Source organism: Lutjanus erythropterus, chromosome 2, assembly GCF_056507025.1.
Source record: "Lutjanus erythropterus isolate fLutEry1 chromosome 2, fLutEry1.hap2, whole genome shotgun sequence".
Classification (NCBI taxonomy): domain Eukaryota; kingdom Metazoa; phylum Chordata; class Actinopteri; order Lutjaniformes; family Lutjanidae; genus Lutjanus; species Lutjanus erythropterus.
In genome coordinates this window covers 5,619,931-5,692,019 of record NC_139318.1, presented here as the reverse complement: position 1 = coordinate 5,692,019, position 72,089 = coordinate 5,619,931, and the positions used below count along the sequence as shown (strand labels likewise).

Sequence of the window (72,089 nt, the reverse complement as noted above, 5' to 3'; positions counted from 1 at the left end):
ATGTTATTTCCTTCGGCTTCTCTGGGATTAAGCTGCCTGTCAATCACCGCAGGAAACAAAGGGGGCCGGGGACCTCCTGCACGGCTTCATGTCTCAGTGCGTAAACCACAGCACAACTGCATGACGCCTCAGTGCCGATGGCAGGAGATCTCTACCCGCTCCACACACTGAGCTGTGTTTGGACTGAGGTGGAAAAAGCAGGTAGTTGGCATGACTGCAACATTAGAAACCTGTATAATCCTTTAAATATAGAGTTCTACGAAGTATTTACAAAATGTGTTTTTGTCACGAATATCATGAGAGCATTGTGTCCGCATTGTGACACCTTCACTCTGGTAAGATTCAGGACACTAGAAAGGGCTGCATTTTTTTAGTTTATCTTAAAGAGACAGCTCACCCCAAAATGAAAAACAGACACCACTGGTCTGTAGTGCTATTTATCCATGTAGTTTGTTTTGGTGTGAGTTGCATGCAAGGTTTTGGAGATATTGACTGTAGAGATGTCTGCCTTCTCTCATTTATAATGGGACTAAATGGCACTTGGCTTGTGGCACTCAGCTTTGAAAAACTCAACAGCAATATGTCTCTCCAGAAATCATGACCCGGTTACTGAAGATAATCCAAAGTACTTTCATGTAGGAACTATTTTATTTCTACTGAACTTTCCAAAAACAAGAAGTACGTGTGCATCTACTCATGGATGAAAGGCTTGTGCTTGTGACAGCGTGGGGTGCAAACATTATTGGTGTCCTCTTCGACTCAGCTGCAAGCTAGCGCAGTGAAATGGTTGGTGGGTAGTTTGGAACAAAGAAAGTAGCTCCTATGTGAAGCTGCACACAGGGAGTTCTATGTATTATCTTGAGTAATCATGATTTATGTAAAGAGAGATTACTGTTGAGTTTTTCAAATGTTTATTTATGCATTGGCGCCTTGAGAACCACAAGCCAAATGCCATCTAGTCCCATCTATACAGCTGATATCTCAAAAACTCTGCAACTCACACTAAAACAATCTAGAGGGATAAATAGCACTACAGGTAAGAGGAAAAATATGTATTTTGTCCCTTTAATACAACACTCATACAACATATGTTATTGGTTACAGTTACTGGTCACTGTGATCATTCCCTCTGTTCATAATTGCCATAAGGTAATTGTGCCATAACTCAACTGCACTACAAAAGACTGACAAAATCCACCGTGCAAAAGTCATTCCAAAGTTCAGCCAAAGCCAATATGAGGCTTCAGCAGTCTCAGTAAACAGAATCAAGTGGGTATTTTCCAAAGTTATGGGCAATGTGGTACTTTTTTTGTGTGTTACTGCAGAGAGTCATGCCTAGGGTCATGTCTAGATGGGAACTCCAGACGTGCAAAAGATCTCATGAGAATGAGTCTGTTAACCCAAACCATGCTCATTCCCCAACCCTAACTGGGTGTTTTTTGTCCCTAATCCTAAGCAGATCTACACCACAGCATTGTCACTAGGAATGGGTATTTCAAGCCAAAATGCTATTCATTCACTGGGAACTATTTGACAATTATTCAAAGATCAACTGATACTAAACGGAGTAAAATCCGAACACATGAGGCTGGGGATGATGTCTGCTGCATCCCTGACGTGATGCTAGTTAGTTTGGAGCCAGTATGTCCAGTAAACAGCCTATCCAGGCGCTGGTAAAAATAAGGGTAACAAGCAAGGGAAAATAGATTTTAAAAAAACCCAAAACCATAGTCACATGTAGTATTGAATTATTTTGTAATTTAATGACCATTCGAAAATCATGGTCCATCCCCAGGTGTCACATTATAAAATATTTGTCTGTACAATGTGCACATGAGAAGAAACAACTAATACAAATCTGGCAAGAGTTTTGCAAATCTTGGGTCAAGACTGTATCATTGTTTGGCTACAGCAGAGCAATCTCTCCTGCTGAACAGTTGTATAGTCATTGCATTGTACAGTCCCATGCCATTGTTCCAATATCCCATTATTCCAAAACTCAAACAGTCCAAAAAATGTCCCGTTGGACCAAAAGGCCATTTGTCCAACAGCTCATTATACCATATTATGATGGGTTAAAAAAAGTAATCTGGGTGATTTTTCTTTATGAAAACTATGATTGTTGGTACAGTACAGTGTTTACCATTTATGTATGCATTGCTGAAACCAAGTTTATGTCAATGTAACAGCATAATTAAGCTCCCCTTAGACTAAAAAAATGTTTTAATTGATACTATGTGGATGGATTAAATGACTAAAAGCCACAAGAGGTAGGTGAGAAAGTGTTAAAACTATTCATCTCCAAAAACTGATCATGCATTTGGTTGTTTGTCTGTCCGCAACTAATCTCACATACCACTGAAGCCATCAGTTTTACCATTTTTGGTAGATTTTTGTGCACAGTTGGAGATACACAGAATATTTGTTGCTCTGTACAAGTGATATCTTTAAAAATAGTGCTAAATGTTTGATGAAAACAGCCACACATGCCAACAGCTATGCCAACAAACACACATGCTAACAGTCTCACGTTCTAACAGCCATGCAAACAACCACACATGCTAACAGTCAACTCAGGCTTGAGTTAGTTTTTACTTTGTATTACTTGTAGGTGGCATCCATCTTGTTTTCCCTACATGTGTTATTTGGTTTGACCTGGTCACTATATGTTCACTGCTGCCTCCACAACAGTTTGCTAATTAATTGTATGAAATGTTTATGAGTGTTAATGTTAGAACAGACAAATGGAGGATAACTTCTTTGACTTTTGTATCTTTCCCAAATGCTATTGGTTCTCTAGTCTGAACTCATGTGTATTAAAAGCTTTTGTCCAGTCTGCAGACAGACTTCATCATCCTCTAATGTCTACTGTCATTTAGTTTATTTGAAGTGTAGTTTTAAGTGTCTCATGTTTGTCTCGGCCAAAATGACATGTTCCACCATTTCCTATAGTCCACAATGTCCACATCACCTGTAGCAGGTTTCTACATTAATGTCCTGTTGATAGTGAGACCAAATGTCCTCCTTTCTGTTTCTACTGATTTCTTTTGTTTCGTCTACTTTTCTTTGAATGCTGTAGTAACTTAGGTCGACTGAGGTAAATGTGTGAGGCAGATTCAACAAATTTAACTGTTTTTAAAGACGCTGCTGTGAACATAAAATTATTTTTTAATTCTAAAATTTGTAAATTTATCTTTGTTTCATTTAACTCACATTTATAACTTCACTTCTGAGTCTTGAATCAAGCACCTTGAGGGAGCCTCCTGAGGTGGCATTTAGCTATCATTGAAGGATGTCACTGTGGCATAGCATCACGTTTTTATTTTTCACCATGAAACAGGAAGTTGCTGTAACTTTGCGCTTCATTGTCAAATCAGACAATCATAACATGTCTGATAAGTTACCCGGTCTAAATACATCTACAGGACAATATTTAGTCAGTGTTGCAAAATGGCTCCATTGCACCCCCTACAATATTTCAGTGAAGGAGCCCCTGCATTACGTTTCATCAACATGCACAAAAATCAGTCGGAACATGTATCATGTCCAGGCGTACAGAAAAATCTCTTGGAGCCACAGCCTAAACCCAACAGGAAGTTGTCCGTTTTTAAATTTCGTGGTCAACTTTGGCATGTTCCACGTGTTGTATTTTAATAAACTCCTCCTAGAGCATTGATCAGGTTGGCTTCAGAGCTTGTAATCAAAAGTTATTAAAAGATTTGGCTATTGTTGAAAGGCGTGGCATGGTTTAGAGTTTTGATGTCTCACCATGAAACAGGAGGTTACTGTAATTTGACTGTAAATGATCCAATCAGCTTCTTCACATGTTTGATAAGAGTCCCTTCATGATCACAATTACATCCCAATCAGGAGTTATACTCATTGTGTCACCTACTTGCAACAGGAAACAAACGTGTGACATTCATTGTCTGATTTACACGAAATACTCAGTGTTTTCTACACGTAATATACTGGAACATAAATGAATTCAGAGGTGATGGGGTCATGGCTGGCGCACATCCCAATGGGTGCTTGCAGCTTTAATTTGTTTTGTTTGTTCCCCTGCGTGGTTTCCTTTGGATTGTAACTTTTCTTGGACTTTGCCATCTCTCTAAGTTTTTTTTTTGGTGTGTGTCTGGTTTTCTATTAAACTTTTGAAGTCGACCACTCCTGCTGCAATCTGCATTTAAGTCCTTTCTCCTGTTCCTGGTTGACATATTCTGACAGCTAGTACTGAGTCTCCACAATCTATCTGAGGATGCCAAATCCCCCCCCAAAAAAGTCTCTGAAGAAAACAGAACATTTAGTAGTAAAATGGCTCTTTTGATTGAAGCTCCCTGCACTCCTCTCATGCGTACATGCTGGACACACAGCCTGACCTGCACTCCTTGTTCCCCACCCACATGCCCCAGAACACCTGGCAGAGATCTGCACCCTACTGAGTGCACTCTTCTAGTTTGCAAGTTGTTAAACCGGCCTTTTCAATCAAACGATTAAGAGTAAAGCCATAACTCCTAAAATCACCTGAACTATGCAAGAATTCATGCAAAACATCTTTACAAAGAATTTTATTGCCTTTACTTCAGCAGTAAGACCATTTCAGCAGTGAAAATATTTTACAACCAGACAGCAGAAGTTTAGCTCAGGGCTACAGATTTATCATTATCTGGCATGCCCCAACCATGGCCTATTTTAACCAACAAATAACAGATCATTCATTATTCAGTCACTTCTGAGCCAAATTATGATTTACCGTAGATGCAGTCTTTAAAGTACGTGATATGAACTGTTTGATTTATGCATCCTTCAATTAAAATCTTCATAACAGCCTTTGGTTTTCCCAAGTATGTGTACCTTGTTTCTGTCTCATTCCTGGGCTACGATGTCATTGTTGGCAGAGGAGGTCTTTGTTTGGACCCTGATTGGCCCTCGCTCTCAAGGTACTGCTATAATGATAGTTATTAAGCAGCCCCTGTCTTAAATAATCAACGTTCTGACAAAGAATCTCTCCTGCACAAGCCAAGCGTGACAGCTCCCAGCACCATTTTGCAGCAGAGCACCAACCTGTCAGCTCTTCACACTAAAAGAGCCTGATCTGAAAACATCAAACAAGGTTCTGTGTTCGAGAATTAAGCTCTGCACATGAACGGCTTCAGGAGCAGACACAGCAGCAGCAGCAGCCAGCTCACACGGAAGACTGTGCAGTCATAAATCCTGGACTACCACCTCAATGCAGGTGTTCACAGGTGCACCACATGCAGAAAGACACAGCAGCTCTAGACCCCTAGAACAAGCAGAGGCATTAAACACCAGGGACCTTGGCAGTGACGTGCTGGTGTTTATAGGAAAAACACCATGAAGCAGTTCATTAGTGCTTCAATGATCCTCTTTTTGCTGTGAGGTTTTTGACAGAGTGAGGCCTGTGGAGGGTGAGTCAGAACTGGGCTCTGATGTATGACTGCAGTGTGCAGTGTTTGGAGTCAGTGTCTGCCTGTCTTTATTTGGTATACAATCAAAGAGCATGCATGGAAATGAAAACAGTATTACTTATCACATGGCTTTGTTAAATACTCGATTGTGATTGGTCAGTTGCAGCATTTCAAGGTCTGTTATTTCTTTATAACAGACTGTTGCTATGTATAACAGTTCTGATCATAGACTCTGGAGAAGCAAGAAAATCTTTTTAAGTAAACAAAATCATTTTTAAAATCATATTGTGTCAATTTATTGATTTCTTTTAGTAAATAACCATGTAATAACTGGGATAATGCACAGTGAATAGGTCATTATTGTTAAATAAACCTTTTCGGGTAGATTCAAGCATCACCCCATCGGGGTTTATATCACAATAAAAACCTGCTCACTATACATTATCCCTTACAGAATATATATGATAGAAATCGTTTTAGGTTTCACAATTTGTGCTGCTGGGCAGACTAAATAAGCAGGCTCAGGAAAATTAGAATTATCATATTAACTATTACTACATTGTGACATGTCATTGACATTTTCAGTCATTAAGTCATTATTAAGTATTTACTGGTTTCTCACTTTCTAATAATCCATCTCAACGTTAGCTGGCTTAACTTTATATTTCATTTATTGTCAGAGAGGAGTAAAGAAACCAAAAAATATTCGATTTAAGAGGCTAAATTTAGAGAATTTTTACTTTTTTCATTTAAAAAATGCCTCAAACCAATTAATCGATTATCAAAATAGTTGGCAAATAATTTTGTACTTTATTAATAATCGATCAATCAATCATTGCAGCTCTGTAATTTACCATTTATTAATGATGGTTATTATAAACTCTTACAAAGTCATGTCATGGTTATGATGGTGTCACGCCAGTCTTATGCACACTACTTCAAATAAAGTCTTATCAGTGTTTTTATAGTGGAGAAACAAACGAAAAGCTTTTTATTGGGTCATTATGTCATGTTTGATAGTTTTATATGCTTCTTATGTGAAAACAGGTTGTTTTTGACAATTACTGTCCACTGCTTAAGAAATTAGTGCTTTCTATTCTGTTGCAATTTCCTCTTTTGGCCAGTTGTCTTGAAGATTTAGAGACAAGTTATATTTTCTGAAAATCCCATCAGAGAGCAATTTAGGAAGTTTCCAGGCTTAAATGGACAAAATAAGATCTTTGCTTCCAACATTTAATTCTCATCACTGTCCATGTCATGCTGCTACTTACTACATATGAAAAAAATATGCAGCACAGATACAGTATTGTAATCTTAACATATTCCCTGTTGTTGATGAGAGCACAATTGAGGCCCTGTATCCATGTTATGTCACACTATACAGCTTTAGTTACTTTTTAAACTTAAAAACACAAGATATACTTATATGATCTAATGTAGTGCTCTGCCCAGGAGTAAAATATCTAAAACCGGCTCCACATTGATGAACTACAACATTAAAATGATAAAAACAGAATAATATAATAATCTGTAATATACTGATCAGCTGCTTCTATGGATGAAAAAGTCTGGGATAAAATCCTTCCTACACAAATACAGTTCCTGCCAAAAAGTCTTGTCGCTTATCCAAGTTCTAGGAACAACAAATAATAACTTTACTTGTAGTTGATCAATTGGAATCAAAAATGGCTAATATGAAAGGCAAAACCCTCTAGATTATGCTTATAATACCAAAATAAAGTTTTGTATCATTTACTGAGTTTTATCATTTAATTAGGACAGAAAGGTCAGATTTTGCTTGGACAAAAGTCTTGTCGCATACAAAAATAATGTAGAAATTATACATATACTTTATTTTGAATACACAAACATGCTAGAATAACATCAGAACATAAAGTCATGGTGCCTTGGAAAAAAAGAATTAACATCGTGTATGACTCCCATGAGCTTGGAGGACTAAGCCAATGACTCAAATAACTTATTGATGAAATTGTCTGGAATGGCAAAGAAAGCTTTTCTTGCGGGACTCCCAGAGTTCATCAAGATTTTTTGATTTCATCTTCCAAGCCTCCTCCTTCATCTTACCTCAGACATGCTCAATAATGTTCATGTCTGGTGACTGGGCTGGCCAATCCTGGAGCACCTTGACCTTCTTTGCTTTCAGGAACTTCGATGTGGAGGCTGAATGAGAAGGAGCGCCATCCTGCTACTGAATTTTCCCTCTCTTGTGGTTTTGAATGTAATGGGCAGCAAGAATTTCTTGATACTTCAGGCTGTTGATGTTGCCATCCACTCAGCAGATCTCTCACACACCCCCATACTGGATGTAACCCCAAACCATGATTTTTCCTCCACCAAACTTGACTGTTTTCTGGGTGAATCTAGGATCCATGTGGGTTCCAAAAGGTCTTCTGCAGTATTTGCAGTGACTGGGATGCAGTTCAATGGATGATTCATCAGAAGAATCAACCTTCTGCTACTTTTCCACTGTCCATCCTTTCTGCAAGCTGTGGGCCTTGGCAAATGCAACACTGATATTTTTTGTTGTTTTCTGCTTAATGCTGGTTTCTGTGACCAGTTTTGGTGACCAGTTCTCATGTAGCTCCACTGCAGTTGAAAAAGGGCTGGCCCTGGACTGTCGAAGCAACAAACGGTCCTCTCGAACAGTTGTCTTACAGGGTCTGCCTGACATCACCAGTTTCTTCAGATCTTTTTCTTATCCTTTCCACGTGATGTTTGGATACATTAAAGATGTCTGCCACCTCAGCAGCAGACTTGCTCTTCAGGCTCTTGATGATCAGCACTTTGGTCTGTGGTCTTTGGCATGTTGTCAGAGGTCAGGTTGCACTTCACTTGAAGGTCTGGTGTGCTGGGGTTCTTTTTATACACACCTGAGAATATGTTAATTCCAGTATTTTTCACAGGTGAAGCTGTAATCTGTGATTGGTTGAATCATTTAAAGACACAACAAGACTTTTGTCCTTGCAAAAACAGATGTTATGGGCTTCATCAAGCTGTGAACATCAGGACACTTTTTGATGATTTCATTTTGCACCCAGTTATTAATGTGAAAGCCCTTGACATTAAAATGAACCATTTATTGTAACGATTGGTTAGAAATAAAGTTATTTGCCATTTTAAGTTACTATGTCCTTATTGACTGTTTAAATAGTTTGCTTACAGTGATGAAGTATTCTCCTAACGGTGTTCATGTTGGGTCTTTTCATACATGACAACATGAAAATTTTAATAATTGTACAGTAATTTGACAAGTGTTTGAACCAGTCAATCAAAGTGAGAATATAATATAATAATAATAATATAAAAATCCTCCACTTATAGTGACTAACTTGACCAGGACAGACATGATCACTGATAGAAGTTTCCACTGCATTTGCAAATAATATGTATATAAATACATCAGAGTATCCATATGCTGAACACAAGCTCTGTAATAATAAAGTAAATAACAAAATAATGTAACTGATGGTGAGAATGACAACACATTTTATTGCATTATGTGTTACTGTAGCTGTTTCCTCAATACACTGATTTGCCTATTATTCAACTCAAAATACATGAATATACTAAAGCATATCATCTGTCACTGAAAACATACATTAAATGATACATTGTTTGTGTGTGTGTGTGTGTGTGTGTGTGTGTGTGTGTGTGTGTGTGTGTGTGTGTGTGTGTGTGCATGCATGTGTGTAAATCTACCATATATGGACATAGAACACTGACATTCCACAAGTACAATTGTTGAGTTCTGTTCCATTATGACAAGTCGTGTTCCCCAGTCAGTGACTTTACTAACTGAGCAGAGCCAGAGGACAGATCGACTCTGACCTTCACCCAGAAAACCACAGGACAGAAAAACTACAAGGCTGAATGGACCTGGCTGACCGAAGCAGTCCACCTGCAGGACGGATCAACAGCCTGCTCCAGAGGAAACAGAGGAGAAGCGCCCACTCTTCATTTTGTCTACCAACACGTCGATGATAAGTATTGACTGATCACCTTTGACTAAACTTGTGACAGGTGTATTTGGGACCCAAAAGCAGCATTCTGGAAATCTGGGACAGTTGGTAATGACCTGGAGTTGGGCTGATGAGGTGGGAATGGCTGGCAGGTAGAGTGGAAAATTACTGAGGCAGAGGGGACAGGAGGGAAACTGGGAGAATGGAGCTGTGACACAACTGTGACAACAACATAACTGGAAAAATTGTTACGTTCTGAGCTAGACCTGGACCCCGGATGCAGAGACTGGGACGGAGTAAGTGTTCAAAAGGTTTATTCTCCCACACACAGGACAAAAAGACAACAAAAAGCGAGGGCAGGTGCAGGCAGTGGTCGGCCGGCTGGCGAAGCAGGAACAGGCTGAGCAGGCGACAGCCCTGGAGCACGAGGGCTGCATAAACAACTGGACGGCACGCAGGTGCTGCACAAAAACACAGAAGAATTAGCATCTCAAAAAACACTAGTAATCCACAGGAGTGCAAGAGAAAAGCTGTGCTGCTTTACCAACTGGAACGGTATAATCCGACGCAGGAGTGGCATCTTGACCAGGCTTATATTGCAGGTGAATGAGTAGATGAGCGCCAGGTGTGTCTCGTAGAGATGAGCCAGCCAATCACTGCTGCTGCTGCGCACACACACTGCCCTGGAGAGAAACAAGGAGGGGGAAGGAGAGACAAGGAGGAAACACAAGGCATGCCACAAACCAAAAAATCCTACAACCATGACAGTACCCCCCCCTCAACGGACACCACCCGGCGGCCTGCCAGGCTTGTCCGGAAAGTCCTGGTAAAAGTCATTAATAAGATTTGGGTCCAAAATCAATGAACGGGACACCCAAGACCGTTCCTCCAGGCCCTCCCAGTCCACCAAGAACTGATATCCCCGGTCCCGTCTGCGGACATCCAGCTGCCGCCGGACAGTGAAGGCAGGGTGGTCGTCAATTAGCCGGGGGGGTGGAGGGGGTTCAGCCAAAACACTGGTGGACACAGGTTTTAACAGAGAGACGTGAAAAGCCGGGTGAACATTCAAAGAAGCAGGTAACTTGAGTCTCATTACACAAGGGTTTATTACCTTTTCAATTTCAAAGGGTCCGATGTACCTGGGGGCTAGCTTCCTGCTTTCTGTCTGCAGGGGTCACGTGAGGAGAGCCAAACCTTTTGTCCTGGCTGATAGTGGGGGGCAGGAGTGCGACGTCTGTCCGCTAACTGCTGGTTGTGGGCAGCAGTCCGTGTGAGAGCACCCCTAGCCTCTCGCCAGACCCGACGGACCCGCCTGAGGTGATCCCAGACAGAAGGGACTGCCACTTCAGTCTCCTGGATGGGGAAGAGGGGAGGTTGGAAACCCATGGAGGCCATGAAAGGGGACATACTTGAGCAGAGCTGACCAGGGAGTTGTGGGCATATTCCACCCAGGGAAGGTGGGTGGACCATGAGGCAGGATGTCTCGAAGTGACACACCGTAGAGCCGACTCGAGGTCCTGGTTGGCCCACTCCGTCTGGCCGTTAGTCTGCGGATGGTACCCAGACGACAGACTGGCCGATGCCCCCAGAGCCTGGCAAAAGGCTCTCCAGACCTGGGAGGAGAACTGCGGGACCCGGTCTGAGACGATGTCCTGCGGGATTCCATGGAGTCTGAACACGTGTTGGATGAGGAGGTTGGCAGTTTCTAGAGCTGAGGGGAGTTTAAGCAGAGGAACAAAATGCACTGCTTTGAAAAAACGATCTACTATGGTCAGTATTACTGTATTACCCTCTGAAGGTGGAAGTCCAGTGACGATGTCCACAGCAATGTGAGACCATGGACGATGAGGGATGGGCAAGGGGCGTAGGAGGCCAGCAGGAGTCTGGTGGGAGGATTTGCTGCAGGCGCAGACGGAGACGAACTCCTTGGTGTCAGCAGCCGTGGTTGGCCACCAAAAGCTGCGCTGGAGCAGGGAGAGGGTTCCACAGGAGGGGTGAACTGTCGGGACAAGGCGTCGGGCTTAATGTTCCTGGACCCGGGGCGGTAGGTGAGGGAGAACTGGAACCGGCCCAGAAACAAAGCCTATTGAGCCTGCCGGGAGTTTAGACGTCGGGCCGACTGTAGGTAGGATAGGTTTTTGTGGTCAGTCCAAACCACGAAGGGGTGTGTGGAGCCCTTCAGCCAATGCCTCCACTCTTGGAGGGCTAGGACCACAGCCAGCAGCTCTCTGTTGCCAACGTCGTAATTCCTCCCTGCCGGGGAGAGACAGCGAGAGAAAAAGGTGTTGACTTCCACCACAAACTGGAGAGAGGGGTCTGGGTGGGAGAGCACAGGAGCAGAGGTGAATAGACACTTTAAACGGTTGAATGCGGCGTCCGCTGCCTGGGACCACACAAAAGGGTGTTTACTAGAGGTGAGCTGAGTGAGTGGCGCTGCTACTTGGCTATAGTTCCGAATTAACCTTCTGTAAAAATTTGCGAAACCCAAAAATCTCTGGAGGTGTTTTCTGGTGGCAGGGACAGGCCACTCGCTCACCGCTCAAACCTTGGCGGGGTCCACCCTCAGCTGTTCTTTCTCCACCACAAAACCCAGAAAGCTGATGGAAGGAACATGAAACTCACATTTCTCTGCTTTCACAAAGAGTCTGTTCTCTAACCGTTTTCCACTCATCCCCCTCCTTGATTCTAATGAGGTGATAGGCGTTACGGAGGTCTAATTTAGAGAGAATTGTGGACTAATGCAGAGGACCAAAGGCGGAATCTATCAGAGGGAGTGGGTATTTATTTTTTACAGTGATGTTGTGTATCCCCCTGAAGTCAATGCAGGGGCGCAAGGTTTTATCCTTCTTCTCCACGAAGAAAAACCCTGCGCCCACTGGGGAGGAGGATGGGCGGATGACGCCTGCCGCTAGTGAGTCTGTGATGTATTGTACTATGGACTCCTTCTCTGGCTTGGACAGATTGCACTGCACAAAAACGCAGAAGAGTTAGCGTCTCAAAAAACACTAGTAATCCACAGGAGCGCACGAGAAAAGCTGTGCTGCTTTACCAACTGGAACGGTATAATCCGGCGCAGGAGCGGCATCTTCACCAGGCTTATATTGCAGGTGAATGAGTAGATGAGCGCCAGGTGTGTCTCGTAGAGATGAGCCAGCCAATCACTGCCGCTGCTGCGCACACACACTGCCCTGGAGAGAAACAAGGAGGGGGAAGGAGAGACAGGGAGAAAACACAAGGCATGCCACAAACCAAAAAATCCTACAACCATGACAAAAATATTGACAGCAAAATTTATAGCAACGAGAAAAAAATTTTCTGGAATAGACAAAGTTAGATGTCTGCAGGTAAATCTTATTTATGTGAGTTGATTGTGTTGCTAACTTTTTATTTGTTAATTCCCTTTTAAGAATAAATTTATTGTTAAGTTTAGTTTAAAGTTGTTTGTGCATTCAGGATTAAGTTTCCCTTCTCCGTTGACATACTGTTAAAATTAACAGAGCCGATATATGTATATATGTATATGTTTATTTAAGGCTGTATGTACTTTCATTGATTCGTATTAGACCCTCAGGCCTAAACCCTTAAAGGCAGCTGCAGGATAACTAGGTTAAGAGGTTAAGTGCCCTCCTTCCCTTTTGAGAGGTCTTTCTAATTCTGTATATAACATATTGGACCTCAGTCCGTTTAGGAGACATTATATATATATATATATTTTTATTATTTATTTTTTTTTTGTTTGTTTTGTTTTGTTTTTTCATTTTATTATTTAAGAATCTGAGTATTTCTTCCACCACTGGTAATAACCCTTCATAATATTTTAATGTGAAGTCCAAACTGTACCACTTTAGTCAAGGAAAATATTCACATCACATTTATAATGGTGTCGTGACAGCTAATGTCAAAACCAACCACATATGACAGTTTAATGTAATGTACCACATAAAGCTAAAGACTTTCATTAAGGTTGTTAATTAGGGTTACTATGACATGTTTATGACACATTATGTTGTCTTGGTTAATGTCAAGTCGTCATGACAAAGACATACTATATATATTTGATAAACTAATTATTTTATATTATACAAACTAATGATAAAATAACATAAAACGTAGGATTACTAATAACTGGTAATTATTAGTTGATAATTTTAGTGTTTGTTACCAGTAAAATAACTTTTAATTTAAGTTTAATTAACTATCAGTTTACTGTTATTTTCGATGTCAATTAATCAGTCGATTATTTTCTCGATTAATCAGTTAATTAATCCTGTCACAATCTTATTTTACATCCATGTGCTGCACATGTTTGGACCCATTTCTCAAGTCATTCCTTTTAAGCTTATCTTCATTATCTGTCAGTCATTTTCTCCATTAATCCATTACTTGTTTGGTCCATGAAATGGTTAAAACTATTGATCAGTGTTTCCCAAAGCCAAAAGCCAAATGTCTTGATTTGTCCAAAACTGTTACATTTTTTTAAATTTTGAGTAAACTCAAGCTGGGAACAAGTAAATTACATAACGTTAAATAACGATAGTGAAACTGTTGAAATAAATGTAACATGAAAACATAAAACATGTGTTTTAGATCAATGAGATGTTCACACTTTGAGATAATATCATAAAAAAGAAAATATGCAACATGTTGCCAACATTAAATTGCATGTACATGACACAGGAGTTTTCTACCTGGAAGTTATTTCTTGCTAACATTGTGATTTGTGCTACACACTAATAAAACGTATTCATGAATATTATTATATGAGTTGAGATTAAAAGGTTTCTGTTCTTAAATAAATTGTAGTTGTATTAGCTGATTGTTGAAATTGTACCATGTATACTATGATGTGGTATAATAAACTGTGCTACATATCATGGAGTAGTATACAATGGCAGCACCATGGTGGTTCTGGCAGTAGGTACTGTGGAACCTCAGTATCATTGTAGTAGAGCGTTAGATACCCCGGCATCTTATATGTGCGTGTGAGTGTTACGTCTGTAAGCAGTTCTTTGACCTCTCACCTCAAGATATCTGAATGAAAACAGATTCTACAGGGACCCAAGATTCTCCCCTTTTTTCAGGCTACCCCCTTTATATTAATCCCATGACTTCTGGGGGCAAAAAACATGCAGTTATTTGCATGGTATAAATGTGTTATTTTCACCTGTTCTAAAAATGCTGTTTTTGAAAATTCCTGCATACTGAGGTCCCTAAACATTATTGGAAGTGCATAAATTGGGTATGAATGGAAAGGTTAGAGTCTTGTGGCTGGAATGAGAGAAATTATGTGATGATGTTGGTCCCCATCGTTGCCATTTCATTACAGTGATACTGGTTTGTTGGAATTATATTGAGTTACTTGGGGCAATCAAATCAGCTCCATGCCAAAACATTAACCTTCTGAAAAGCCATAACCTTTACCAGGACATGCAGCCTCCAACAACAACATCAAGGGTAAATTATTCAGAATTTCACGTTTTGTGAGTTTCTCCAAAAATATAGATTACCTACAGCCAGTAAAGTTTGCGTATTTATTGTAGGGCCTGACCAATATTTGATTTTTTTTTTTTTTTTGCTGATGCTGATACTGATATTAGGGAGTATCAATTATGTATCAATTTATATACTCTTTATGCAGAATACACAGAACATGGAATATATACATAAATACACATTTTTTGCAATGATCACATATTCTTAACACTTGTGACACATATGTCATTGAGGGAGGGATATTTTACAGTTTAACAATCAACTTTATCATTCAAAATGATATCAGGGCACTGATATATTTAATACTAATAAATAAAAAAAACACACAAATAGAGCAAAGTACATATCAAACCTGGATTAAGAAAAAGGGTCACATATACATAAAATGCTGCCTATAAAGCAAACAAATAAACACAATCTGCATTTAAATCTGTTAAAAAAAAAGTTTTCAGACACAATATATGCTGTCATAGACAAATATCGGTGCAATATATCAGTTGACTGATATATTGGTCGGGCTAGTTTGTAGTTCATATAGTTAGGTGAACCCAGGATGCTTGCTTACAATATCATTACACTATCATATACATCCTTGTACCTTGTGTGTATCTTAAAGAAAACTGAAGCTATACTGTATAAAACTTTGCAAATCTCCACTGGTTACATCTGGCAGTTGTGGTGACATTGCAGTAGGTGCTTCACCATTTATTGCCTGACTCAGATGTGCACTAAGCGACCTCTAGTTTTCATTTTAATATTGAATGGCAAACAATTTCATAAGTGTTGTTTTATAATATATAATATTAAATACTGCAGAGCACTATTAAATGTTTGTTGTCAGCTACTGTTTACAAAGTCAATAACGAAGGCAGAGATTTTTCCACAACAACTTATGCTTCTCTATACAACTACCTAGAACTAATGCTTTAGTAAATGAAATTAACATTAATAAGGTTTTTATGAAGGTTGCATTATAAGGAAGTGGAAGCAGTGTTATAAATATATGGAGGAAGGCAGAGATAATAGATAATGAGAATGTTTAAGTATTAGTTCTCTCTCTGTGACTGTCTCTTATGAATCTGCCGATTTCATGTTGACAGAGTTAGTTGGAAGCCACATCGTTAAGAGACGCGAATAGAAAAGTGTAACAAGTGAGCTCTCTGTGAGACACTTGGATAATGTTGTTGAGTTCTCAGTGACAGAGGCTCGGTGTTACTCTAACCAAGGCTGTTTGGCCAGCTGCCTTTTGAGAGCGTCACTCTATTGAGGCAAAGTTTAGCTGAGGAATGTTTTGTGCCGATTATTCCCGGAGTTAAGACCTTTTCTGTTGCTCAGATTGAAATCCTTCTTGACATCATCCCCTCGCAATTGTAAAGCCCCCCTCCCAGCTCTCGTCCCATTTGCCATTTCCACAAAATAAATAGCATCCAAATTTTATCTGGGTTTTGCATGGTTACCATTTTGTTAATGGGCAGTCTGGCCTCTCGATGAGACAAGGAGCATTTTTGGGGGGCACAGTGTGGTTGTTGTAGCAACGTTTTTGAGGAGTGAATGAAGCAGATGTCAGAGTAATCCATCAGCCGGCAGCTCCACACTCCCACTGCTCACTGAGGCACACACTGCTGTGACACCCTCTGCACCACAGCCTTCAATCTCACCTACTTCACCCTCATCAGCCCCTAGTAATGAAAAATGTGCATTAAAGTTCAAGTTATTAACCACCCAGGCAAATTTGAATGATTAAAAAAAACACTGAGTATATATAATTAGATCAGCATCATGAAAAAATGAGCCGTTTTCTCTGTCCGCTCTGCTGTCTCAGTGTCAAACACCACTACGAACTGAAAACCACCTGAAACATGGACGCTCTGTCCAGCAGCTTTATTAGACATGTCCAGACATTTTTAAGCCACCAGAGCCAGAGGACAGTGACAGGATGGTATTATTTTTCTTCTGTGTTGGATTGCTGGAACTGAAGTGAGCTGAAGTGAACTGCTGACCTGATTTGGACAGAGAGTCGCTGAAGGTACGTTTTTAGCTGACCATTTGGGAAAGGGGTTGGTGTCGTTCGTGGCCCTTATATAGTGTTGGGGGACCATGGCTCTGGCACGTCACCTTGCCATGTCTCAGGTCCGCCCAAAACAGACAATGTAACGGTCTAACTCCACAATTCAGTACTACATTGTTCAAAATCTTCTCACATGTTTTCAGCAACTATTTTAATAATAGTCTAATATGCATAAAGTATTTAGAAGAAAAACCCTTTAAATAAACTTGACCCCCTTCTGTTAATTCTGAGAAAACATTTATTAACCAAAGGCAGTGTGATTTTACATGAAACAGGACAACAATGACCTCTGATTTAAGAGCACTACAGCAGTTGGGTGACATAATTTCATCAGTTCAATCACATAAAAGAACCAACATGAATTGCATCAGTATTGACTGACATCTCATTAGACACTCTCTTTATAATAACCAAACAATAGAGCTGCATGGTTTCTGCAACACTACTGTGAAGATGGAATGTTACAGTTCATCAACCTGTCGTCTATGTCAAAGAACGTCTGAGTGTTTTATACTGAAGTATCAGGACTGGGTATCAAACCTTTACTTATTGAGTATCAGCTGAAATGTGTATGTAAAACCAAGATTCAAAAACTGTAGAATCAGAAGCTGGAATTGAATGCATTGTCTGGATACGTGATCATGATCTAAATCAAAACTTTAATCTTCTTTAATTCATTATATCTTTTGTTTTTTATTGATACAGGAACTCAGGTATACCTTAAGCAATATCAAAAAATGATAAGGGCCAACCATGAACCTGAACCTGTTTTGTTGCATGGCATTCCCCATCTATATCTCAACTACTTTCCTGTCGTCTCTCAGATAAACAGCATAAAAAGCCAAAAAATATTTAGATATGAAATAATACCCAGTCCTTGTTAGTGTTAGTGACAGATAGACAAAAAGCACAAACTGCATATTTGTGGATTGCTGATTAACCTTATAGAGAGCCAAAGTGAAATAATAACTCCCAGATTCTCATCACATTTTTAACACAAATGACTAAAGATCCAGCCGTGGAACCAGTGATATGCGGTCAGGGTAGGCAGTGCCTCAAGTTGTCTCAGGATTACACAAACTCCAGTAAAGATAGTCAGAATAGTTGTTTTAAAGGTAAAGTATGCTTCTTTTGCCACAGCTTTTTCCTGAAAACCACCTTTAAGACAGAGTGCGTATGATCACCTGCCACAAGTTGCCGTGAAAGAGCTAATTGGTTAGTTTGTTACACGTCATGTAGCGATGGCTACCAAGTTTGAAAGATCAGAAGCATCTATCAAAAGGACATAATGACACCACCTGGATACTATCTACAGTTATCTACCATAAAGGCTTTTTTTTTTTCAATAATTTGAGTGGAATTTCCTGGCTAACTTTTTAGCACGGCTAGCTGAACGGTGGCAGTCATTGATACTTCCTACTAAAAAAGATTTTTTATATTGTCTTACGCAGAAAAATGGTCGCGACTGTGAAACCACCCATGTCAACCCATGTCAAGCTACCTTTGTTAAAGATTGCCAGATAAAATAATAGCGGACAGAAGGGGCAGAATGACGCAGATGTTTTTTAGACAGCAGAGATTACAGGCAAAAAGATGAAAGGATTACAAAAGGACCATGGGTGGATATTATCAGCAAGGGAGAAACCAACTGTTATGCCGATATATTACTGGTAATATTTACCAGTAGCGTACTGCACTTTAAATATTAGCTGTAGTTTTTGTATGCTAAAAAATTAATCACACAAATTAAAAGGTTCACAATTTAATGGCAAATTCCATAGTAGGTACTAGTGTATCTTACGGTAACCATTTTTAGAGAGGTAAAACAAGTGATAGCACTGAGTCATACAAGCTAACATTTGCGGAGCAGCAGCTAGCCTTGAGGTGACATCAGGACTTTGGCTCTCTATAGGCAGCAAGGCAAGGTGAGATAATGTTTCCTGAAATGGGTTACAAATCACAATACTGCATATTTCATTATAGCCTTATTATAATCTGCGGCTGAGGAACAAGGCACATTTTCAAAACAGTGTTTCAGTGGGTCATTTCCTTTTGGTTAACTCAGTAACTGAACAGTTAGAAAGGATAAGGGAAAATATCTTACATAGAGAGAGAAAATAAATAAAAAAAATATTATATAAAAATAATCTCTTACAAAATATATTCTATCAACCAACATTAAGGGGAATTTATGTCTGGAAGCTCACGTTTGCTTCAGGTGGTGTCAACTTAGCTTAAAGAGTCAATATGGCTGCTCAGTCACAAACTCTATAACCTTCCAGACAGCTAGCAGCAAACTGTAGAGGGGAGGAGACAGAAACAAGTAGAAAACAATACTATCATACCGAGCCCAGGATCAGTAGTTTAATGTTCTTCTGCATAACCTGCAGGTTCCCAAATATGTCACTCAGTCGAGTTCAGTTCTGACCATTTCAGTTTTCAGCTCCAGTGTGTACAAAAGTTGTCTTGTTAAACAAAAAACAGAGAAAGTTTGTTTTACTTGTAAGTGCACTTGAATATTTTTTCACTAAACTGCCTAAAAGGCACCTACACCAACTTAAACCTTACCAGATTTAGGCTGGGTTGCACCAACAAGGATTCAGTTCTATTAAGTCACGGTTTAACTTTGAATTATGCTGCAACAAACTTTAAATTAGCTTAAAATCAAGACAGATTCCATTTAAATCACTCTTTAAACCTCACTTTAGTTTTTACTCTAAACCTTGCACCAAAACTTTAAACTCCAATTTAAAACAGGATCTAGTATTAACTTTAAACTTACTCTTGAGGGGGATTCACTTTTAAAATCACTGCATTTTTGAGATATTTCTTGTAGAAAGTTAAGGAACACACTCAACCCAAATGAGTTTTTATGATGTGTCTCTTTTTTCCTTTCACTGCCAGTTGTTGCCAGACAGTCTCACTTATTTCTTATTATGCTGTTGTATATTTTTTTTATTATTTGGCCATACTGCGTCCATTGAACCAACAAGTTTTTCTCAAAAGATGCAGAAATTAAAGCTTCTTTGTTGAGACACCATGAGTGGGCTAACTAGGTCTAGTTAGCTAACAAGCAGTGGAAGGTTTTGTTAACATTTTAGTTAGCTAGCAATCAATAGCCAAGTCTGAAATTAGTCACTACTCACTACACAGTCCACTATATAGGCTAGCGAGCCATTTTGTAGTGATGTCTGAATGTATAGTGAGAATTATTATACCCTATATAGTGGACTCTATATAGTGTCTATAGTGTCCCACAATGCATCATGAAAAGTAAACTCTACAACAGATGGTCACTAATCAAACACCATATACTATCATGCATTGTGCTGAAAAACAAACAATGGCAATGATGTAATTTACGTTGTAAAGAGTAGTGTGCAGTCCAGCATCCCACACCCAACTTTTTGGCCGTTTTGAGTAAAACATCTGGGTACTTGCAATGTATTCAAAACAGGAAGTGTAAGTACAGAATAATGCAAATTGAGACACAGTGTAAAATTTTGTTTAGGAATACAAACCAGCCGACAATTAAAAGTTAACCTCTCTCTTTCATACTTACTTCACATCCATAAACATGGATTTACTAAACAGAGATTAGTTTCTGATTGTGCAACAGAGTTCTGCTTAATTTTAAATCTGGATCTATTCATGTTAAGTCTAGCTTTGCTAAAGTCTGATCAGAACTAACCGTTGGTGCAACCCAGTTTTAGTCAACAGTGAATTTTCAAAGTCATCAGTAGTTTTCTCATTGAATAAATTATTAGTCTAGGAAAAAAAAACAACTATCACTGTTTGAGGTGAGTCATGCCTATAGACCAGTATGGCCTGCAGAGAAGTCAAGCCTGGGGCATGAAAAGGCAGTCAAATGATAAAATAAAAATACATTTTATGAGCCCAGAGGTTGAGTCCAGTGTTATGGCAGATGTCCATTGGCATCAGTATAATCAACACACGTTGGAGGAACCGGTTATCGTGATTCCAAGACAGCAAGGCAGTCCCTCCACATGTGTTTATCAGCCACAGAGAACTCTTATTTTGAAATACATTAAAAACACACACATGCACACACACATTCACACATAGTCCAGTCTATCTGCGCGTCTGAATACACGTCCAATAAATATCTCTATTTACAGGTATACACCTCTGTCCTCTCACTGCAGGTGTTGCATTTGACGTAGCAGCACCACAGGAACTTGCAGTTGCACTGCCAAACTCGGGAGTACTGGTGTGTGTTATATCCTCGACCACAGCACATCAGGTCGCAGCTGTTGGGCTGCTGTGCTGTCTTGTTGCAGAGGCGACCCTGCGTCCCCATGCTGCCGGTCAAAGGGTCGGCCTCGCAGTAGTTGGGCGACCTCTCGATGTAGACCAGCTCCGTGTCCATGGGCTTGCGGTAGGAGTGGGGTTTCTTGATCTTCAGGAAGGTGGGGCGCTTGTTGCGGCTTGCTCGTACCGGCTCCACGTGCACCGCCTGGTGGTACTTGTCCTTGAGCATATATCCCAGCTGACGGAACTTGGGGAGCGTCGTCCAGCACGTCTTGGTGGTGCAGGATCCTGACACGCCGTGACACTTGCACTCCAGGCGCATGCCCTTTTCCAGGACCTACAACACAGGAAAAGTTCAGGTGAAGTGAAGTTTTTTTAAAGTGTACAAAGTGTACAGAGTAACAACTGCCCAACTAAAATCCAGCCATATGGTTGTTTTGATACAAATATCTGTATGGGAAATGCCTCTCATACAACATAAATGCTGAATCGGGCTTTGGCAAGTACACAAGTCTGTGCATAATCTGATATTTGTGTAATTTGTGTAATCAGTCCAAAAGGAGTGCTGGGTATGGAATTGCTTCTATACAATTGAGTATTAAATAATTATTCGTCATTCAATACCAAATTGAGATTTCCTAAGGAGGAAATCTTGAGAGTGAGCTATTAAGCACAGAGCATGCTTGTACCAATATCTAATAATTCCAGTGATTGGCTTTCTAATGTTACATGTTGTAGAGACAAGCAGGAAAAACCCATTACGTTCCATAGCATTTCATTACAGTATGCTACATTACACTACGTTATGTTACGTTACGTCGTGCTACATTAGGGTACACTACGCTATGCTAAGTTACATTCAGCTACATTATGTTACACTGCTTTATGTTATGCTATATTATGTTTCGCTATGTTACAATCTGCTTCATTACGTTGTGCTACATTATTATGAATGAATGAATCATCATATTATGTTACATTTGGGTTTTTTGTTTTGTTTATTTATACCACTAGGTTGTTTCTTTAAATGATGCAATTTTCTTTTGTTAAAATGGATTTGGTATCAAAAAAGTCTTGTTTGAGAACCAGTATCGAAGCTGAGGTACCTTAACTTACAAACAATACCCAGCCCCACCTAAAAGAGGACCCTGCCATCTCCAAGTAATGTCCCATAAACCAATATTATCAGAACATTTCTGTTTACTTGTTTGAGTTTTTTTTAGCTCAAACTGTCATTAGAGCTTTACCTAAGATGTCTTCCACCGTCAAAGGATTAAAGTTAAGAAGTTATAACATTTCATACTATTTCTTACAGTTTGTTTGTTGCTGTCTGTCCATAATGAGCAGGTAGGAAACACCCGAGTTCACAGAAATCCTCAGTCTAACATATTGCATGAATAGTTCAACAGGTTGAGACAAAAGTTTTCGAGCATTCCAAATGAATGTGAGCATTCCAGAGATCTCAGAGCTGCTACAGTATGTCACCCTATGGCTACTAGCTCTGTATGTGCCATTCTTTTACGAGACAGCTTGAGCCTCAAAACACACTCATGGAAGAAACACAGTCATACAAGAGCATGGAAACTCTCCAACTTCATGCGTGTCCTGTGATTCAGTGTTATGAATGATAAACATCTTACAAACCTCTGACACTGGAGGGTATGTTTTGGGAGGTATGTTATATTCTCATTTAGCATTACTGGAATAACATGTTCTGGCAAGTCGTTTTAACATTTGACTGTTTATTTATTAGAGCATTTCATGCATCCACCACATCATTCTTCCTCAGACAAATAACTTTCGGTTTTCAATTTCAGGTATCTACAATTACATTTTGAAAGAACATTCCGTATATCTGCAATAGAGGAAATTTCACATTTCACATTTTTGTAACTATTTTTATAACTATTATGAATCATAATTTTAGTTTTGGACACCAAAAAATGCCATTATATATATATTCACAACTGGCATTATGACTAGCAATTTCAGATATTTACAATTATGACTACAAACAATTGTAGATACCCACAAATATATTGTAGTTGTCTGTTCACAGGTAGATGAGAGGCTGTTCTGACATAAAAATGGTTCATTGACTATTTTCAGTTATATTTTTAGAAATCCATAATAGCATGTCTCCTCATCAAAATTATATTCTCATTGGTCAGAGTGATAAGTAAAGATCTCCACAATAACATTCTTGCTTGTAGATATTGTATTTCATGATATTGACAGCGTTGATTGTACCAGTCAAAACTAATTTAAGATATCTCAAAACCCTTAAAAAATATGTGGCAGTTTTAATATTTAATAGCTAAACTGGAAATGAATTGCAGCGATCTGTAAATCAATTCTTTAGTCAAATATGACATTTCAAATATCCAAAACGACATTCTTCCTATCTACAATTGTCATTTCAGATGTCCACATCATTTCAGACATGTCCACAATTACATTTTTGATATCTAGACTGAAAATTCTGGGTATTTGCACAACAATTCTTAGGGGAAAAAAAACTTCCATATCAGATATTTACAATCTAATTGTTACTAGTCATAATTTTAATTGCATACATCTAAAATAAAAAGATGAAATGAACTGTTGTAGTATGTCATAATAATAAGCCTGATGATGTCATAGTGATGCCATCAGGGTTATCTCAACTTCCAGTTTAAGACAACAACTTCAAATGGAAAAAACAGTATCTTTCAATTTTGAAAGATACCAGGCCGAAAGTAACCTGGTGAAAAGGGAAGAAGGGAAAACAGTGACAAGAGCGCAATGAAGTGCAAATTAAGTTAACTTCAAATTAAGTAAAGCAAACATAACAGCAATAAATGTACCTTCACCTCCTAAATAAGATTACACTATAACAACACATGAGCTAGCCAGGGTGGCTAGCAAAACACATTAGACACAGAGGCAATGAGTGGCTTTGGAAGCCAGGGAAGCTAACAGAGCACACGAGGAGACAACAAGTGTCCCTGAGATACCGAGTGACTTTGCTAGCTGAAGAAGCTAGCAAAACATATGAAACACAAAGCAGCCTCTCACTGCAGGACTAGACTGCAAGCATGCAGGCCAAAGTCTGACAAATAGCCTGCTGCAGCTGCAGACTCCCTGCTTTTAAGCACCAAGGCCTGAATGCTGATTGACTGCAGCTACTGCCAATCACTGCAGCTTCAAGGAGGGGGGAGGTGCACAACCTGGGCACAGGTGACGACGGAAAACACACACTGTGGTACGTAACAAAGCCCTAAATAGTTTGCATGTCTGCAAAAACTTTGGGGTCAAATGTTAAAGCATCTTTTGTCCCCTGCCTCTATACAACAATCCATCTTTGTTTTCACAGATCTATAATGTCTTGACGACTTTACTGCGGACACCAGTAATGAGCAAACACCACTGAACTTCTCTTTGTTTGCTGTTAGAATAAAATGAATGTCTTAAGGTGATAAAATTGAGACAGAAGCTGGGTTAATTTACGACTCCTTGTGGTGACCAGAGAGACGGTTTGGTCTGTCACCACATCGAGACATTTTACAGCGAGCAGACTGGCGGCAGTGAAAGGCCTCTTCAGGGTTGGAGCGGAACCTTTCGGTGCGTCTGGCGGAGCAGCCGGGGGTATTCTCTGCGCGCCTCGGGCTGAATGACATCAGCTCACCCTCCTTCCTTCCTCCTCACAGAGTGGGAACCCTCGCTGGCATTAGAGGAGCCTCACCCTGCTTTTTAATTATTCCGCTGTGATGTGGCCTCAGACTTTCTGGAGTCTCGTGGGGTAATTGTCAAAAGCCTTGGATGCATACAGCTTAGCGTGGTCATGCCCCCGAGACCTGACAAACACTGAATTCATGGAGTTCAGTGAAGTGAAATGCCAACGAAGCTGCCATTGTTTGTCTAACAGAACCCCTGTAAGCCTCCCGTGGCACCTTTTACACTATTGTTTATTCTTCTCAAGAAATTTGAAGGTTGGCACCGAAAACACACACTGACATCATCTCCAATTTAACATGAAAGCCTCGCTACAATAATTACAGAGGTATCACTTTAGTAAGTGTATATTAAGAGATTCACACACTGTATCACACTCTGCCTGATGCCAGACCTCAAGTATGCAGCCTCTTCCTCAGATGAAAGTACTCCTCTTTCCTCCTCAATGGCACCACAACCTGCCACTATGACACTGAAATGAACTCTGTCTGAGCATTCACTCTTCAGCTCCTCAATTTTTTTTATATGCACACCCCTCTAAATATACATTCTCATGTTTATTGGTCTAATAAAAAAGTATTACATTGAGAGGAATTTCCGGAAAGAGAAACAAAACATCTGGAACACCACTGCCTTCTAAAATGAAAACACAGCAATTCTGATTTTCAGGTGATTGTACACTAATAAATCGTATTTATTTCTTATTTCTAAAAGTAGGGTTGCACATTATGATGGAAAAAAGTCATGTTGCGATTATTTGACTGACATTGCGATTGTGATTGTGATATGATTAGTGGGAATGATCATTTTTGCATTACAGTTTTCATTTTGACTGAAAAAAAACACTATAAAAATGTGATGATGAGACATTTGTTGTCTGTACCAAACAAACATGTTTTCTTTCATTTGGAGAACAAGATTTGTAGGCAGCACTACAGTACTTCATTACAATGCTGTTTTCTCACACATTTTTCCTTTTTTCTAAAACTTGCGACTGGATTTTGGTTCTGCAACTTGGATATCACACTTGGCCATATTGTGATTTTGATCATTTTGTGATTATTTTTGCAGTTCTAGTTATTTCATATCAAATTTATCTATATAGGCCAAATCACAAGTCTGTCTTAAAAGGGTTTATAATCCTTTCAACATGTGAAATCTCTGAACCAAAATTTAAAAACGGAAAAAATCAAAAAAATCAATCACAAGTCCAGTACAGTGCAGTCTCCTTTTAGCTCTGTTTTGGTCTCCACCACCTCTTGAGGGAAATATCTGTCACTTGCTAAATACTCCACTAATTTAAAAATACTTATGAATATTAGATTCCATTTCTGCTTTACTCTGGTAATAAGTACAGATCCACGCTAAATCAATTGGTGCCGAATTTCAGTACCTAACAGCGTATCTGGGTGAAAACCTAGCAATGGCGAGCCAAAAGTGACAGCAAGTGTGGTTACACTTTTCAAAACTTCACGCAGACAACAATCACTGTAATATTTTAAATGTGAAAGGCAAAGCTGGCGAGGGCATTGTGTCTAATCTAATGTAACTGAAAGCTGAAGGGTGTAACTGTGTTTTAAAGCCTGAAAGTCACGTCTCCCACAGCAGCCACGGTTAACGTTAGCAAGCCAGAGCCAAACTAGCTGAGCCCTCCATGGACGACGAAACTTCGGCATCGATGACTTCATCAGCATCTTCAGGTGATTAACTAGCTTGTTGGATAAGTTGTTGTGAGTTGTCGAGTTAACTGGGCTTTTTTCAGTTTCTTGGTGGCTGTTAGGTTGGCATTTTGAATAACAGCAGTGTTGAAACTGGGACTTTGGATTTATTTTTTACAACTGTAATGACCTCTTTTATTTTTACAGAGAGTAAAATACTGAATTCTGCTTACCACTTCTAATGTCTGTCATCTAGGAAGCAAATTAGTAGAATTTATTTTAAAAAAATTAAAAATGACACACTGTTTTGTTTTAGCAATAGAATGCTATTAGAGGCTACACTATTAATCTACTTCTACTTAATTGAATGTTCATGATGCGTGAGTTGCAGATCACATGACATTAACCTTTAAAGTTAATGGGTTTGAAGCATTTGTGCAGTATAGTTAGAAGTTTACCACTGATCGATCGTGTGCCTGCTGCAGCTCTGCCAGTAGATTGCTTTCTTGTGGGGCCGTTTTGTGGATATTCCTGCAGTTTCTATTGATCTGTGATTGGCTCCCTATGTCTGTCCACTGGTAAACGACATCAGAGTCCGGCTAATGCACTCTCATATGGTCATGGTCCTGGGTCCACCTCACTCTTACATCTTGTTAGTTACATCTTGACTCGTGTGTTCTCTGAATGACTGTGGGGTCTGACCACACTTTGCCCTCAGTAAACTTCATTCACCTTCACAGCCCACTCAAGTAAAACTTTTATATTTACAAATGCAAAACAAATCATAAACAACAATTATGTGCTAGAGGAGGAAAAGAATGTAGCTTAACTTACAGTTATAAAATATATATAGTTATTATATATTCTAAAGCAGAGCTGAATGATATGACCTAGACTGTATATCAGTTTACATGATTTATGTTAATTAATTCACCATATATATAACAATAATTATTAAATTAAATTGTTAAAGAGACAGTTCACCCCAAAATACATATTTTCCCACTGGCCTGTAGTGCTAGTGTTAGTTTTGGTGTGAGTTGCAGAGTTTTGGAGATATCAGCCGTAGAGATGTCTGACTTCTCTCTAATACAACAGAACTAGATGGCACTCAGCTTGTGGTGTGCAAAGCACCAAAAAGTACATTAGAAAATGCCAAAATCAGCATCTCTCTCCAAACATCATGACCCAGTTACTTAAGATAATCCACAGACCTTGTTGTGAGAAGTTTCGTGTAGGAACTACTTTCTTTCTAGTAGAAAAGAAAGTAGCTCCGGTAGATTCTACTGCAGAAAGAAGACAGACATCTCTACAGACGATATCTCCAAAACTCTACAACTCATCCCCCAAAAATCTGAATGGATGGAAGCCTTTTATTTCTAGATAACATTCAGAGAGATCAGCCCTTAACTGAAGACTGGCTTGGCTGTAATGTGTCTGTTAGGGATGCACTGATCTGATATGCCTGATCTGGTGTCAGCCATTATGTGACCAGTCCACGTCAAGAACAGTTTCTTTGTCAGTGTCATTATAAAATTCAGTCTTCCTTCTACCAGGTACATTCATTCAGTCATGGCAGGCTGCCGGCTCAGTTTTTAGTGACAGAATAATCCCTGCCCTCATGGTACCTTACATGAACCTGATCCCAGGAGCTCCACACAGTGAGGTATACAGATTTAAAACTCGAAAAAAGAGCGTGCTGGTATCACATTGGTACTTGGTATTGGCAAGTACCCTGAGTTGAGGTATGTCCAGGGTGTATCCTGCAACCATGAACAGCAAGTGGTGTGTTTGAGAATTGGGAAAAACTGTACTTTGAAAGGGTTTTGATTTTTATGCTTCAGTTGTACTGCTTGCTATTTTAAAAGTTCAAACTCTTGCCCATTAAATCTTGTAACAGGCCAACCTCCTTGTGTGTCTCAAGGAGTTGACAAAAAGTTACATTTTACATTTCACAGTATTATCATAATGAGCAGCCATTATTCCCTGACTTGTCTAGATTCTCTTATGTTCTTCTTCTGTTAAAATAAATTTAAAAAGTTAGACTAGAGAATAACAAACATACCTTGCGTCCCACTTCATTGTTGTGTAAGTTCATGAGAGTCCTGGCATTCTGCTTGATCTCCCGCGCATCCACAAACACCTTGGAGAAACCCAGGCCGTAGTGGACGTCGGCGGAGCAGCCGCCCCACTTCCAGCCCTCCTCCTGGTTGTAGAAACCCTGCTTCTCCTTGTCGCAGCCGCAGCCACTCAGGCTCCCCTGGGTGCAGGCCGCGGTGACTGCGTGGGCGACCCCGGCAGCGATGATAGCGTAGGTGAACGCGGCCTCCTTGCTGCCTGCGATAAAGAGGAAAAGACATTTTTAATCACGACAACAGGATTCACTATTTCAGGCTCTGTCAAGCCTCCTTACATACCTGACATAGCTGCCTCAAACCAAATCATAAAATACACGAGTCGAGCCAAGTCCAATTCATTAATCAAGCTCTCTGAGAGCAGATAAAACTTCAGGATGGAGTGAATCTTGGAGAAAATATAATGGAGCAGTGTGAGAGGAAGGAAGCAGGTCAGTTTCATTGTCTTTATGATGAGTTATGACCAAAGAACCTGCAGGATTCTGACTAATCTGTAGATCTAACAGTACCATTCACACATTTACAAGCTTAGAAATACGGCCTCCAAAACAGTTCTTTCTGAAGGGCTGAGGTTCTACCCAGAACCAGTCACTGCTAAAGTACCTTTTCTGAAAAAGGGTTTGTCAATGGTTCTTTGTAAGACTAAAGGTTCCATTAAAAACTCGCTTATAGAAGAATGAGTTCTTCGAAAATTGTTGGAATCCTTGAAGAACTCGTTGATATATGGTTCTCAGTAAAACCCCCTGGGTGGAGCCTACAAAAAACCTGTGGAATATAAAGAGTAGAACCTCAGAGAGTGTACTAGAAAAGACCCTTGGAAGATAAAAAGGTTCTTGGTAGAATCCCCAGGCGTGTACTAGATAAAACCCTTGAAAGATAAAAAGGTTCTCAATAGAACCCACTGAGTGTGTTTTATATAAAATGCTTGGAATATAAAAAGGTTCTGAGTAGAACCATCTGAGTACGTTCTAGGTAAAACCAGTGGAATATATAGAGGTTCTCAGTAGAACCCTCCAGTGTGTACCTGATAAAACCTTGAAAGATAAAAAGATTCTGAGTAGAACCCCCTGAATATGTTCTAGATAAAACCATTGGAGTATAAAAAGGTTCTCAGTAGAACTGAGATAAAACCTATGGAAACCTCTCATAGGGGGTTCTGTGTGGAACCTTTCACAAATAATTTCAGGTAAAACCCTTTATTTTGGGTTCTAGGTAGTACTCTCTGAAAGGGTTCCAAGTTGAACCTTCATAAAAGATTCTACCATGAACCCCAAAGGGTTCTTCTTTGTAGACAAGCTGAAGAACCCTTTATAGTTCTAGCTGGCACCTTTATTTCTCAGACTGTACTGTTCTGCTGAGCACATCTGATTGGTACAGATGTTTCTGAGTCCATTCAGTGGGAGATAAGTGATTAAATGTTTAGGCATCAGTTTTGGCTCCTGTCCCAGCCGCCGTCACTCCGGGATCCATGGTGTGGAGGTGAGTCTGAGAGGCATGCGGAGCCTCCCTACATGGATGGATTTCCACTCCATAAATCTGAGTGCTTCAGGTCAGCTGCGTTTTTTTTAATTAAAATAGAGATAATATCTGTTGGAGCACATGTGGAAAACATCCAAAAATGACCATAGGCTGCAAAAACGCTCCAATAAAGTCATCATCTTTTACAATTAGCCTGCCATACAAACTTTTTAGACATTTAAAGGGATAGTTCATAGTCAGTGTATTACTTACAGTAGATGGCGGTGTTGGAAGCTAAGCAATGTAGCTAAGTTTAAGTGTATGCTACATTTAGAATATTTTTACTGCTTAACTTTGCTATCAGACTGTTTTTTTCTGACAGGAAACCACTGTTAGACAAGCTAATATCACTTTCTTCAAAACAACCAAACTCCATTTGCAAAATCAGTATTTTTACCTCACAGAACACAGGTGTTGCTTATCTTCCGCTGCCTTGATCGGTTAGTCTGTTTGTGTTACTGTGTGAATTGTGTGTTTTAAAATGTTAGTTCAGATTCACCAAAGTCACACAACAACACAGACAAATAACAGATCAAGGCAGCAATTGACCAGCAAATCTGATCAATGGAGTCTGGTTAAGCCAGAGAGGGTGATATTTGGCTTAGTGGTTTTCCCCCCAGAAAAGTTATGATATTGATTTTTATAGGGGGCAAAATACATTTTGCCATTGACCCTGTCCACAACAGTTCATTGCTTAGCTTCCTACACTGGTACTGCTGCCTGGAGGTGTGTCAACTTCCATCTACTGTAGGTAATACACTGACTATGGATTAGTACGTTCCCGCTTCAAAAAACCTGAACTGACACCTGACACAATTCTCCTTCAGATGTTGAAATTTATGCACAAATGTTGAGTTTTGCTGGAACAAGAGAATGTCATTCTTTGCTGCTAGGTTCATGTTCACCTTTCATTAAAGGGACAGTTCACCCCCAAAATCAAGAATGCATATTTTTCCCATGGCATGTAGTGTAGTGTATTTATCCATCTAGTTTTTTCTTCTTTTTTTTTGGTGTGAGCTGCAGAGTTCTGGAGATATCGACCATAGGGTTGCCTGCCTTCTCTCCAATGTAATGGGCCTAGATGGCACTCAGCTTGCGGTGAGCAAAGCACCAAAAATTACATCTGAAAAATTTTAACAGTGTCTAAAGTACTGAACTACTTTCTTTCAAACGAAAAAAGAAAGTAGTTCCAGTAGATCCTATTGCAGAAAGAAAGTAGTTCCTACATGAAACTGCTCACAACAAGGTCTGTGGATTATCTTGAGTAACCAGGTCATGATATTTGGAAAGTGCCTCTGGTTTTAAATTTTTCAAACATACTTTTTTGGTGCTTTAGCACCACAAGATGAGTCCCACTGAGTTCCAGATACATTGGAGAGAAGGCAGACATCTCTACAGCCAATATCTTGAAAACTCCAGATGGATAAATAGTACTACAGGCCAGGGAAAATATGTTTGATATATCTGTTGATTTTGGAGTGTAAAGTGTAAAGTAGATCATCACACAGGGAAACATCCTGGCATCAAACATGTAAACCTGAGATATTAAACCAGCTCTGTAATCTGCCTGTAAAGAAGCAGCCAGTACCCACAGAGTGTTATTTCAAGTAGCCAGCTCAGTGGGTGGGGAGGATACTTGATCCTAATGCCAAAATACTGTACATTGCTGCATCAGTGCCAACAACAATCCCAAATTGATGCATTCTGTCAGCTATCAGTGTTCCAGTCTGCTGAAACAAAACAATGGATTCAGACAGACTCTGTGCAGGGGAGCTGGACCCGAGCGGCGCTCCTGCCGACCTGGAGCTCGGCCTGATTCTCATCTGTGTTTGGGTAAAAATTTGGATTCTGCAGGACCGAAATGAGCTCTGTTTAAATTTGACTGACGATACGCTTTAAATAGCGCAGCTCTTGCCTGAAGCAGCGGCCTAAAAATCATTCTACATAAAACGTCTCCCTGCCAAAGCTGCAAGACCTGGAGGTAAATTTGTAAACCTAGAAGAAAGTACGTGTCTGAACTTGAAGCTTTTGGGGGAAAAGTATTTTATGAACATACATGAAGGTGCCTTAGCTGAGAGTGGATAGAGAGCATGCAGGTCTGTTACAAGCTATGAAGTGACAAGAGAAGGTGGAGAAATGCATAGAGTTACAGGATATATTCATGATAAAACACACTGAAATGATCAGACAAATGATGCCAATGTATCATCTTAAAAGGGATAGTTCAGATTATTTGAAGGGAGGTTGTATGAGGTACTTCTCCAGAGTATTAACTACAGTAGATTTGGACTCGACACGCCCCCAGTTTGGTGAATCATGATAGTTTTTTTTGGCCAAATACACCTACACATACAAGAAATTTCTCTATGGTGACAGATATAGAATGGACATAAGCTACAAGAGTAGCAGCAATGTACTGCTGTGGACAAGGTCAGCAGCACAATGGATTTTAAAACAGTCTATATAAGTGTACGCTATATTTATAATATTTTCACAGCTTTGCCTTGCTGTCAGACAGCCTTTTCCAACAGGAAACCACTGTTTTATGAGCCAAATATCACTCTCTCCTAAACAACCAGACTCTATTGGCAAAAATCAGCCATTCTATTGCAGAACTGGATTTGCTGGTCAACTGCTGCCTTGATCTCTTCATTTGTCTGTGTTATTGTGTGACGTCTGTGAATCCAAACTAACCCTTTAAAACACCAAAGTTACACAACAACACAAACAAATTAACTGATGGAGGCAGCGTTAGACAAGCAACCCCCCTCTTCTATGAGGTAAAAATGTAGATTCTGCAAATGGAGATTGGTTGGTCAATATCAGTTGCAGTAACTGTACACTATATTTAGAAAGTTTTCATTGCATTGTCAGACAGCTTTGTCCAGTAGGAAACTACCATTATATGAGCCAAATATTGCTCTCTCCAAAGCAACCAGACTTCATTGGCAAAATCAGTCATTTCACTTTGCAGAACACAGTTGTTGTTGGTCTACTGCTGTACTGAACTGTTAGTTTGTGGGATTCCAGGGAATCCGAACTAATCTTTTAAAACAACAAAGTCACACAATAACACAAACAAACTAACTGATCGAGGCAGCGGTAGACAAGAAACCTCTGTGTTCTGCGAGGTGTAAATACTGATTTTGCCAGCTGAGTTTGGTTGCTTTGGAGAGAGCAATATTTGTATATTATATAACAGTGGTTTCCCATTGGAAAAATCTGTCTGGCGAAATATATATAAACATAGAAGGAATTTGACTAGAATAGATGTAAGCAGCAGGAGTACAAGCACAGAAGCTAAGCAATGTCCTGCAGTGGACAGGGTCAGAAGCAAAACATATTTTAGCCAGTTAAAAAAATCATTATCAGTTTGTGTAGTATCAGTATCAGTAAGTGTACACTATATTTAGAATATTTTGACCACATTACCTTGTAGTCAGACAGGCTTTCGATAGAAAACTGCCATTATATAGGTCAAACATCATTCTTTCCAAAGACACCAAACTCCATTGGCAAAATCAATAATTTTATTTTGCAGAACACAGGTGTTGCTGATCAACTGTTGTATTTATCTGTTAGTCAGGTTTTGTTATTGTGTGTTAAAACTTTAGTCTGGATTCACCAAGTTACACAATGATACAAACAAATTAACTGATCAAGGCAGCAGTTGATCAGCAACTCCTGTGTTCTGTGAGATAAAATTACTGATTTTGTCAATGGAGTCTGGTTGCTCTGGGTAGTGCGATATTCACCTTATATAACATGGGTTTCCTGCTGGAAAAGTCTATCTGACAGAAAGGTAAGATGGTGAGAAATAGTCTAAATAGCACGTCTGCTTACACAGATATTAATTTTCTTTTGGTCAGCATTTTTTTAGGTGGCTAAAATTCATTTTCTAGTTTCCTACACCGGTGCTAATGCTGCTTCTCAAAACTGGAGGTGTGCCCACCGCCATCTACAGTGGATAATACACTGACAGTACATACTTTAAATAATTTGAACTATCCCTTTAACTGTTACCATCACAGACTACCTCATGCATTATAACAACAGGAAGCTTTATCACTGTTTATACTGACCTGCATCATTCACATATCAAATTATAGATCTCACATTCAGACTCCTATTTGTTGCAGCTAATACCGCAGTCATCTCAGCCAATATCATTTAATATGAGGCCATCATGTACAATGCAGCAATCAGCACAAATTAAAGGCTCGAACAAGATGTGAGCTATAATCCTTAATGACACTTGGCGTGAAAAATGACACCCGGGCTCTGCATCTGTCTCCGAGATGACAGGGTGAACTTAAAGGACAAGACAGAGGAATACCAGTGTGTTAAATATGATTCTCTGCTTATTTCCGCAGTCCTGTCTTCAGAGCGAGCATCGCCTCGAGCCTTATTCCACAATCCACACACAGGATCAAATCTGTGGCTTATTTTCCCACCGAGAAGCAGATGCAGAGAGTCTGAGCTTCAGACTCGCTGACGTTTGTCAGAGTGTCAGAGGTCGAGTACCTCAGAGGAATGTCTTTCTGGACTATTTTTGGGCAAATTACAGCAATTTCCAAAACTTTTTTTTTTCATGACTTCCTAAAAAACTTCCTTGGACAGTGCAAACAGTAAAGACAACATACAACTCAATACATGAAGAAGACATGCCGTGTCTTCTATCTGCGTGCAAGAAACACACAATTATCCTGCTGTCTGTGCACTATTATGCAGCAATTTAAAAACAAAACAGCTTATTTCTCAGTAATAACTATTTTATTAGATAGGAACACTCTTGTGAGTGCTGTAACTATGAAGATCAAGGCGTGCTGACATGTTTCAACAATGTCTTTGATGGAAGAACTCAGTGATGAAGTGGAGCATTTAGCAGCTTTCCTCCCTTCTAAAACAACTCTAGTAAATCTGTAATAACATTTAGAGTCATACTCAGCTGCACTGTAATTGTATGGAAGACCATATCTGCCAATGTAATAAAAAAAAAAACATCCTTTAAAGAGACAGTTCACCCCAAAATCCCCTACACAGTTTTGGTGTGAGTTGCAGAGTTTTGGAGATATAAGCTGTAGAGATGTCTCCCTTCTCTACAATATAATGGGACTAAATGTCACTCTTTCCAAATATCACTCAAGAAAATCTACAGACCTTGTTGTGAGCAGTTTCATGTAGGAACTACTACTTTCTTTCTAGCATGAGAGAAAGTAGTTCCGGTAGATTTTACTGCAGAAAGACAATATAGATGGTCAGAGGAAAAATATGTATTTTAAGTTTTGGTTTTGGGGTGAACTGTCCCTTTGAGTCATTATTCATTATTAGTATTTTTACATATTAAGTCATTATTTTGACATTCTTAATCATTATTTTCAGATATTTTGACATGCTAACTTGTTATTCTGACATGCTAACTCATCATTTTTGAGCTACTAACTCAGGGGTGGGAAATTATTTTTCATGGGGGGCCACATGACAAATTGATCAGGCTGCCGTGGGCCAGACACAAATGATATAAGGTTCTAATAATGACCAGATCTCTAATAATGGGATGGTCAGAAGTGTTCTGTATAGGCCACTTCTACTGTTGGTCACCCTTTCTGAATTTCCATGTGATGAATTGTGGACTAATATTTTGTTGGTAATGTCCAAACCTTGATGTTTTACAGTGAACCATGCAGGCTGCTGCAAAGATGGTAGCAGCAACGGTAGAAGAAGAACATAAACAACATGGATGTGCAGCACTGAGTGAATAAAGTTACAGTTTAATATTAAAGATACAGTTCATTATCATTACCAATGAACACAGCACTGAACCCTTTCAAAATAAAGGTCTGATAATGGTTTAATGGTAAGCCAATTGCTATTGACTGTTTTTGATAGATTTTTCATTTTGGAGGCTGTATTTTGCTCAGGTCTGTACTACCTCATTTCTCTGAGATGCTAACTTGTTATTTTGAGCTACTAAGTCATTACTTTGAGATATTAACTGTTTATTTTTACACACTAAGTCATTGTTTGGAGGCACTTGATTCATTATTTCAACCTTCTAATGCATTATTTTGAAATACTAACTTATTACTTATAGCAGGGGAAAAGTAACTCATTACAAATACTCAAATTACTATAATTAAGTTGCTTTTTGAGGTGCTTATGAGCAGATTTTCAAGGCTGTACTTTTACTTGCCTACTTACCTATGCATTACAAGATGTAATCTACTCAGTTACATTTAAAATCATAGTTGAGTACTGAATACAGTTTGGATTAATATTCAATCAATCAATATGCATTTTAGTAGCCAATAAGGTGATCTGATTCCAAACAGACCAATGAAAACAAGGACATACAAACGAAAAATAAAACAAAAAGCTGCAGCAGCACAGGTTTGGAGGGTTAATCATTAATTCATTAATTGCTGTTAAGAATTTAAACAATTAAAAATGTATTCATGAATATTTAATCAATAGTCATGGCAGTAATTTGCACCTCATTTGACATTGCTTTGTCTGGTGGAGATATCTGTTGTATTAGGAAAATTAAACTTGGACTTAAAATGACAAAAAAAAAGAAAAAAAAAATGAAAATGAGAATTGAAAAACATGTTTAATATCTTTAATATCTTATTAATGGTTGATGAATTGATAGTGTTTTCAACTATCGGTGAAGGAAAATGCACAAAATTTCCAACCCTAATTTAGAGAGGTGACTGTGACATCAACCATTAAAAGTAACACCAGTACTTTTACTTTTTGATACTTTAGTAATGTAACAGTACTTGTACTTGAGAACAGATTTTCAGTGATCTTTCTACCACTGTGTACTAACTGATTATTCCGAGGTTTCTCATTATACTGAATTACAGGATCTTATTTTTTTGTCATCACATCGGTGGAAACAGGTTTCCATAGTAACTGTATAGACTACTGTGGGAATATTAGTCTTGTCATATGAGAATTAGTGCAATATAATGACTTAAATCCATCACAGAGCTCCACAGAATAATAATTCAGTATGACATATGAACCCTGAGTTTGCTATATTCAGTTACACATTAAGTGTTTTCCCTTTGTTGCACAGCTTGTTAAAATAAAATCAAAGTGCGACGTACCCACTCTGAGCTCTTTCCCGAACACGGTCCTCTCTCCCAGCGCCGAGCAGTTCCAGCGTCCGTGTCTGAACTGAAACTGACACTCATTGATCCCCATCTGAACTCCCTCTCCGATCACGATGATGGCGTCGGGTCGGCTCTGACAGATAGTCCTCTGACGGGGGGCCAGGCCGGGGATTTTGTTACAGATGATGCTCGCTCCCAGTGCTACCACCGATGACAGACCCCTGCGGTGAAGGTGAAAGGTTAAAATGTGGCTTTTTTTTTTCTACGGCGGCTCTGCAGGTGTTTGAACACAGACCTGAATATGAGACAATGTTCTTTTTTATCACACAAGTATAATAACTGTATGAGGTCTGATGACATTCAACAGATAAGGTCAATGAATTTAACTACAACCCCACTGGTATGGAGTCCTAGGAGTGCCAAAAACTAGAATAAATGCAATAAATGTGGAAATATAAAGACAAATAACTAAATATAATAGAATAATTATAAGAGTTTTCTTTTTTTTTCACTTTTATTTCTGTATATAATTGATATATAATATATAAATATATATATAAATATATAATAATTTATGGTGGAAAACATGTTTAACACAAAACTACTAAATACTTATTGAACATTACTATTTTTGTATATTAAAAAAATATTCAATTATTTTTATATAATGTAATTTATTTATTGTTTTTCTCTTTTCCGTCAGTCAACATGTGTGCGGGAGTCAGCCTGGTCAGGAAGCCTGCTGATCGAGAGCTTGGTCCTTCAAGGAACAGCAAAAGTGAAAAGCATAAAGAGAAATGAAGGGATAAAAATTAATTGACGACATTATAAAATTTAAAAAATATGGTTTCTATTTGCATCTGGATGAGAAAAGGCACACGGCTGATATTTCTCTAATTACATCTGAACCGCTTAGTCGAGCTGTAAATAAAGAAAAAATGACTGTTGAAGAGGCTCTGTGGATGAAGGGGTTCAGCACAATTTTTAGATTATTATTTACAGTTTTTGTTATTATGTTTAGTTTGCAGTCAAAGTTTATTTAGATGTGGGCAACAAAATTGCTTGGTTAGAGTTAGGAAAAGGTCATGCTTTGTCTCTGCTCTGTTTTTGCACCTGGGGTGTAAATAGCTACCCCGGGTGCAAAAACCGCAGTGCTGGGAGCTCGGGACATGTGGGTGCTTGTGTCTGCCCTACTAAGACACACACATCGGGGTGTAAATAGCCACATTGGCTATTTCACCCCAGGTGCAAATAGCATCTACCCTAAAAAAATATATGTACATGTATGCAAATTATATGCAAAAAATAAATGTGTATATATCACTCATTCTCGAGAATTGGGACAAAACTGTGTTTTGTTTTGAATTTTATCCTTCAATTATGTTTGAAAATAGACTTTTAAAGATCAAACTCTTGGCTATTAAACCTTGTGACAGGTTAATAGGCTTTATTAAATATAGAACAGAAAAATCTGACAGAGCAGCCATTTTATTTTTTAAAGTGTCTCAGAGTTTTCTTAATCCTAAACAAATACACATTTTTAAACCACAATTCTAATTTAGCTTTGATTTAGAAGGACTACAGAGTTGACATTTTATGTTGAGACACATCTGATAGAAATATTATTTAATTAAATTGTCACAAAAAAAAAAAAAAATAGCAAGTTTACTAATGCTTGAGCAGTATTCTCACCTTTTTTAAACCAGGAACCTTTTCATGCCTGATTAAATCATGTTTTTGTACAAATCTGACAGAGTTGACAAAAATCTGACACAACTTTAAAGGGCCAACATTTTCATTTAAAAAACAAAGATTTTACACAGAGATGATTATAACAGCACATTTTTAAACCTGTGTTACCAGGAGATATTTTTAGTTTTAGATTTTGAAGTTGTTGAACCTTTCACTTTTAAATTGTTTGAAGTTGTGAATTCTTGTGTTTTCTGGTACTAAACAAATAAAAAAAAAATTAAAAATTAAAGCAAGCACTTTATGCATTACATGAATTTCATACATATAATTTATTATTATTATTATTTTTGGGGTGATCCTTTTGGGGACGCAGTGAACGGTCTGAGCTGGCGGCCGCTGCAGGGGACCGACAGCCCCAGGACATGGAGGACACACTCCACCAACGGAGCCACACAGCCACAGAATGAATGAATTTTTACTAAAAAAGTATTACTAATTTTTAAAGTTTTGGTTTTTATTTTATTTTGATAGGATGTGATTTGTTCCATTTCTCAAAAATGGGCTATAGTTTAAAAATATATAAATTACTATATACAGTCATAAAAAAAAGTGAAAATAAATCAAAATGCTTGTAATTACTATATTATTATAATTATTATTCTTTCCTTTTATCACATTTATTTTTGTATTCTTATTCAAGATTTATTCTCTTTTATGGCACTAATATGACTCCATACACTTGCAGGGGGAGCAGATAGAAAGGACCCTACAGTTCATGTTGGGGCCCCTGGTTTTTCAGCAGCTCTCATTCCGACATTGGTGGAAAACATTATTCAAATATCAAATTGTCTTAAAATCAGCAACATGTCTCCAGCTCCAGTGTTAAAATGTGAACCGTGTCTGTGTGAGACAGCGCAGACACCTGCAGGACATCCTGCGAACTCACCCGATCTTCAGATACACTATTCCGAGGCAGAGGAAAAAGTGGAAAATCCAGCGCCGTGTCTTCCTGCTCATGGTGCTCAGCCCCCGCCGGTGCGTTCACGCTCTGCCTTACTCGTGTGCGGAGTCCCGCAGGGTGTCCAGGTGTCCCACCGGGCTGCAGCAGACGGGATTAAAGCTCCTCCTCGGGACAAACGCTCGTCCTGATCTCATCTGGTAGCTGTCCGGAGCTGAGAGCCTGAGCTGCAGCATTGGGGCTGCTGGTGTTTCCAGGTAAGCGGCTCTGCTCCTCACTGATCAGCCTCAGTGTGTGTGTGTGTGTGTGTTTGAGTGAGTGTGTGTGTGTATGTGTGTGTCTACCTTTTGTATCAGGGCGTGTTCTGCAGAGGATCTGCCTCTGAGCCGCTCACACACACACTCAGCCTGCAGGTACACGCTCAGCTCAGCTCATCTGTCCGGACTGTCTGACACAGCTGCAGACAGATGTTGAGCTCCTCTCCCGGACTGACGGACAGTGGATGAGCCGGGCTCACTTCATGTCTGACAGACCACCAACCAGCACGCTTTTATTCACTTTCCAACAATAAACGCCCCTCCCACCCACTCACTGTTATCTTGGCACGTTTTGAAACATCCCTCCTCCTCTTCCTCCTCCTCCTCCTCCTCCTCCATCTGCATCTGATCACATTTCATGTGATGAGAGCTGAGCTTCAGTTCTGTAATCCAATTAACTGTTACACCTCAGCTGAGCAGTAGATAAATACTTTTCAACTTAGCTGAACTAACTTTACATTTTATGTTATTTTATACTTCTACGCCACTACATTTTCATCCTATTGATATGATGCACTGATATAAATTTGAAAAAAGGCACATTATATAATGTAGCTTCAGCAACACTAACTGCTAATTACATATACACATAATCCAGTCATTTAATAATAAAAATAAATAAAAAGAGGAGTAGAGCCTGACTGATATTACGCTTGGATGATATTGGCCTATCACAGCTGGTTTGATCGATATCAGTCTCAGGTATATGTCGTCCAGTATGTGCCGATATTTGAGCTTGACCCATGCTGGATTTTGGGGGCCGATACTGATAGAGAGTAAAAAATGTATATATTGGACAAATATGCTCTATTAATATATATACAATCAGCTTCAGAAAGACCAACTTCAACATTAAAATGCTTAATGCATCAATACAAATATACCAATCATTTCATTAAAAACAAAAGGAGTAGAGCCTGACTGATATATTGATCGATGATATTGGCCTATCACAGCTGTAACAGTCTATATTAGTCTTGGGTTATATGTTGTCCAATATGTGCCAATATGAAAACCTATTTTAACTTTTTATTTTTACAGGCAGCATTTTATGTATATTTGGCCCTTTTCTGAATTGAACTTAGATATGTAACCAAGCTTGACCCATACTAGATTTTGGGGGCCAATAGTGATATTAAACAATACAAAAAACATTGATATATTAGACAATACTCTTTATTTATATATATAAAATCCAAAATGACATCAGAGCACTGAAAGAGTAAACTTTCACTGTTATTTGTAATAATTATACACATCTATGAAAAAATACAAATAGATGATCATGTATATTATATTTGATTTGATATTGATACTTTTTTTTCTTACCATTTCAGTTCCAGTATCGGCATCAGCCCCAAAAGTCCAGTATCTGTCTGGCTGAAAATACAAGTCATTCTGCATACTGAATAATACTCTAAGTATATTTTATTAAGCTAAACATATAATGCAGACATTTTGACATATATATGTACATATATATATATGTACACATATAAAATCAGGGGAAATGAAGTTCAGCCATAAAATGCTTCATTTGTTTAAAAAAGGACAATCAAAGCAACAAGAATTTAATAACATCTAACAGCAACTATTAGTCAACATTCAACCAGATTATTGTCATCATTTATGACAATTATTCTTCATGGTGGTCCTCAGTGTGAGTTAAAGGGTTATAACACCATCTGCTGGTTCAACAGTGGAACTACTACTCTGATCAGGACCACGTGGGCGTGTTCACTCTGAGATTGATTGACATCTCTGTCATTTTACAGTCAGCTGTGTATCACCTGTTGGACTGAGACAAACATACAGAAGCTTTATTGTTATTAAAACACAAGAGCAGGAAGAGTGGGCACGCAGGCCTTTTCTGACTTTCCACATCACTCCACTAGATCTCAGTGAAATATTTTTACTACTTACTACTATTTATTTGTAATACTTCATGACCCAAACCTGATCTCTTCAACTATCTGTCTATCTAACTAGTGTTTTGGTGTCAGTTTTCTGTCCTAGTTGAAAAAGAAACAGAATATTAGACTATCAATAGACATATGTATAGCTGTGATGATTTATCAGTTATTAATCAAAATTAATGAACTATTTTGGCAATTAATTATTTCTGTATTTTTTCACAAAAAATATCAATAATTAATATTATAATAATGAATACCAATTAATAATGGTAATAATTATCACAGGAACAATTTGCAAAATAGGTTGAAGAGATGCTGGAGCACATAGATGTGACAAGATTGTGACAGGATTCATTAATCATTACTCATTTTAATTCTCTGATTTCAGTTTCTTAAATGTGAATATTTTCTGGTTTCTTTACTCCTCTCTCACAGTAAACTGAATATCTTTGGGTAGTGGACAAAACAAGACATTTGAGGACGTCATCTTGGGATTCTGGGAAACACTGATCACAATTTTCTGTATCAAACTAACTAACTAATTAATTGAGAAAATAACTGAGTTTTACCACCAATGAAAATTGTTAGTTGGTTAGTTGCAGCCCTAGACATCTGTACCATCCTGATTAAGCCTTAGTGCAGAACAGTTTCATATTGTGTAAGAATTTGTTATAAAGCTCCAGAAAATTTGTTTTTACACTGAAAACACAAAGGCAAAACTATTTTCACCAATGAATTCCTTTTTATTTTAATTTCTATAGCAGATTCCATTTGACCAGCAAAATATGGAGAAACTAAAAAGTAGGATACAAAACTAAAATGGAACACAAAAAAAACATCCTGTTTCATGGCTGTGGAAATACACAAGTTCAGTCATTACAGCTGCTCACAATCAACTCTCTAAATTACGAATGAACAATATGCAAAAAAACAAAAAAAATTTATTTTTTACAGCTATTGCAATGCGTCACAATTTTATGGTTTATGTTAAGTTTTTAATTTTATTTTCACAAAATAAATAAAACGTTTAGGTCTGTACAAAACAAGCAGAGGTGGCACAAGTCCACATTCTTTACTCAAGTAGAAGAACAGATACTTGTTTAAGAAAAGACTGGTAAAAGTAGAAGTACTGATTCAACTTCTAAAGTATAAAAGTTGTCCTCTGAAGGATATTTCTACCAGCTGTTTGTTTTTTTTGTCACCATTTTTGTTGTTACGTCTTTTATGCAGTTTTCATTATTTGTGTTAAAATCTACTATAGCACAGTGCCAAAGTATTTGCAATTAGTTACTTCCCTGTAAATAAGCTCCAACACACCTGATTCAAATGATCTGGGCCCTGTTTCCCAGAGCCTTCGTAGTGCTACATGTGTCGTAACTTGTAACTTAAGGTCTCCCTTAAGCTTACCGGCTGTTTCCCAGAGCTGGGAAACAGCCCAGGAGACCTTAAGACACAACTTACGGCCCAGATCATTATGAGGCTTCTGCAGAGGCTTGATAACGAGCTGATCACTTGAATCAGGGGTGTTGGAGCAGGGAAACATCTAAAACATGCAGGACAGGGGTACCTGAGGACCAGGGTTGAGAAACACTGATCTAGAGAAAATGATCCGTAGGCTGGGACATCTCTGTAGCACCACAATGCTTTGTTCATACTGGTATGTTTTGACATATTTTACCTTTATCAAAAAAATTATAGGTCTTGTCATTAGATTCTGCACTTGGTCATGCTGCAATTTAAATAATAATTTGATTTCAAAGTTCAGCCCTACTCTGAATACACATGATACGTGTGGATGGTTTACAGAGTTCTATTTGAAGACATGCCACTCCTCAGGGAAGGCAATAGATTGTATAGTTATCTCCCAAACAGGGCAAAATCACTACCCTTCAACTATACAATCTACTACCTCACTCTGTGTGAGCAGCTGGGATGAAGCATCTTGATCCGTGCAAACACTGCGGTCGGAGGGCCGGAGGCTCGACTGGGACGTGTGTTTGGCACTTTGAGAAAGACAGTAGGTTGAATAGTTATCTCCCAGTGCGGGTGTGACCCTAAAACTATACAACCTACTACCTCACCCCACAGTGCAAACAGAGCTGCTGTCTGCAGGGCCACAGAAGACCAGGGCAGAGGTTTTACAAACCAGCCGCTGGATTCAGATCCTCTGACACGGGCTGACCTCAGACTGTGGAGAAAAAGTCACATGGGTGGTGAGGAGTTAGATTCAATAATACTACACTTGAGGCAGGTTCTCAACAGGTATGAAACAAGCAGGTTATATCGACAGCGTTCAGTGTTTACAGACTTCCTTACAGTACAGTAGGGAGGCTTGGATGGAGCTTGACCATCCCTGACCAGTGACTGCCCAGGCAGCGTCACATATCTGATTCTGTGCCGGTCACATTCACATACATGCTCTGCACATCGCGCACGCAGCGACAGACAGTAACGTCACAGTCACAACAGCACTCATCACAGCTACACACACTCAGACACAGGCGTGCGCTATTGCGATTGCTTTGAATTAATCTATCAATAAACTGTGCACGACAAAGGAACAGCTGGACAAACTAATCAACCTAACAACAAACATAAATCACTATTATTAATTGACTATTTAATTAATCTGCATCTATTTTGATAACTGTTTGTAGTCATTTTTAATTTTAAAAAAATCTGATTTCAGCTCATTAAATGCGAATATTTTCTGGTTTCTTTACTCCTCTGGCAGCAAACTTAAGATTTTTTGAGGTGTGGACAAAACTAAATATTTGAGGACATCATTTTGGGAACACTGATCAACATTTTTCACCATTTTATGGACCAAACAACTATTTGATTAATGGGGAAAATAGTCACAAGATTAATCGATCATGAAAATAATTTCAGGAAAAGTAAAAGCTCCACGTTTGAACCTAATTTTTGAGCAAGAAGATTCTGACAGGATGAATTACATGATTGTTTTGAGTCATTTTTTTAAATTAAAAAAGTCAAAACTTTGATTTCAGACTCTCAGATGTGGGTGTTTTCTAGTTTCTTCACTGTGAAAAATTCTTTGGACCAAACAACTTATCAACTAGTCAGAGAAAATAATCGACTGATTAATCAGTGATGAAAATAATCATTAGTTGCAGCCCTTAAAACCCTATTAGTTTCACTAAATCTCACATTGAGGTAATTCAAAAGTAACAAAGTAATTAAGCTACATTACTATACTGTAGTGAAACTTAGATTACATTGCTAACTACATTTTTAACAGGTAATTATTAACTTGTTACTTAGAGGGCCTAATATTTTCTGAGGTGGTACACAGTGTAGTCTGACAAACGCTGAACCAGATGATATAAGACAGGACTCACGTACACATCAATACCTGATCCAGGATTTTAGGTTTTGTCGAGAGTTGTCTTCAATACAGCAAACAATGCTGGTATCCGTATCGGTGAGTACACACACGTCTGCATCTATCTAATACCACAAAATTTATTAACCTCAAAACAGGACTGTGGTACTCCTCAGAAGTGTTCTGGAAGCCATTTTCCCCCTGTACTGGCAAAGTCAGGTTCTATGGCATTCATTCTCTGTATTTATTTCTTCATGTTTTCAAAGGGTTTAACCTGAGCCAAGGCCAAACAACGAGATCGTATCACGCCTATACAAGGTTAGTAAGGTTGTAAAGAAGGATTGGTATTCAGCCGACATGCCAAGTTCAGTATCAGAAAATCTCTAGTTGTATTAGAGGCATTTTTGATTCTGGTATTGGAACAACCATAGTTACAACAGAACCGTGATGCAGTCTGTTAGGGGTGATAAACTACTGTAATCTGAGCCAACAAGAACTGGGCCCAACATACTCAGTTTTATGGGACGGACACAGACAGTGACTTTATAGTATGTGACATATTCACACTTGAGAGTAAAGCTTAACAATAAAAGACAGTAGTTAATGTGTTCTTCCATGTGATTGATACAGATGACATATTTTATTTGTCCCTCCAATGGACAAAAATACGTCATTGATGGAAGCTGATCTGTTCATTTCAGGTTCAGCACCATGGACAGCAGCTGCCAGACGAAACATTCTGTTTACTTCACTTGTCCGCACCCATTATTGTGTGATGAATAATTGGTGAATCAATTATTAATAGATTCTTAAACAGATCACTAATTACTTTGATAATTAATCGGTTTGAGTCATTTTTAAGAAAAAAATCCAAATTCTCTTAATTAAGCTTCTTACATGTAAAAACTTTGAGCTGTGGACAAAACAAGACATTCAAGGATGTCACTTTGGACTGGAAACACTGATCAACATTTTTCACCAATCTATGGAGCAAACAATTAATTGATTAATCCAGAAAACGATCAACAGAGTCACTGACAATGAAAATGATTGTCACAGAAATGACCTGAAAACAAGTCAAACGTGGAGCACATGTATGTGCCTAATTTTCAACTGATGAGATTGTGACAGGATTAATTCATTGAGAAATCAAGAAAATAATGGACAGATTAATCAGCAATTAAAAAATAATGATTAGTTGCAGCCCTGGAGACAAGTTTAAACATTTGGTGATTTTTCCTATTGTTTTTACTGCAATCATCTCAGGCAATGATCTTTCCTGGCAACACAACAGCCTTCTGTTAACGTGTAAGTTTGACTGTACATTTTATTTGGACTAAAGCGGACCAGGGTTTCCTGCTACAGCACAGTGGAGACGCTCCGCCTCCCCTAATAGAGAGGTCTTGTGCGAGTGTTAGAAAATTTTACATTTTCATGATATATAATATTAGACTTGCTTAGTGTCAGAGAAAACAAGCCATGGTGCTAGATCACACAGCAAAGTCACACATTTGACGAGGTGGAGTGATATTTAAACTGTCATCTAACAACTGCATTGACATTTACATGAGATGTATCAGGATTGAGCAGGTGAAAGCTCGAGGACTGAAATTACAGATCTGGAGAGTTTTGTTAAAAACATGATTTAAGGTCATCTTCAAACGATAATGATATTCAACTTACACTGACATACAACAAGCAAAAGCTGTAAGTTATGTAATTTGACAACCTGAAACAAGAGAAGGGTTGGCTTTTTACCGTGATGATGACTTAAACCAGTGTTTCTCAAACCTTTTACAGTCTGTACCACCTGACAAAATATATTGAGCTCTCCAATACCACCTTCCTGTTTTGTGCCGTTTGGTGCTAGCAGGTGCTGTGGACACTTCACTGGCACTTCATATGTAACCAACAGGCCCTTGTGCTCATTTCATTGTCATCCATTTCATATCTGAAATATTCTCCTGATCTGCCCTTCTTTTTGCAGTAGCTCTGGTTTGGAGCCGAGGTGACAGTGTTTCTGAACCACTCATTTTCAGTGTCTTTATTTTACCTCCTACCTCACCTCCTAACTCCCACTAATCAGGTTGATTAGGGCTGCAAATAATTATTTTCATAGTCAATTAACCATCAATTATATTATTGATTAGATGTTGTTTGCCTGTAAAATGTCAGAAAATGTGGAAAAATAGTGATCAATGTTTCCCAAGGCCCAAGACAATGTCCTCAAATGTCTTGTTTTGTCCACAACCCAAAGATATTCAGTTTACTGTCAAAGAAAAACAAACAAATATTCACATTTAAGAAGGTAAAATCAGAGAATTTTGACTTTTTTTCCCCTTAAAAATGTATCACTACATACCACTAAAGAGAGCTTGTGTTAACACCAGTGCACCACAGTTTGACAATCAAGGACTCAAACAGTTCACCAATACCAATTTTTGAGGTGTATAGCAGGGCTGCACGATTAGTCAACTAGGCGATTCAAACAAAGTTAGTTGCCAACTATTTTGATAATTGATTAATTGTACTGTCATCTTTCAAGCAAAACTTGGTTAGACAAAAGGAGAAATCTGAAGACTTCACTTTGGGCTCTGGGAAAAAATTGTGATGAGCTTTTTCACTTTTTTTTTTTGACATTTTACAGACTAGAGAATTACTCTACTCTAAAAAATAGTCAGCAGATTAATCTATAATGAAATTAAGACTGCATCTAGAACAAGTGTAGAAACATGGTGGCGCAACTCAGGCTCAGTGGAAGAGGACTTGCACCCTCTGTAGATATAAAGAGCTCATTCTATGATAGTGGAAACAACAATTCTTATTTTCAGGCGATTATACACTAATTAAAACATTCTTATGAATATCATATTCACTTTTGCCATATTCTGCCAATAAACCCCAATAAGTCTTACACATTGGACCCTTTATTGTGCTGATACTTGGTATTATTATATTATATTGATATTTTCCTAATTAATAGCCGTTTGTCTGTGCAATGTCAGAAAATAGTGAAAAATTCTAAACAGTGTTTACCAAAGCCCAAGGTGATGTCGTCAAACGTCTTAATTTTCCCACTACCCCAAAATATTCAATTAACTGTCATAGAGGAGCAAAGAAGCCAGAAAATATTCACATTTAAGAAGCTCAAATTAGAGAAATTTGACTTTTTTTTCTTAGAAAATTACTCAAGCTGAGTAATCGATAATCACAAAGGTTCACAATTAATTCAACAAACAAGTAATACCTGATTAATCAGTAATCGTTGCAGCTATAAATACTTTGCTAGATTAAAGCAAATTCTATTTACTTGGGGAATTAGTTACTTTATAGAGAAGGGGACATAAAGGAAAGGTCTATACACTGTTCCACTCCAAATAAATAGTTTAATTCTTTTAGAGCAATCTACAAGGACTACAGCCTGAACAAGATCTTGTTTTCAATGCAACTTTTTAACAGTATCAATACTCCAGCTGCACATTCTCACTTTCTCTTCTCTCATGCAGAAAATTGTCAATTAACACTGCAGTACCCACATAGTACCATCTCCTCACACTGAACTCACAGTGCCGTCTTCTTCCTGTCACATGTCTCATTTTCTACAGCTGTTATGTTTTAGCATCACTATATATTTTAATAACAATCTAAATGTTATGCCATCAATGTTTTTCTCTGTGGTGCTGAAATTGGTACTGAATATTAACAAATTTGAAAGTATTGCATTGAAATTAGAAATTCCATTATCAGATGTTTCTTCTGTGTGCACTGCAGTGATTTGTGTCTTGCACCTACATTTCATATTTTGTGATCCCATTTGGTCTCTTCCTTTTCCCAACTGTATTATACTAAAGACATTAAATTATAGGCCTTTTTACAGAGTGAAACAACGAGCCAATACGAATAAATTACAGTAACACGTCTGCTCAAGGATTCACTTTTATCAGGTCCAAATCAGACATGGCAGTCATTTCCAGCTGCCTGCAGGTAGGCCAGCTGTCTACCTTCTCCTGTGTTTGATCTCTTGCAGCCTGTCTACACCCAAATCTCCTTTAACCTCCAAGCAAACACGGATGTTGCTCTCTCAAAGTGTCCATTTGAAAGGAAGACACCCTTCAAATCAAGAAACCTCTGTCTGCACAGTGCCACCACAGAAATAAATTTAAAAATTCGCTTTTCTGCCGGGCTCCTGTGTTTTATTACTAACTGGACTTCTTATCAATTGAGGAGTTTCGACTGAATTCAGTTAACCCTTAACGTTAAACAGAAATTCAGCCTTTCTGCCTCAGACTGGGACCAGGACCGACACTCCTTCACCAGCCAATGGAGGCTAAGCTAGCTGGTTCTAATAATTAGCCAACGTGACTGGGCATTTGAGAACCACAATATCTTACTTACATGTTTTCAGCGATGAGAAAATCCTCAGAAATGTAACAATTCAAAGCATATGTAACGTGCTGTAATGGTCGCTCCGCACTGTGCCAGCGCCGCCTGGTAACCACTCCTTACAACTTGCTAGCTAAGGTAACCCTGTCGAGCTAACAGCTAGCTGCTAGCAGCACGTTCCAGCATGGTTGTCCAGAAACGCAAACGTCGGTACAAAGTACAGCAGCTGGTTCTCCCGCCACAAAATAACACCAGCTGTTAATAGTAAGTGTTTTACAGAGCACGCGCCCGGGAATAGAGCTGTATGTATTTCAAATTGTATGATTAATACAGTCTACCCACCTGTCTGCCATGTCGAAACGCACCTCCACCCTCTCACTGCTTCTTCTTCGTGGTTTAGTGGCGCTGCCCGCAATGACCTTAAAGTACGCATTACTGCCGCCTGCTGTTGCGGAGCGTGGACTACAGCAATAACTCAAATCACAGTGACTGAATGAATGATAAATTAATTAATGCCGACTACATCCACGAGAAACATCCAGATTAATTTACTGCAAACAGATACAACTTTTATCTCATATTTTCTGCTTTATTATTTCATAATTTTATTATTATTATTATTATTATTTTTAATTACGACTTCTTATCCAATAATTATGACTTACCATTGTGATATTTTTTCTTTCACTGGCGGAAATGGGCTTTCATATCAACAGAAGAGGACATTGTTTAAATCCAAAGGACATTCGTAAGATAGTACATACATTTGAAACTCAGTGGTAAATATCTCTTTTTGTGATGAAATGGGTTTTGATGTTACACCACTGTGACAACAGCAGGAGGCGCACTTTCCCTTTGATTCAGTTTGATGCTGAACTGCTGAGAGGATTCAGGGGTGGAAGAATAAGATCCTTGTAAAAGTATGTGAGTATAATCAGGAAAATGTACCTAAAGGACTAAAAGTAAAAGTACTCCATACAGAAAAATATCCCATGTGGCTGTTCTACTATATCATTATATTATTGTGACTCATACATTACTGTAAAAGCAGGATATCTCATAATTTAGACTTTTTATGTCATTATTTTGACTTTTTATCTCATAATTATGAGTATTATCTCAATTATAACTTTTTATCTCACGATTTTTGACTTTTTTTTCTCAGTTTCGATTTTTTTCTCAGATTTTTGACTTTTTATCTTAGAATTTTGCCTTTTTATGTCATAATTATGACTTTTATCTCAATTCATTTCTTCAATTTCCCATAATTTTGACTTATCTCATAAGTATAACTTTTAATCTCATAATTTATCTTTTTTTTATCTCACTTTTTATCTGTTAACTTCAATTTATATTATAATTATGATTATATAGCTTAATTTCAACTTTTATTTCTTTATTTTGACTTTTTACCTCATAATTATTACTTATCTCATATTTTTGGAAATGCCCCTGGACAAGTTAAGTTCAAGTACCACATATTTGAACTTAAACTTGAGGAAATGTACTTAAGTTATATTCCACAACTGTAAGATTAAAAGAGACTCACACAGTGCATACAGCTTGCAGTAAGTTGTGTTTAATTCTGTAAGAAGTAGCCCATTGTAACAATGAAAAAATAGTGCTTGTTGAAAATTCGCCACAGTACAATGTCTCATGTCCTTCATATATCATTATTATTATTAATATCATCAGTGTTCCACATTCAGCGCGTGTCAGCAAATCTACATTACATTGTGTCCATATACAAGACATATATGAGGTGAGAGGCGGCCACTGAATCGTCTCAACGGCTACACACACACACACACACACACACACACTCACACAGTCACACACACGCACGCACAGGCGAGGCGACGTCACACACAGCAGCTTCCTGACAGAGACTGTGTGGGTTGAGGCAGGCAGCATTTTGCTAAATGCAACAGTGGAGGCAGATTGATGTTTTACAAATGCATTTACAACAGAACAGTACAGTGAGAGGTTTTTGGTGCACGCGGTATTAAGGACAGAAAATTGATTGGAAAAGCAAATGCACTGTGGCCTGTCCAACTTGCATTGCCATTAACAACAGCCACAGTGTGCATTTGAGTCTAAGACAACACCTTACATTCTACATGAACAAAGCTAACTTCCAACTTATCGTCAGGTGAAAGGGACAGTTCGCCCCCAAATCAAAAATACATAATTTTCCCCTAGCCTGTTGTGCTGTTTATCAATCTAGATAGTTTTGGTGTGAGCTGCAGAGTTTTAGAGATATCAGCTGTAGAGATGACTGCCTCTTTTCAAATATAATGGGACTAAATGGCACTCAGACTGTGGTTCTCAAAGCACCAAAGAAATACATTTTAAAAATTCAAAACCAGTGTCTCTTGCCAAAAATCATGACCCAGTTACTCAGGATAATCTACAGATCTCGATGTGAGCAGTTTCATGTAGGAACTACTTTCTTACCTTGGGAGGCAGATGGATTTGTGAGGTTACACAAGCATCCATCTTGCCAGGCTGCAAGTTGTCTGTTTGTTTCTGCACCAAAAGTGTTGCAGCCAATCAACACCCTAGGAGGGACTACTGGCAGCTATGGGCGTGGTTTCAGGTGTGATGACAGTGAGAAGTGTCCATGGAAGCAACTCGTATTAAACAAACAATGGTGGCTCCTGAAGAGGTCAGCGTAGATACTGTGACAGCATCAGAACTGGAGAGTACGTCTTCATTCAAAGAGAAAAGAACGACACTGAAGGCTTTTCTCCATGGAACAGATGTTTTCACTCTTCAGCGAGAGTTTGATCTGATTGGTTGAAGTTAGCCTATGTTAGACGTGATAACAGATGGTTCATCCAATCACGTTCCAACTGTTTTTTGAAAGTGCCCGCCCTTTTCCGAACAGTTTCTAAGGACGACTTCCCACATGGCTGTATGTAACAAACCATCTGGTGAGTCAGGTTAGAATCTACTGAAACTACTTCCTTTACTACTAGAAAGAAAGTAGTTCCTACATGAAACTGTTCACAACAAGGTCTGTGGATTATCTTGAGAAGGTCATGTAAGCCGAGTGCCATTTAGTCCCATTATACTGGAGAGAAGGCAGACATCTCTATGGCTGATATCTCCAAAACTCTGCAACTCACACCAGAAACATGGATACACAGCACTACAGTCCAGGAGAAAAATATGTATTTTTGATTTTGTAATGAACTGTCCCTTTAAAGTTATTAAACTAACTGCTGCGTTTCAAAGAAGAAGTTCAGAATAAATAAGACACATCATAGCATCTGCACAGTGTAAAAACATCTTTTGGTTTAAATAAGACCCCCTCCTTCCCAGCAGCTTTAACAGCTGAGTTACACATTTAAATAACATTACATTAACATCGTGAGAACGTCTCAGTCATTTTCCTACCAACTAACAGTTAGATATTAAAAGCAACATCTAGCCCCTCACAAATATTACAGACAAAACAAATGCTTTCAAACTGAGCACAGTGGCACATTAACGTAGAGAATGGCAGTGCTTAGAGTCTATTAAGAGCTTCCAAGAAAAATGAAATGCTAAACCTTCAAACGACATAATCTTCAAACATGTTGAGAGACTACAGATTGGCAGATCTCAGACCTCATACAAGGAACTGGCTTAAAGTAAAGTAATGCCCAGAAATGAGAGGCGAACCCTGTTTATTTTAGTCTTTCTCATGTCAGAGCGGTCCTGCTGAGGCTGGATCAGGAGTCTTCGGTCTCCTCCGAAGCTTTGTCACACAGCTCATGAAGAATGGGAGTCAGGATTGCTTTCAGGTTGATGTACAAAGACTTCTCTGAGGCAGGGTTGATCTAGAAGGAGTCAGGAGAAACCGATTTACGCAAAGAAAGCACAGCTTAATATATTCAGTGTGTACCTTGTGTTAATACTCACCTTCGTAAACACTTTTATTGTTTGGTTGAGGAAACTGGTCTCCACTTCTTCAGGCATTGGCAGGAGGTGAGCAGCACAGTCGAGGATACACAGCAGAGTGAGTCTGTGGCCCTGTCACAAGGTAAGAGGAGGATGGAGAAACATATCACATTACAGGACAACAGGTCTCAAATTTACAACATTTCCAGTTTCAATTTCATTCTTGATGTTTGAAATTTATTCTCAACATTTCAACTTATTCTCAAAATGTTTTTTCAGTTTTATTTTTGACATACTATTCTCAGTATTTTGACTTCATTCTCAGTATGTTGACTTCATTATTGACATTATTGATTTATTCTTGATATTTCAACTTAATTCTCAACATTTCAACTTTATTAACAATATTTCAACTTATTCTAGATATTTCTAAATAATTCTTGGAATTTGCTCGATCAGGCTGTAGGCAGGAGTCGAACCCACTGCTGCTGCACAGAACTGAGCCTCAGTACGTGGGGCAAATTTACCTACCAACTGAGTTACCAGGCAACTTGACTTTATCAACATTTTGACTTCAGTATCACCACTTCGACTTTACTATTGACATACTGACTTTATTTTTGACATTTGGCTTTTAATTGAACTTTGTATTCATTATTATTGTGTGTTTATCTATTAATTTATTTTTATTAATCTGTTTTTCTAGCTGGCATATTTTTCTATTTTGTTACTTGTTTATTTGATCTTATTTTAACTTATTTATTTACTTATTTATCGATTGATTTAAAATTGTTTTCTATTTTGAGTTTTTATCCTGCCTCTGGTTTTCCTCACTTATGATAATGTTCTGTCAGTTCCCATTTTTTATGAATGCTGTTCTTATTTTAGTCTTAACCATTACAAAGTCTTTGCTTTATGTGTGTGTGTGTATGTGTGTGTTTTATTGTTTTTATTGTATGAAGCACTTGTGTTGCACAAACTGTTTGTATGAAAAGGGCTATAAAAATAAAGTTTGATTGATTGATTTCAACTTATATATTTAATTTATATATTATAATATATCCATCTTTCATTAAGCACATCAAAGGAGAAATATGAAGCAACTGCACATGTAAAAATGAGTGCTGCAGTCCAAATAGTGAGTTGGAGACACAGACTGTATATTAAACAGGTTGAAATCCTGTTTAAAATACAATCTGTGGTTAAAATGTGTTGTTTCCCCCCCACCCCTTCTTCCCCAGACTCTGGGAGGCTCAGGCAGGCTGCAGGAACACTGCAGGAATGCAGGACACACGCAACATTGTAATTTGCGACAGCGAGTCCTCCACTGTGGGTTGATCAGCCGTTTATAACTGTCAATTGTCTGTTGATGTAAAGTAAAGCCCATTGTCCTGAAAACAAAAGCCCACTGCTCTGAACATACACACTCTGGACCTTGAGTTCAGTGGCTGCCTGTCTCACTTCCTGCAAAACTCCATAACTGAACTGCGTTTAAGACATTAACAATGAAAACAATAGTTTGAAAAACGATTATAGCTTGGGCCATTATCAACGCTGTGTTAAACAGCTGTTCAACAGCGTGTAGAGTGTCTGTGATCACTGTGTGCTTCAGACAGTGCTCTTGTAGACATTATTCAACCCAGCTACCTTTTCCAGTGAGTCGAGGGCGTTCTGTGGGTTTACGTTCCTCTCGCTGAGGGCTTTTATATCTTCACCGCTGATGACTGGATCCTTGAGCTGCTCCAGCCACGACCACATCAGACTGGACAGGACCAGAGGATCTCTCTCCACACACAGCCTCTCCCACGCTCCCTCTCTGGAGTTCAGCTCTGTCTGCACATCACAACAAAGAAGAGTACTATTAAGTGGCACTAGGCAGAAAAATGCAGGTTTACATCAGGGATAAAAAAAAGTCTGTTCTGCAGCTCATTGATTAAAAATCAGCACAGGTACGGACCATGGAAAGGATTTTTAAAAATCTAATACAACAATTCACCAGTAAAGAGTAGTTCTGACTTGAAGTTACATATTGTAAATCAGAAATCGAGCGTTGCGAGTGCCACATGGCTCATAAATGAAAGGAAGAAACACAAGGTGACAGTCACACTGGGGGAATCAGAGTCTCCTGTGATCAACACAGCACAACAACGGGACGCTGATTTCACACAATTACAATCTGGCATCTGAAAGGGGGCACGTGAAGCCCTGGATGCAACATTTTCACCATTATTATCAAAAGTATCTTGTTTTTGAAGAACTTAATTGAAATCTTTTTTTTTTCATATGCAATACATGACACTGCTGCCTGTGTCAAACTGTTTAGATAATGGTTTTCTGGCTGTCAGACAGGCTAAATGTTCCTTAAGACTTTATTCAGGCATCACAGGACTAGGGATGCACAATAATATTGGCCCGTCATTGGTGTCAGCAGAGTAAAGTTTTAATATGGAAAGTCTGTGTCGGCATCAAACGACCATTTCTGCTGATATAACAGGGCGACAAGATCACCGTTTAACTAAGTGCATGTGATGTGAGTGTGTCTGCAGTGTGGAGGTTTTTTGAAGTGTCTTCATCACATAGCAAATTTGATATTTGTAATGATTCAGTCATTCAAGAAGGAAAAATCACAAATCACATTCCTTCAACACAAGACTTGAAAAGAGACTTTTTTGTCATACTTTTAAACCCTCCTGACCTTTCACTGGGGTATAGGGTATATGACAGTATTTGTGTAAAAAAAAAAAAACAACAACAACAACAACATAAAAACTGAGCTGGTGGTGATGGAAGCCATTGCGTGGCATTCTCTAGCTTACAAAATGTAGTAAAGTAAAGTTATATGTAGTCATATTTTCATGATTCCACAACTAGTCTTTAATTGATCAGCTAAGAGTCCTACAGAGCAGAAATAATAAGCCAATTATTTCTTTTCCACCTCCAGACAATTATTCTGTTGGCCAAGTTCCCTGTTTTAATAAATTCAGTTCATTTTGTATTTTCATTTTCCATCAATAAAAAACTGCTGAAACTTCTACAGTATGTTTTAGATAACTTTATTCACAATGACGGTATTGAAAATCACACCCTTGGAAAATACCTTGGTACACCTTCAAACCTTGATACCGCCCTAGCCTGTTCAACACGCATCTTAGGAGCTGCCATCCCAATCATTACGACAAATTTGTGAAGAACAAAGTGGAAATTTGAGAGTATTTTATGGGTTACTCTACCTGCCACAGTGACACCTTGGAGGTGACGTCCTTGTCTTTCAGGTCCATGGCCAGAGCTTTGGCCACCAGCAGGCGTCTGCCCTCCGGGGAGAGCTCAGATTGGAGAGTGATGGAGGGATCTTCTGTGATGTTCCCTCTGTCTGCTCCACCCACGGACACATCAACATCTGGCTGCTCCTCACTGGTTAACAGTTTGCTCTTGGTTGTTAAGGCAGGCAGAGGGGCGTTCCAGTGGGATCTTCTTCCCAGCTCAGACAGATCTAAAGACAAACTCTGATGGCCCTTGTGTAGCTGCTTTTTTAAAACTCTCGTGTCTTGCTTTGCGTCTGTGTCAGGGTCCTGAATGCTGCTGGTAATGTCCTGAGGAGAGACGTCACAAAGTGTGGGAGTCTTACAGGCTGTAAGGCTGCTGTGAGACAGGGAGTGTTTGATCCAGCAGCTGATTGGTTTGTTGCTTTTCGGGTTTTGTAAATGGTGCTGCCGCAGTCCAAGTTTGTGCAGGAGAGAATCGCTGTAACTGAGTCTCCTTTTGTTGGACAGAGAGGACCTCAGTGGACTCTCTGCGTTCTGTTGCCTCCACAGAGGGTCCAGCTCGTTATCACTGACCAGAGGCTGATCGTGAAGAGGTCTGGACTGCAGAGAAGGCGGGCTGAGAGGATGAGACGAACAAGATTGAACAGGAATCCCCTTCCCTCTCAACTCTTTCCCGAGCTGCTGCAGAGCCTGCTGGGAAACTGTCTTCTCCACCTCTGCGGTGAGGTCTGGGATCTCCAGCCACTCCTCCTCGATCACCACCTGTCTGTTGGCCGCGATGTCGATGAGAAGCCTGCACACCAGCTGAACGATCTTTGGCACGTTCTTCATTTGTCGCGCCTCGTAGCCGTGCAGCAGGTGGCGCTGCCGGGTGAGGTACTGGGACAAGGTGACGGCACTCGCTTTGGGTTCTGCGCAGGAGAAGACGCTCCGGAGGGGGACCAGGAACTGGGCAAACTCCCTGACGCACAGGAGCTGGCCTCTGGTCTGGATAGAGTTGGGTCTCTTGGCTCGCACAAAAAGGATGGCCTGATCAGCGCTCATCCGCGACGTGAAAACCAAGTAACAAGCCAACAACACACCTACATGATGACAAATAAACAAATTAAAAACTGAGATTTTTGCAAGCATAACTAAGGACTTCAGCAGTTACAAATAGCTGCTGTTACAAACCTGTTCTTCCAAGACCAGCATGGCAGTGGACAGCCAGTTTCCCCTCTTGGACAGCAAAGGACATAACTTTCACCATGTCAAGGATTGTTGTCAGAGATGCCACACCATAATCCTTCCAACCAAAGTTGTAGTAATAAACTGAAACACACAAAGCCAGAAGAGTTCAGAGCTCTTCAGTATCTACCATCCATTCTAGAGAGCTGGGACAAATCTTGTCCTACGGAAAAAAAACTTCTACCAAAAATATTAATGCTAGAAATCACCCTTCTCCCAGACAAGAATTCACAACTTCAAACAATTTAAAAATGTGTTAAAAGCCTTCAAAACTATGAATACCTACTGATAACATAGGTATAAAAATGTGCTATTATAATAATCTTTGTTGTAAAGTGATCTTTTTTATTGAAAATATTGGCCCTTTAAAGTTGTGTCCCAGATTTCCATCAAAGATCGAGGTAATGAATGTATTATTGTGATCCTAAATGGCAAAACATTGTGTATTCAACCCCTCCATATATATTGTACCTTTCCCTTCAAACTTTTTATCTTTTAACTGACGACATTCAGTTCAGACTTGTGGCGTGTTAAAAGTGATATGGAGAGGTCTGACTGAGTAAGACTGCCATCATAACTGTTCCATAAAAGTGACTCAGGTGCTCACTCACACATGACACTGACATTCACATTTTTATAAAGAGCAGCCTGTCTGAAAGAGGCTCTAAAGAGCTGCTTGTTCATTAAAGGCCCAAGCTGGGTTGTGAAGGACTGTGCGTGATAAAACCTACAGCAAGATAAAGAGCCAGTGTTTATACCGGAGGTTTTTTTTATGGAGTGTTAAATAAAAGACGGCAGCACTATTCAAAAGGCAGCTGAGATGCTTTGATGAGGTGACTTGGGAGAAGATCTCAGGAGAGCTTGTTAGGAAGATAAATCAAGTTTGCCAACCTCAAAAGACATGACATGTGTTGAACCCCTTGGTGATTACATGGTTACTAGGGACCATATCATGTTCCGGATGTAGGCACAACACAAAACATTAATGTTTGCAGGAATATATTACATCTACCTTAGTCACTCATGTAATATCCTACAATCATCCTCTTGTAGAATACTGCAATTCAGACTGAATGTGTTCCACAGAGACAACTTTTCTACCACGCAGTCATCCTGTACAACTTCTACAAACGTGGAAAGAGCTCTACACTTTATCAGGGTTACATTTCACAATTTATATATATATATATATATATATATATATATATATATATATATATATATATATATATATATATATATATATGTACACACACACATACACAGACACACACACACACACACACACACACACACACACACACACACACACACACGATTTAACTTACACTTAAGTCCTCACTAGATTTTAGATTTTGAGTGTATATTATTACTGTACCAAGGCCCTGACTAATGTAAATCTGTTGCTAGGAGACATCTGCAGTAGGATCCAGTCAGAAAGCAATCGACAATGTAAACACAGAAGTCACTGCGTCATAAGAAGCTGAAACAATACTTCATCAACTAATGGTTTTAAAGGGACAGTTCACCCCAAAATACACATTCAATGATAAAACACATTTCCCCTTGGCTTGTAGTGTTATTTATAATCTAGATTTTGTTGGTGTGAGTTGTAGAGTTTTGGAGATATCAGCCATAGAGATGTCTGCCTTTTCTCCTATATAATGGGACTAAATGGTACTCAGCTTGTGGTGCTCAAAGCACCAAAAAAATACACAGAAAAATTCTAAAAATATAACCTGGTTACTCAAGATAATCCACAGACTTTGTTATGAGTAGTTTCATGTAGAAATTAGTCACAACCTACGTGATCAATAATTATCAATGTCAAACTTCACTATCATGGTAGGTTTTTCAGCTATATCACCCAGGCCTATTAAAAACAGTGGTTCCCACATGAATCCATGCACAACAAGGTCTGTGGATTACCTTGAATAACTGGATTGTAAAACACATACATATGCATATATACCAATCAGGCATAACATTATGAACACTGACAGGTGAAGTGAATAACACTGATCATCTCTTCATCGTGACACCTGTTAGTGGGTGGGATATATTAGGCAGCAAGTGAAAATTTTGTCCTCAAAGTTGATGTGTTAGAAGCAGGAAAAATGAACGAGCGTAAGGATTTAAGTGAGTTTGACAAGGGTCAAATTGTGATGGCTAGATGACTGGATCAGAGCATCTCCAAAACTGCAGCTCTTGTGGGGTGTTCCTGGTCTGCAGTGGTCAGGATCTATCAAAAGTGGTCCAAGGAAGGAACAGTGGTGAACCGGCATCAGGGTCATGGACAACCAAGGCTCATTGATGCATGTGGGGAGTGAAGGCTGGCCTGTGTGGTCTGATCCAACAGACGAGCTACTGTTGTTCAAATATGCTGAAGAAATTAATGCTGGTTCTGACAGAAAGGTGTCAGAATACACAGTGCATCACAGTTTGTTGTGTATGGGGCTGCATAGCTGCAGACCAGTCAGGGTGTCCATGTTCACCCCTGTGCACCACCAAAAGCGCCAACAATGGACACGTGAGCATCAGAACTGGACCACAGAGCGATGGAAGAAGGTGGCCTGGTCTGATGAATCATGTTTTCTTTTACATCACATGGATAGTCAGGTGCGTGTGCGTTGCTTACCTGAAGAACACATGGCACCAGGATGCACTATGGGAAGAAGGCAAGCCAGTGGAGGCAGTGTGATGCTTTGGGCAATGTTCTGCTGGGAAACCTTGGGTCCTGCCATCCATGTGGATGTTACTTTGACACGTACCACCTAACTAAGTATTGTTGCAGACCATGTTCACCCTTTCATGGAAACGGTATTCACTGATGGCTGTGGCTTCTTTCAGCAGGATAATGCACCGTGACACAAAGCAAAAATGGTTCAAGAATGGTTTAAAGGAGCACAACAACGAGTTTGAGGTGTTGACTTGGCCTCCAAATTCCCCAGATCTCAATCCAATCGAGCATCTGTGGGATGTGCTGGACAAACAAGTCTGATCCATGGAGGCCCCACCTCACAACTTACAGGACTTAAAGGATCTGCTGCTAACATCTTGGTGCCAGATACCACAGCACACCTTCAGGGGTCTAGTGGAGTCCATGTCTTGACAGGTCAGGGCGGTTTTTGTTGCAAAAGGGGGACCAACACAATATTAGGCAGGTGGTCATAATGTTATGCCTGTTCAGTGTATATGTAAATATTGAAGAGAAGGCAGACATCTCTATAGCCAATATTTCCAAAACTCTGCAACTTACACCAAAAAACTCACGAATAAATAGCACTAAAGGCCAGGGTGAAATATGTTTTTTTTTTATATATATATTTGGGTGAACTGTCCATCTAAGTTATTTTCTGGAGTTTGTGACAGTTACCAGTCACATAAGCAATATTAAGCAGTTGGTAGGTGTATATCTTAGTTAAAAACTAAGCTCTTAGAACTACTACTATGTGTGGTGCAGCCTCTTTAATTAAGTGAGGCATATGAAAACTATGCAATCCTTTTAATGAAGTCTGACTCCATCTTTTCTTCCACAATGGAGAAAATGCATGAGTTTCTTGTCAAATTCAAAGTAGTGTGAGCATGGCCTTGTGACTATATCAAATCATTCATACCACATTCATTTTCAGAACACTCATCTCCATCACTTCATGTTTATTTCACTGACTACATTTATGTAGATTTTTTTTCTGCACGTAACATTTGATTGGTTTGTGTCTTGTTGTTAGGGAGTTTTACGGGACGTGCCGGTCAGGGTGGATATAGACTCACTGCCTGCCTCCATGAAGGTTTCGGGTCGATACGTGAAGCCGCTCTCCTGCTCCAGGGGGTTGCCACAGCTGGCATGTTCCCCCGGCCGCTGGAGGTTGATGACCGTCTTCAAACCGCACCTGAGCACAGCAACAGGTCCGTGTCAGCGTCCAGAGCAGTGCACCACAACAAGTCAACACAACACAAACATTATTGATAAGTGACAGCATCGCAGGTGGAGCAAACATTCAACAACCAACCACCATTTCACTGTTAATCTGAATGTTAATAAAGAATCAAATAAATCAAATAAAACACTGAAATTTAAATGAGGTGTCAAAGAAGGAGACTACTGTACCTTTGGAATTGTTCAATTATGTTATATTTCTCTATGATTTCAGTAGAAGGCCTTGCCATAGCTAGCAAGTTGTCAGTAATCCTGTAAGTGGAGAATATGACAAGTTAGGGGGAGTTACAGCAAAATCATGAAATAAAATAATGTTGAATTAGGAATGTTTAGCAAGTTAAACAAAAATGTAACCTCTTCGATGCCCACATCTTTGGCCAACATTATTATCCATTCTGCATGCAGTATATGTGTGTTATATTCGCCAGTTCTTGAATATTCCTGCATGCTGGTGTTCCTAACCAGTTTTGAATTGTATAACTTGGGTCTGACTGGAAAGCCGAGACTCTTGGGATTTGATGAGCCCAACCGTACTCATGTTTGATGCCCGTAGCAGCCATTTACTGTACTGAGAACATTAATTGAAACTAGACCGCTCTGTATAAAATAACTTATTGTGACCTTGAGAATAATCACACTCATGAAACCTCACAACCACGAACTGGAGACCTGGAGCATTCAGAGTATGTAAGGCTTTCCTGAAGTGTTCGCCATCCAATTGCTGAAAAAATGCTATTCTTACAGAAATCTCAAAGGCTGGCTTGCATCAATAACTTTTACTTTTTAAACCCAATTAAATCATGGTTTTTCAAAATAGCTGCCTTTTTGAGAGGGACAGAGCAAAATCCTCAAGTCCCTCAAAGGCAGTTAAGGGACAGCCTCATGATGCATCTCTTCTTTCTTTCAGTACAGTTGATCATTAAAAGAGTAATACTGTATATAGCCTCTGTGTATGCAAACACAAGCACAGCAGTCCAAATAGCAAGATGGAGCCATAGAGCGTATATCACAGAGGTTGTAATCCAATTTAATATACGATCTATGGTTGAAGCAAGTTGTTTCCCCCCTGCCACCTCCTCCCCAGACACAGCAGAGACAGGGAGGCGGCAGGCGCTGCGTAGGAGTGTATGATGCACACAACCTCATAAATTGATAATAACAAGCAAGGACGAGTCCTAAAAATTCAGCATTAATTTGAACACCGACTAATGTGAAATGTACATACAAAACAGTTATTCCAGTCCAGAGAGTTTCAAAGGGGAAGACTGCAGCTGTAACATTCATGTCACGTTTCCTGGCTCTCTGATGACACATCATGGTCACTTTATGATTTATTACAGTAAATGTATTACAGATTTCTCCTTTAAGCCAACAAGTTTTTCTCAAAGGAGAAGGACATAGAGCTTCTTTGCTGAGCTATTATGAGTTTTCCCTCATCTCTATATAGTTATACTTACTAGATCCTGATGACACGCATTTTTTAAAAATGTATTTATTATCATTTGGGTAAGCAAGCATCTCCATATTGACTAAACTCCATTTAATTTCAGTTTACATCAATAAGCATGGATTAACTAAACAGAGATTAGTTTTTAATTGTGCAACAGAGTTCTGCTTCATTTTGAATCTGGATTTGCTCATTTTAAACCTAAATTAATCTGTGTTTGTGCGACCCAGTCCAAAGTCAGAAGTTTCTGTTACTTAATGAGCATGAATTTTTCTATAGTGTTCCTCGAGGTCTTAGGGTTTATCATGTTTTCAAGGGATTTTTGACCATTTTTATTATTTCTCAAGTGGTCAAAAAGTTAATTTTAGCACCAAATCTGTGTGTTAAGGGTGTGAACCCAAAAACTGCTGCAACAACAACAACAACAAGCATCACAGGAATCACTATAATATAATTCAATCAGAATGTTCTAAGCCTTTATACGCTTTAAACTTTCAAAAAAAGGTGTCTAACCAATGCACAATGTTTATTTCAGACTTATGATTAGAAAAACAGAGTGCTGAGCTGCATTTTAAATTAATTACTCTCCCTGAAAATCCCTTGCCCCCTAAAAAGAGACAAAAATGGGTGTATGGTGGGGTGGAGTGTACCAGTTTAAAGAGTTAAAGACACCAAAGACCCTTTACAGAGAAATATATCCAGGGAACCTACAAAAACACTGCAACTAAAGCTCTCACATGTTCAGTGATTTTCCATTTTAAAAACACATTATAGTGCAAAACAAAAGCCAGGACAAATTTATTGACTTTTCATGTAACTACTGATGTTTCAGCCATGTTGATCGAGCACTCAGAGGGACAGTACATGAACACTGACTGACCAACGTACCAGGACGAGTAGAGTCCTTTAACAGCTTGCTCCTCATCACTCCAGCGAGAGGGGTTCTCATATTTACAGGCTTTCCCCCCACATGCCATGGAGCACTGCATGTGACCCGGGATGACGTGCCTCAGGGTCTCCCCCATCTTGGTGTACTTTGCTGTAGGGACCCTGGCGCTGGCTGCGGAGAAAAAAACAAACAAGGACAATTTGGCTCATCAGTGTTAGCACATCTTTCCTTGCAGCTGAAGTCATCATCAAACCCCAAAACAACAGCTGTTTCTTCAGTGTGGTTACATCTGCGGCTTTTGCGGTCAGTGGGAGGCTCCGGCTGGTTCATGCTGACAGCCACCATGACTCTGTGGGAGGAGGAGGACAGGATCTCCAGTGCAGAGCTGCGTCGCCGCTGCAGGACCTTCAGCAGGATGTCTGAGGCCGAGTGCCTGCGGTTGTGCCTCCTCACACAGCCCGTCATCTCCCCGGCTATGGAGTGGCGTGATCGGTGTAGCGGCATCTTACGGCACGGGGCTGTGCTGCTGCCTGCACCGAGCCACACTGCGAGCATGCACTCACTGTACTGACACAGACTCCCGGCTCAGCAGCCCTGTGCCCATGGTGAATCATCACACAACAATCACCCATTGGCAAAGAGAGGCAAATACAACCTATCAGTTCATCAGCAGCATTTGAAGTGTCACCATGGCAACCATTTCCAAAGTCGTCAGTGGGAGGTAGATGGGGCGAATGTTGCGCACACAAATTACACACACGCACGCACACACACACAGATCTGAGGCTGGCGGCTTGTAAAGGAAAGAGGAAAATGCAGTACCAGCTTGCTTACAAGGCTGTACAGCTGCTGGCCTTGAACACACCACATGTTAACAATCACACACCTTTTACTGATTTTGACTGAATCAATAATAGACAAGCAGATGGACATTTGACTGAATATCACTATGACTTATGTTACACATACAATATGAAGTTTCTAATTGATATGGAAAAGTCTCAAGATACTTTGTACCACAAATGAGCAACATTAAGATCATAAAGTCCATTTTAAGCAACCCTTTTTAGCATATCTTAGCTCACTGTTTTGGTTTTCCAGTGGTTAAATTCTGCCCTCCACAACCCTTTTTCTAGCCACAGCAGGTGGCTGTCTGCTGGCAAAAAAGACATTGGCTGCACACTACCTGTCCAGCACCAAACAGCAGACAGACAGAGGTTAGTGACTAGTCAGGGAAAACAAAAATCTAGAAGCTAAAGAATCTGGTATTTTTCCCAGGAGGCTGAAACAGGGCTGAAAGCTGAATATGACTACAAATAAGGAGTTTTTTGTTTTCTTTTTTCTTTTTATAATACCGTGTCAATTTAATACTGATTCAACATATATAGAGTGGACAACATTAGTTTTTTAATTTGTTTTTTAATATGATTTGATATATATGATATAAAAACTGGTGATTCATGTCATGACTGACAGCTGAGCTCTGCCTGTAACTGAGTCGGCCAGCTGTGCTGAAAATTGATTTGTTTGTCTGACAATGTTAAGTTAAAGACTAAAACAACAACAACAAAAAGACAGTAAGAACTACATTGTTTTATGGCCTTGAGCACACATATTTTAAAACTATCCCTATTACTGCCTGCTGTTAAAACAATTAAAGTTGTTGTGTTAATAAATACATATTTGTATGCTTGAACAGCTACAACAATGAGAGGATTATCCACTGGTTTAAGACAATACTGCGTGATTATAATACAGACAATGCGCTTGAAGGCTGCTCAGCAATTCAGCAGCCAGTCAGTCCCCCATCAGACTGAAGCCAAAAGGTGAAATGATACTGTCAGCTCACTGAGGCTCTCAGTGTGTGGGAGCAGAACAGCAGGCAGACTGACAAACAGCAGAGATGAGGGAGAGCGAGAGGGAGGGAGAGGGAGGGAGGGAGAGAGAGAGAGAGAGAGAGAGAGAGAGAGAGAGAGAGAGAGAGAGAGAGAGAGAGAGAGAGAGAGAGAGAGAGAGAGAGAGAGAGAGAGATAGAGAGAGAGAGAGAGAGAGAGAGAGAGAGAAAGAGAGAAAGAGAGAGAGAGAGAGCACTGCAGCTACAGAGAGCACAATATCTAAATGTTATGGACAGTAAATACAGGATACTGAAAACAAGCCACATTTACCACGTCACTTCTTTTCCACGTTTTCTGCTGCCTTTTTAACCAGGCTTATGATCATGACAAAATTTCTTCTGAAATTTAGATCGGAATATTTTAGAGGGCTGACAGGAGAATAATTCAGAACATAATATTTCAGAAAGCTGAGTAAAAATAAATGGCGTTCACCTTTTACTATGTGTATAAAACAAATAATTTTAGCAGGTGCTTTATCATGTAATGGGGTCTGAAACACATTTTAGGTTATAACTTCCAGTGTTCATCACTTGTTTTTCAGGTTATTTCTGTTGTACAGTATAGAAGCAATTATGATTATGGTCCCCTCTCTTTTTATTTAGTCAAATAATTAAAAATAGAACAGTTGTCAAGAGATTTACTGTGTGTTTGGATTTTTTTTCATTCATTAATCATCAGTTTGAAAGCTGGCCAATCAAGGAAATTGGCTCCAGAGGAGACAGATTACTGTCAGAGGTTCACCTATCTTAATCTTTTCCTGATGGCAGCGATATTGGATTCTTTTTAGAAACAACTTCACCTCAGAGTGCATCCTAAACACATTCGTTATTGAAAAGTAGGGATATAACAAATGTCTCATTTCTTCATTCAAAGGTTCTATTGTGGTTTTTGAATTAAGCTTTGCATGTCTGACATTTTATAACGTCAGTACCTTTAAAAGAGCCTCTAACAAAACCCTCATTTTGAATAAAATTATTCATCTGATTACATGGGGTTTTTATTAGAATCAAAAAAGATGCTTTTGTTACTGTGGTTATATAAATGTAATTTATGGTGCTGTTAGAGGGCTCCTAGTCCGCCCCATTAACACAGGTTCTGCTTCCCTCTGTGTGCGGGAGAGTCTTTTGTGGCAGTGAAAATGTTTTTTTTGAAAGGCTAAATGCCAACAAATATGGATTGATGCTGAATATTTCATTGAACAAAAACATATTGGGAATTTTGGAAATGATTACATCACCTGTTTTCAATGAATTTTGACTTCTGGACTTCACAGTGTTGTGGACATTAGAAAATGTTTAGATCACACAAGCTGTAAGCAAGATGCAGCCACCATTGGAGTCTAGTTCTACAAATAGTATAATACCAATAATATCAGCATATCCTAATTAGGGTTGGGTGATATGGTATTCTTAATCTCTTTGTACTCAGCTAGGTTGAAATAAGTTTGCTGTTCTTTTGCTGCTCCAGTCTTCTTGCACTTCATACACATTAGTGTGGTTTACTGTACATCTCGTCTTTTGTAACCAAACCACTACCACACCTCTGACGTTGCTCCACTTTTTGGAACTAGCCTTTCCAGTGTAATATTGCAATTATCATGACGTTTTGTTTTTTTTTGTCATGAAAAAAATTATAATGATATATCATAAATGATATAATACGACACACCCCTAATCCCAATAATTATTTGCGTCTATACAGAAAGACTGAGTTTAAACAATGAAAAGACATGCAAAAAAGCTGTATTTGAATGAATTAATGTAATTTAAAATTTGAAGATTATGAATTAAGCTTCAAAGCTTCAAACTATTCAGTAAAACTCTAATAATACACTTGCCTCATTACTACCTCTCAAGTTAGCCACTACTGTCATGTTTATGTCTTTTTAAGAGACACAACAATGTTGTCTCACCATATCCATGATGACAAATGTCTCATTCACAAAACACAAATAACCACCAGCATCAATACTAAAGAATGTTTTACTGATGGGAAGGAAGAGGATGGATTTTTCTGTAAACCATCCTTTAATTCTCATTGGATGCTTTAGCAACAATCCTCGTCAGACCTGCTGACCCCTGAAGTATACATCATCCATAAACACAATTTATAGTAATCCTAATGTCATGCTACATACATGGCATATCCTCTCATACAAATAAATTACTTTTGTTTGCTTTGTCTCGATGCTAAAGCTGGCCAGCTGTGAGCTCATATTAAAAATCTTCTAAGTAATTTCTAATTTCAACATGATATAAAAAGGAAATTTATCTTCACCTCATTTCAAGTCTACAGTCCTTTGCCTATCAAAATAAAAAATAACTGAATTAGAGCTGCAATGAATAATCAAATAATCGATTATCAATGGGTTATTAAATTTATCACCAACTATTTTGATAATCGATTAATTGGTTTGAGTAATTAAAAAAAAAAAAAGTCAAAAGTCTCTGATTTCAGGTTCTTAAATGTGACTATTTTCTGGTTTCGTTACTCATCTATGACAGTAAACTGACTATCTTCAGGTTGTGGGCAAAATAAGACATTTGAGTATGTCATCTTGAGTTTTGGGAAACACCGATCAACATTTTTCATCATTTGCTGACATTTTATAAACCAAACAACTAATCAATTAATTAAAAAAAGAATCAGCAGATTAAAAGACGAAAATAATCGTTAGTTGCAGCCCTAAAATGAATCAAGCAACAGAGGTCTCCTACCTGTCTCCATCTCTGTGCTGATGTCTCCACCACGGGCTCCACTCATGGAGTAAGACGAGTCACTCAGTATGCTGACACCAGCTGCCATGGCAGGGGCTGAAAGGTGTGAATAAACATTGTGTGTCAAAGGCAGATGAAAAAAAAAATACAAGGGGGGACGGGGGGGGCAGCTTACAAGGAGAAGCTTTGGTTGTGCAGATAAACAGTCACAAGGTGCATGCACACACACACACACACACACACACACACACACACAGATGAGATATGAGGAGCGGGGACGGCGTTGCCTGGCAGGATAAACCCGGGGGAGTGAGGGAAATGTGCAAACTGAGCCACCATGTCAGCAGCTCATGTGTCAGTCTGACCACTGCACCTCTGGGAGCAGGTGGGCGTGGCCTCGGGACAACAGCGGGAGCTGGGAGCACAAACCTGACATACAAGGACTTGAGCAGCACCCGCACAGGTGACACAGCATCACCACACTCAGCTATTCAGTTAGAATATGTTGAACTGCACATGAGAGATTAGGCAAATTCATCCTATTTCACTGGGCTGGTGACACACTTTTAATTATTCTAAGTGAACATACCCACATGCTATTGTGCAGCCTCAGAGGAATGCTTCCTGACATCTGATTTATGCAGCCTGATATCAGAGTTGTGGCCCACAGAGTGTCAATTTAACTCCGGGGACCGACTGTTTCTCACATTACACCCACAGCTCTAATGGGCCTTGTGCTAACTGGTGTTGCGGAGGTGAAACTCTGCACCTTTACAGCTCTGTGCCTCACTGTGGTACATTAACTATTGAGCAGGGTCATTGTTCTTTGCATGCTGACTTTTTGATAGACAAACGATTCCTTGACCTTTGCTTTTTCCTTCCTCTTTGATAAAGTCCATTAAGATTAAGGGCTTAATCAAAGAGCAGCGAGTCTATATGAAGTCAGGTTTCACGTGTTTACTCATTTTCCCTCTTCTTATGTTCTTTAGAGCAGTGGTTCCTCAACTTTCTTCTGCATCAGCACTCCAGGGGCCCTGCCACCCATTTAGGAACCACTAGACCACTGGTTAAGAGCAATTTCATAGGTAGGTAAATAAAGTCCAATTGCTAGATAATGCTCCCATGAGCATTATAAACAAATCAACAAACAAATGTATAATCTACAAATCTAATTTTAAAACAGATGTTCTTCATTGTGCCTTGCCATAACAGGAAAAGCACAGGTGTTAATAATAACATTAACAAAGTTTTGAAGAGCGCAGCCATTAGCAATTTTATTTACACCTGCTTTGACATGGTGAAATGTCCTCTAGGAAAAAGGTATATTATTATGTTGAAAGACATATCGGAAGGGTAACATATTCCATAACAATATGTCTGACTGATTTTGAACCTAAACATCAACTGATACTGTAAATGTAGACCTATATTATGAATGTACTACAAAAAAAACTTAAACTCAACTTGGAAGTAACCTTTTTTAAATTCAGTGAACATATGATACAGATAACCAATAATCACATGCTTCTCCTGGCTGGTACTGATAAGATAACAATTAATTTGACATTTTTGCATTTTAAAAAGAAGTTCATATTACGTGTAGTTATATGCAATCCTGTGGGTAGTAAGCAAAGGAGAATGATTTGATATTCCACAGGTCTTATTGAACCAAATTTAACTGACATCAACATTATAACAAAAACAAAGAACAGTTCTGACTCTTCAAATGTTCATTTAGTTTTTCTAATAAAAAAAAATTTTATTATATTTAGGCTTTTATAGAGCATTTGCCTAAGAATTAAAATCAAACATTTTGACAAAATCTGTCCAATCAGATATTATTATACCCGGTAGTTATAGACTCTAATTTCATTATCAGGAAAATAAATAACAATACAGCCTACATTTTCTATTATCAATCAATATTAATAGTACATACCTACTAAATTATTTTGAAAATTAATCAGCATGTCACACAAACATAATGTGAGTCACTTATTCAAAGGAATAGTTCACCTAAAAATTAAAAATTCTACACTGCTGGAGTCTTCCAAGTCACGAAGCCAAGTCTCCTAAAGCCCCAAGTTGACTTGAAAGACACCATATCCACCATGTTTTTAATCTAAATCCTCATGATAGATCCTTAGCTTAGAGCCACGTTTGTGTGAATACTGTCTGAACTGGGTGTGTGTGTGTGTGGTTTGACAGTGTGTGCACAAATGAACCGCATGTCGAGGCTTTAGGAGACTTGGATTCCACCAGACGAGAAATATGTATGCATTTTATGTTCTTTTCTGTTGTTTTTTACATTTGAAAACTGGTCACTATTGATTTAAATTGTTTGGGAGATTCTGCAACACTGTTTTCCTGTGAAACTCCAGCAGTGTTTTGTGGACTAAGAAACCAAGCCTGACCTTCAATCTGCATGAGGGTGAGTAGATAATGACAGAATTTTCATATTTGGGTGAACTATCCCTTTAAGTCCTGAAAACAAATGAAAACAGGCATAGGGGTTTAAAGCTGACATTTATCAATCAAACCACCTCTAAGTATTTTTGTGTATGAAAAGTACACTTTGTATACAATGGCTGGGTTAATGCTTTATCTGCTAATCATTGTTTCTCTATAAAAAGGTGACAAATTGTAACTGAAAAGCACCTTCAGAGACAGGTCACATTTAGGTCACGTTGCCACTCCTTTTAAGATTAAGACTCCTGTAGTCAATGAATAATTGATGGTGTAAAGTTAGAGGCTGTCTTTTTCCATCCACACCTGTTTTTGGACTTCTTTTACACTGTAACCCACACTTCTCCTTGTTACAGA

General features: G+C 39.0%; 2 protein-coding genes across 3 annotated transcripts; both read right to left on the bottom strand.

Annotated features, from left to right (window-relative positions):
- Positions 1–20,359: 20,359 nt before the first annotated feature.
- Positions 20,360–40,573, bottom strand: wnt7aa (wingless-type MMTV integration site family, member 7Aa). Its single transcript, XM_084726850.1, has 4 exons — positions 40,027–40,573; positions 37,383–37,609; positions 28,680–28,951; positions 20,360–21,579 (listed from the first exon to the last, which is right to left on the bottom strand). Exons 1-4 carry the CDS (start codon positions 40,095–40,097, stop codon positions 21,100–21,102), a joined length of 1,050 nt encoding a protein of 349 aa, XP_084582976.1. The 5' UTR covers positions 40,098–40,573; the 3' UTR covers positions 20,360–21,099.
- Positions 40,574–51,557: 10,984 nt separating this feature from the next.
- ptpdc1a (protein tyrosine phosphatase domain containing 1a) lies at positions 51,558–69,357 on the bottom strand. Of its 2 annotated transcripts, none has more exons than XM_084726830.1 (9): positions 69,267–69,357; positions 64,654–64,825; positions 62,490–62,570; positions 62,153–62,271; positions 58,325–58,462; positions 57,119–58,233; positions 55,536–55,721; positions 53,910–54,020; positions 51,558–53,827 (listed from the first exon to the last, which is right to left on the bottom strand). In XM_084726830.1, exons 1-9 carry the CDS (start codon positions 69,352–69,354, stop codon positions 53,720–53,722), a joined length of 2,118 nt encoding a protein of 705 aa, XP_084582956.1. In that variant the 5' UTR covers positions 69,355–69,357; the 3' UTR covers positions 51,558–53,719. The 2 variants fall into 2 exon arrangements, with proteins under 2 accessions (XP_084582956.1, XP_084582965.1); XM_084726839.1 differs by lacking the exon at positions 69,267–69,357 and adding an exon at positions 64,942–65,285.
- Positions 69,358–72,089: the final 2,732 nt, after the last annotated feature.

Excerpts from the sequence above, each read along its gene's own strand:
- wnt7aa (XM_084726850.1), bottom strand. The coding sequence starts at position 40,097 with ATGAGCAGGAAGACACGGCGCTGGATTTTCCACTTTTTCCTCTGCCTC. Across the intron at positions 37,610-40,026 it reads ATAGTGTATCTGAAGATCGG|GGGTCTGTCATCGGTGGTAG; the intron begins GTGAGTTCGCAG and ends CCTTCACCGCAG. Across the intron at positions 21,580-28,679 it reads ACAATGAAGTGGGACGCAAG|GTCCTGGAAAAGGGCATGCG; the intron begins GTATGTTTGTTA and ends CCTGTGTTGTAG.
- ptpdc1a (XM_084726839.1), bottom strand. The coding sequence starts at position 65,209 with ATGCTCGCAGTGTGGCTCGGTGCAGGCAGCAGCACAGCCCCGTGCCGT. Across the intron at positions 62,571-64,653 it reads AAAGGACTCTACTCGTCCTG|GATTACTGACAACTTGCTAG; the intron begins GTACGTTGGTCA and ends CTCCACTTACAG. Across the intron at positions 62,272-62,489 it reads ATAATTGAACAATTCCAAAG|GTGCGGTTTGAAGACGGTCA; the intron begins GTACAGTAGTCT and ends TGCTGTGCTCAG.